The sequence below is a fragment of the Sinohyriopsis cumingii genome, chromosome 5 (genome assembly GCF_028554795.1).
Source record: "Sinohyriopsis cumingii isolate HCF-2022 chromosome 5, ASM2855479v2, whole genome shotgun sequence".
NCBI classification, from domain to species: domain Eukaryota; kingdom Metazoa; phylum Mollusca; class Bivalvia; order Unionida; family Unionidae; genus Sinohyriopsis; species Sinohyriopsis cumingii.
In genome coordinates, this window is record NC_142965.1 from 17,398,705 (window position 1) to 17,460,990 (window position 62,286).

At 37.2% G+C, this 62,286-nt stretch overlaps 1 protein-coding gene across 1 annotated transcript; it reads right to left on the bottom strand.

The window, feature by feature from the left end:
• Positions 1-1,287: 1,287 nt before the first annotated feature.
• On the bottom strand, positions 1,288-34,874 carry LOC149798720 (uncharacterized). The gene is made up of 9 exons (XM_089956973.1): positions 34,762-34,874; positions 28,795-28,869; positions 24,737-24,784; positions 19,903-19,957; positions 18,325-18,414; positions 17,434-17,497; positions 13,663-13,729; positions 4,835-4,949; positions 1,288-1,746 (listed from the first exon to the last, which is right to left on the bottom strand). The coding sequence occupies exons 1-9, from the start codon at positions 34,820-34,822 to the stop codon at positions 1,635-1,637; spliced, it is 687 nt and encodes a 228-aa protein (XP_089813099.1). The 5' UTR covers positions 34,823-34,874; the 3' UTR covers positions 1,288-1,634.
• Between the last annotated feature and the right edge of the window lie 27,412 nt (positions 34,875-62,286).

Sequence of the window (62,286 nt, forward strand, 5' to 3'; positions counted from 1 at the left end):
AATGGGACACAGTAACCTGGTGTGGAATATAACTTTGGGACAGAACAACATGTACATTTATTTTATGATCTTGTTGAATAATACAAACAACATTGGTATTTTGTGTATGGTATTATGTTTGAAAGGTTAACATAGATACAGAGGGCATCTGTGTACAAAAGTTAGTTTTGTTTTTTTCTATACATGGCTTCTATTGATTATATTATTGTGGTGATATATTCAGTTGTCAAAGACAATCATTATCATATAAAACAATATCAATGTTAGAAAAGCAATGGGTCATGTTCATAGACAAAGTTACCACCCAGACTTATCATCAATGGCCATACATGTACAAAACAAACAGACTTAGTTTTACAATGAAAAAGAAACATCAGAAATGCAACTAGAATTCTTATTTAATTTGGTAAATAAATGTTGAAACATTAGTCTTACATGTGTTTTATAATGGCAAACAAGAATATAACGCAACCTGGCTTAGCAATCTAAATGTCAAACTTGCTGGCTTCATTTGATTGTGACAATAGTGGTGTTAGTTTTCTGGACAATATTTGGCAAAATTTGCAATTTTCTTTAGTGTCACTTATTATCTGGAGAGACAAAAATCTAAATATTTTTTAAGCTGGATCAATGACGATAACCTAAACGAGGACAATACTTATACAATATATAATCAATACTCCACACCAAATGTGCTCTTTTGATTCTGGAAATGGTCAATGACCACTAAAGATTCTACAAAGCAACTGTTACACAATACTAATAAAAAATGATGACTATTAGTTTTTAAATAATGCTGTTTACCTTAACATACTACAATCATTATCATCTGAGGAAAGATATTTGTTTCAGAGGAAAACCCATGCAATCCATCATATGGTTTCAAACTTCACTGTTAATCCTAAACACATCAAGATGGCTATGGATAACTCTAACCTGATCAATGACAGTAAGTGAGGAAAAAAATGTCAATGTGTCTAGCTGTATTCACACAAATGAAGAAATGACATTTTTGGTGTAGTGTAACTAGTCATGCTACTGTTAGGGAAAAACTTATGCATGAGAACATGACATGTCAATGGATAAATTAAAGTCTGTAACAACAAAATCCTCATTACTAAAACAATTTATTTGTTTATTCATTGATTTGTTTATTTATTTATCTGATTTAGAATTATCTGGGAAAATGAAAATAAAGATCTCCTGTTTTCTACACTTGGATTTTCAAGGACTGTGTCAATCTCACTGTAGCCATTTTCAGGCAAATTAAAACTTCAAACTACAACATTATTCAAAACAAATTTATTTTTTAACAAACAACTCTGGGAAACAAACAAATTATGACTGCAACCTGGAATTATTGGGACTTTCAAAAATGTACAAATAAATTATAACCTTTCCCATGTAAATCAATTCATTTAAATTCTTTAGTAATATATAACCTTTGTCCTGTGTTCTGAATATGCTTCACTGATAACACCTATGGAAAGTACTATTATGTATTTCAAACTGTTGTAAAATTATATAGTGAAATTTAACTCTTATCTTTGTAGGACCTTACTTCTACCAATATATTTTGAAATACTGTGTTTTCTTTGTGATTCCCATACAGCTGAATGCTTGACTTGTTATGCTTATTCTTGACTTTCTTGCAACTGATTTAGTGTGACTTCTGACTCCTCCATTTCTGCAGTTAATATACGAAGATAGGAATGCAGAGCTTTGTTTTCCTGTTGGAATAGGTAGCTGGAATAAGGAAAAAATATTCAATAATAGTCTATTAAAATTATCAAAATTAGTATATCTTTCTAACCTTTTTCTCACTATTTCTTTTTTTATTAAATCTTAAAGACCTTGATCACACTGAATGCTAGAATGGTACTTATTGAAATACATTGATTTCTCAGCACATTTTGACGAATGTATTCAGCACTTTTTACAAGAGGAAATATTTCAAGCTTCTGAAACAAGCACAAAAATGTTGTAGTCCAAATCCATAATGTCCCCAAAATCAAGAGCACTTGCTACAATGTTTTGTCTGACACAAAAATCTAATCAGGCCATTATAAGTAAATAAAGAGATCACACACTTTTAATTTACAAAGCTAAAAGTTCGGAAATATTTTATGAATGAAAGTTTCCCCCCAGAAAACAAAACTTTAAAAATGGTACCTACAAAAATGATGAAACATAAAAGAACATTTACGTGCAAATAAAAATATAATCAAATAATCATGTTTTATAAAATTACTAGGCAATATAATTTCTCATGATAAGCAACTTTCACATGATTGTGCTAATTCCCATACTATAAAAAGATAATACAAGGCAATGATTGCTCAAGTGGTGTCAAAATCAAAATCAGATAATCAATATTTCAAATGAAATATGCCTAAGGAAATTCATTTGCTAATGTTAAGTGGTTCTTGTGCAATTAAGCTTAAGTGCTTACTGGAATGGATGGACAGGACTAACTATTGATATCACTTCTTAAGTTGTGGAGGAATCACAAATGAAAAAATTATAATTATTATAATAATAATTATTTTTACAAATCCTTGTTGCATGTATATACATTTGCACTGTCATTACTAACTTCAAATTCTTCATTATACCCTCTATAAAAAAATGGATGTCTTTAGCTGAACCAGTTCTTGACAGAAGAATATTGTTCCCATTGTTGTTTTTTTCAATGGAACTGGACAAGATGTAAATCATATAAATAGTATACATTCCTCTTGTTATAAATGATTTTGAAAAGCCAACCAATCAGAATGCTTCCCACTCTTTTGGGAAAGTGTCTCAGTCAAGTTTGTCAGTCCATTCGTTTTTCAAGTCTTCTACTGTATTCATTTTCATGACTAATGAATATTCTAAGTACAAAAACTGTGAAGAAATATAAAAACTGAGAAAAGACTCTCCATGTGCACACTGTGGGGCATACATAGAAAAACACTGCCATTATTCACATCCATAGTGAATATGAATGTAGAAATTAGTTTTCATAAAACTATATACAAGCATCATTATTAAACAGCATTTTCCACTACTGCATGATGATAAAAAGAAATTTCTTTTAAACTTCCTAAACTGTTGAAAGATTAATAAGATATTTCAGGCATAAACTCACACATTACCGATGTCAGACTGATTGTGAATACAACAATAATTAAAAACTGTACACAGTTTTGACTATTTCCTGACTGGAGTTCATCGCAGCCCAAACTACATTTGTTAAACCTGATTCCATTTAATCAATATTCATTTATCTGACATGTTTACATACCCATTCATTTTGCATAGGATACTATCATGCATGCCTCATTTAACATACAATTGCAGCATGTGACTAATAGTGTTAAGAACTGGTTGATGTTTCACAACTGACCTTCAGCAGTATTCAACTAACCAGTAAAAATTAATTTCACTTGACCACGACATTCAGAATGAAATCTACCAGTATGAAAATATAGGAAAGGGAAATGCAAGAACAGAAGTTCCTATAAAACTGATTATGCAGCAACATAATGCAAACTTATTTAATAAACCTCTGAATGCAAATTTCTTCTCTGGTTGCAGAACCAAATTAGTATTAATAAAACCAAAATACTTCCATACTTTATATACAGCTTTATTTTCAGGACAGTCATAGATTTGTTTTGATGTTCACCGTCTGTCATTTTCCAAGCTGATTAAATTCATATCTCTGATCTCCTACATGAAGATCTGACTTTGACCACTTAGAGATCATGTTCTTGTGACCTTTGAATTAGCCAACGGAAATGTAGTTTTCAGAAATTTTAAAGTTAATCACACTGATGCTCTTCAGCCATACTACTCAGTCTCCCAAACATGAAAATATAAGACTTTATCTGACTGACTCATGAAATTAGCAATTATGGTAATAACATAGGTCACCAGAACATGACTCCTGGTCACTGTCATATCTTCATAAAGGATGGTAGAGATCTGATTAGTCACATCCGCATGCTGGCATATTTACATCTAACAGACCCTTTCCCTTGCACTCCCAAACATATATGTGAATGTGTGACTTGGATTCTTAACATCATATGCTTTAACAATTTTTCAGTCATATCGCTATGATGTCTGCAGTGTGGCAGTTTATAGTGATGTCTAGCACTGGGGCATCATGCCACAGACATGTAGCATGATGTTCCACCCAGTCACATTATTCTGACACCAGGTTGACCAGTCCTAACAATAACCTATTAATTTTGAGCACCTAGCAAGGGACCTGTTAGTACCATTTTGACAAATCTTTGGTATGACTTAACCGAGGTTTGAACCTGCAACCTCCCGCATCCTAGGTAGACGCTCTATCCACTAGGCCATTGGAGCAATCACCTAACTATAAACTAAGTGCATCAGAGTATTAATCTATTAATATACCCCACTTCGAATTCACATGCCAAAGTAAATTTTGAAGAGCTCTACATTACTGTATTGATGATTTCAAGAACAGTCTTGTCTCTTTTAATTATAAATTAAAATGGAATTTAATGGTTTGAGGATTCTCCAGTCTTTATCAGAAATCTGATTCCCACTACCAATCACTTAAAATTATGCTGCAAGCAACAAAATTTTTATTAAAATTTATTAACAGGGCACCACTGGTGACTAAATTCAACATCTGTCAAACACAGAGGTCAGGGCTCTCGTGTATTTGAGTGTTTTCATCAAATTTAATGACACAAAGATACCATGATTACAAAGCGAAATCTGCGGTCATTTGGTTGCAAATTTTAATCTTTGCAAGAAAACTCCTTCCAAATATTTTCCAATCTACAGCATGCAATCATCAGCTACTTACCATATCTGCTTGCGGACCTCAAATGGCAGTTCTTCATTCCAGCATTGCTTTCTCTCTTTCATTAAGTCTGCCACTAAACGGCTTAGGTGTTCTATTTCTGCTTCAAAACCCTCATCTGAAGTAATGACAACATCTTTTTAAGTACCATAATCCCTCATTTGAAGTAATGACAACATCTATTTAAATACCATAAACCCTCATCTTAAGTATTGACAATATCTAGCTACATACCATAAACCCTCATCTGAAGTACTGACAATATCTACTTAATACCATAAACCCACATCTGAAGTATTGTCAATATCTAGCTAAATACCATAAACCTTCATCTAAAGTACTCAGACATCTAGTTAACACCATAAACCCTCATCTTAGGTATTGGCAATGTCTAGCTATATACCATAAACCCTCATTTGAAGTAATGACAACATCTATTTAAATATCATAAACCCTCATCTGAAGTATCGACAGTATCTAGCTATATACCATAAACCCTCATCTGAAGTATTGCCATTATCTAGTTAATACCAAAACCCTCATCTGAAGTATTGTCAGTATCTACTTAATACCATAAACCCTCATCTGAAGTATTGTCAATATCTAGTTAATACCAAAACCCTCATCTGAAGTATTGTCAATATCTAGTTAATACCATAAACCCTCATCTTAAGTATTGCCATTATCTAGTTAATACCAAAACCCTCATCTGAAGTATTGTCAATATCTAGTTAATACCATAAACCCTCATCTTAAGTATTGCCATTATCTAGTTAATACCATAAACCCTCATCTTAAGTATTGCCATTATCTAGTTAATACCAAAACCCTCATCTGAAGTATTGTCAATATCTAGTTAATACCATAAACCCTCATCTTAAGTATTGTCAGTATCTACTTAATACCATAAACCCTCATCTGAAGTATTGTCAATATCTAGTTAATCCCAAAACCCTCATCTGAAGTATTGTCAATATCTAGTTAAATACCATAAACCCTCATCTTAAGTACTGACATCTAGTTAACACCATAAACCCTCATTAAAATACTTATATCTAGCTAAATATCATAAACCCCACATCGAAGTACTTACATCTAGCTAAATATCATAAACCATCATTAAAATACTAAAAACATCTAGTTAAATACCATAAATGCACATTAAAATGCGTACATCTTGCTAAATATCATAAATCATCATCTGAAGGTCTTATATATAGTCGAAAAACAAAAACCTTCATTAATGTACTTACATTAAGTCAAATACCATAAACCCTCAATGTACTGACATCTAGTTAAATACTATAAACCTTCAGCTAAAGTATAACAATATCTCACCTTTCAATCTGCAATTACAAAATTTGTGCTTTTTGACATATTACCAAACTTTCAATATAGTCTATCAGTTTAGAATATTTACTTTTCCCCACCACCTTCACACACACCCCCCTCGCCCACCAAACATTGGCCCACAGGTAAAAAACCGAAAACTGTAACTTGTAAGTCTTTCTGCTATAAATGCATAAATTAAGTTTTGTCGAACTTTACTTGTGCTGGTAAAAAAAAACATGCCCCCAACACAGACAAGTTATAAACTTGGAAAAAGAGGGTCAGGTGAGGGTACGTCATCTAAATATGTGTAGATTAGAAGTCTCAAAAATTCCAGACGAATATGTCAGGCTATGTTTTTTTGTGATCATGCTAACAAAACTTTAGCCTAAAAATGTATTTGTCCATGAAGATCAACAGCAGACAAAATTTGGTTGGAAATGTCTGCTCACCTGTTAACATCTATAGTAAAGGTCACACAGGTCATGCATGCATTCAACACCAATTATTTCAGTAATGGATCTCATTTTTTAAGATAGGATTCCATATATCTTTGAATGGCTATTATTCACGTTATTTGGATCCTCATACATCCATATTCCTTTGGAAGGCCATTATTTACATTACTAGAAAAGTACATACGACAAAATCAATGTCAAAATAAGTGGACACTTTTGGATGAGATCAACCAAAAAATGTAATCCAGTACAATCCGGATTGAATGTCATGTCAAAATGAAAGCTACACATGTTGATAAACACACCTGTCCTACCCTATATTGTGCTCTTTGCTTGACCCAGTTTAGTACTTGGAATACTTGTTGTTTGTGATTGCTTGACAACTTCACATTTTGAAAAAATCTGTAAAATTTTTTGTGTGTTACTCCTTGATTTCTCAGCCACCGAGCAAAAGCCCCCAGATTTCTCAACTGTACAATCTTTGCATAGTCAACATTTTGGGTCTCCAGCCACCGTATGGCAATATTAAAAGATTTGGTCTTCTGTGTATTGTTCACATGATTATCTCTCTGAGCTGGTTTTGATAATTACATGCGGCTTCCTGATTTGCTGAGCGTATCTCTCCTGCCAACGAATTTTGTTTAATTCCATGTCAGCAATGGACTCTCCAAAGCCATCCATGGCTTGCCCTAAAATGAGATTCATTATCCATGAAGTTTTGCCATTTTCTTTGCTTGGGCCTTGAGAATTGTTCCAGAGATGGAACACCTTGTTTGAACCATGTGTACACTGCATCATCTAATTTGGTATCTTGTGCAGTCCTTGCATGTTTTCGTTTAATCCCATCATCTGAATCAACATCATGTAAGTAATCCCGAAGTTTCTGCTCATCATTTAGCTAACCTCGAAGTGTCGACTCAACAATTTTTAGTTCAATGCAAACTTTGGCTCTCGTTTCACCATTATGAACCCTATCTATGATGCACAGCTTTTCAGTCACTGAGTATGCCTTTTGCTTGATTCCTTTACTCTCCATAGTTACATTTACAAATGATTAAGACACATTACTGATTGGTAATATATACTTTAATGATGCTAAATACATAAAATGTGAAATCATTTTTGATTGGTCAAATAAAATGAATTTTGATAATGGTAGTGACCACAAGAACTTATGCTCAGATTTGCATGCCTTTGGATTTTTTCATTGTACCTCCTTTGCTTGATTTGATACAGAAAACATATTCAAAGTGATGAAAGAACACAGGTCTCTTTTAATTGATTTTTTAATGTAACAAACACTTCCCCAAGTTGTTAATCAAAACAAAGCCGGCATGTAATTAGGTTCTCACAGAAGTACTCACGGGTTTCGATGTGATGGTCGATAGACTCTTTTAATGTTTTCATAGAACAGAATATATTGCGATTATAATGTTTACAGTGAAACGGAATTAAAGGATTAGATCGTGACTTTCACTCAGCAAGACATTTAATTGGTGTTTATTTCATTCTCTGTTGCCACCTGCTAGCATTTACCAGAAGTTTTCATTGATCGATATTTCACTAGACTGTCTATTTACAGTGTATTGACAACTATTTATCATTAAAAAAACTTAAATAATACATGATATCTTATTTAGAACTTGCAAATTTTACAATATGGATTCTATCTTTAAGGCCATTAATCACCGTTTTTGATGATAAAATGAGTCATGTATCAAGATTTAATTTACCAATTTTTATCATAAATTTTTCATGTTCAGTATATTTTAAAGATATTTAAAATATATTTTCTTTGGAAAAAAAATTGGGAGCCATGCCAGACACAGCGTTATAAGCGGGATCGCAAGTTATCCGGGTACGCGCTATCGAGGGAGTGGTGTACCAGGATGCTATCAAACTTAGTCAAATTCTGTTCAACAGTTTCTGAGAAGTCATTTCATGTTCTGCCTAACTGTTGCCATATCAGTCATATTTGATGGCAAATTGGCATCATATGTATCCATAAACAGGTGCTTTATGTCAAATTTGGTCCAATTATGTTGAAAATTTTTGAGATATCTATCCAATTTTTAGTAATGGCATCCATATTTGCTGGTGAATTGGTATCTTTTGTATAAAACTGATAGCCCTTCATGACAGGATGCTTTCAGGCAAATTTGCTCAAATTTTATTGACCTCACGTGCCTTAAATAAAAACAGTGGCCATATTTAATGGAGGTATAATTTAAAAATTTTTAAAGACCTTCAAAACCAGAATGTTGCCTGCCAAATTCTGATGAAATGCTTATTTTTGCAAAGATGAAAATAGCAATTCTGGCCAGATGTATGATAAATTCTGGATGGTAATAGAAGGCTCACTTGGTCTGACAGTCAAGTCAGCCATTAACTTATCATAAAAAGTACTAAAAATGAAATGAAAATCATCTACACAAGGTATCAAAAGCTACCTACAAAATTTGGTGGTTTATACCTGTCATGTCTAACAAGGTCTGAACCAACAATGTTCAAACAACATTTTACAAATGGAAAGCAGATTATCTTGCAAGTAATGTTTCTTCAAAAATACCTAAAATATCATAATAACTTTAGCAATTACCTTCTGCTACTTCCAGAAATCCTAGTTGAAATTTAAAATAAAAAGGTGTCTTTTCTGTTTTTATACAATACAGATTGCTAAAATATAATCTATGGATAATAAATCTTCTAAGATACTTTACAATTACCTCCCCTTGACACCACAACGTGATTACCCACATGCTGCATATTCTTCGATTTAAGCTTCTACATCAACAAGGAAGTTTTAACTTGTGGGAAGGTGTCAGAGGCTCAATTTCAATATGAAGTAGTCTCACGTATAGAGATAAATAATAACAATAAACTATAACAAATTTTCTTTATGTGTCAAATACATTACCCTGAGTCATATTAACATTAGGTAAATAGATAACTGCAGAATGAAATGAATTAGCATACAACCTCTGCCTTGGCAACTCTCTGGTGGATAATGTGGTACATTCCTAAGTGAAGAATGAAGTCATTCTCCTGACTAAAGGCAGTACAATCAAAGGAAAATTGCAGGCAATATTTTATTAAGTCTTTTATATCCTCTGAAATAACGTCATAGAAATCGATGAACTGGAAGTTCTAATAAAGCCAGCAGTGGAAAAGCCTGCTCTGGCCCTTCATGTCATTTCCACACTGGAAAAAGCAGTGATCATACAAATGCACAAACACCTGGCTAGTTGTTTCCTGAGCGAAAATAGGATTATATGGTCCACCAACCATAAAGCTCATGCTTAAGAGCTGTCAGCGGGCAGAAAACAGCTCACAAATTCAGTGTACAGGCCCATCATAGACATCCCCAGTGAAACTATCAATTTTACTCCCAGTCTGCCTCGTACAAGTACACCAGCAGAGGATCTCTTGAACAAGCAAGATTGTAAGGCCTGAGGGGTCAGATAGTGGCCAAAACATTATTTTGCTGTTCCATAAACCACAAGCTTAGCCGAAGAGTTTCACATCTGCACAATAACTGCTGCAAACAAGTGGAAGAGGCATGATCAGGTCTGGTACAGAACATATGCAGCTGCCTATATTAATTTTTCATTATGGGCCAGTGCTGATGCCTCCTGCACTGGGTGTGATGACCTACTAGCACATCAAATGTGAAAACAAAAATCCAACCTAATTGTGCCAAAGTACACCTGATGTGGTTTTATTAAATTTACATCATGCCAGCATATGTATGGGTGCAATGGCAACCAAACCTGGTAGCTGTGTGGATACAACAACAACCGAATCCAGTAGTATGTGCATCCGATATCCTGCAGCATCTATTAGACAAATACCATGATCCATTTTAAGTGGAATAATCCTGCAAAGTGATTATGGCCCATATGCTGAGGATTGCAGGAAACTCCTCAACCAAGAAGTGGTACTCTGCAGCCTTAAAGCCAACAAGGTGATGGAAGAACTCTGGGCTGTGCAGATTGAGACCAACAGACCTTGGCAACCTCAACTTTGAAGTTGAAGCTAAATCCATGACCATCACAGCCCTTAGCCTCTGGAGATGGGGCAGGCTAATTAAACAAGGAATCATTCCTGTTGATGTCATCACAGCCATCTTCAGCTATCATGGTTGGGGAGGTGTGTGATCAATGTCTTTTCCTTTGCTGGCACAAGCTATCTCTACTCTAAATTTGAACCAAAAAAGGCTAAGGTCAAGCTCACACACCTCAAACATTACAAGGTGATGGAATAACTCCACAATATGCAGGTCGATTACCAATGCAGGCACAATAAGTATCCTGAATATCTCAATGAGCAGATTCACTAAGAAAATGTTTTATGACATCAACGTGCCAATACACAACCACAACCTGGTAGCCTGCAGAAAAACAGATCACAGCCCCAACTCAACAACAAATCCTAGCTCTCTAACTTTTAAAACCCCTCAGCTGATTGGAAAAAATACAAGCTGACATATTATGCCATGGGGTTTATTATTGATGTATTTATAGTATAGAAATATTTCTAATCAGGGCACAGGAAATGCTTGCATTACATAGCTGGATCATTATTGCTAGCTGAAAACAATAAATACATGCATAGTTTGTGGCAATATACTATGGACAGGCAATGTTACCCGAAGGGTTTGACAGTGGCAAAGAAACTGGCTTCTTCTACCAAAATTTAAATTTTTCCACAGGCAATGTGGCATATTTTCTTGCTAACACCATTCAAATGTTTAGACCATGTTTTGCTGTTCCAACCACTAATGAGGATTACTAGGCCAATCTCTTGTTTCTGCCACATGACAAGATTGGTCAACGCAATCACAAGTATGCACTGACTGTGGCATATGTTGCCAGTGCCAGTCACTACAAGGAGACCATGCCTCTGGCCATAGAAGAGTCATCCAAAGTTGCCAACACTTTGGCACATATCTTCAAACTGCTCGGACACCAGCATGCCAAGGAGATGATGCTTGTCATAGCACTGACTGGGTTCAGCAGCTGCCAGCTGGTGTGTCAACCCAAAACAGCAAGGCTACATTCATGAGACCTATTAATGTCATTCATGAAAAAGCAATGTGGTCTATGCATTTGTTACAGCCTAAACTGCAACATCTTGGCTCAGATATCCAGCTACACGTACTTGGAGGACTGGAATGTGGGACATGATATGCCACCAACCCAGTGTGGTCTTTCAAGATGCTTGTCCTGGCTGACAGGTTTGACATCCCAGAATGGCCATATATCTGCCTTGCACAAAAGCTGGGTTTACAAGGAACTACAGATTGTGCCTGAAGGTACCTAAGCCAATGCCCACATGCATCCTAATACTCAGCCAAGAGCTCATGTTGTGAGGTGATAGTGTCGGTACTCTCCTATTGTTTTCCCATCTATTGTGATAAAGTTTTCATCTTATTGATGTGGATTAGCTCCATTTGGTTGTAGTCACTGCAGATGGCATTCATGTAGTGTCAGAGTTTTAGAGGCTCTCTTTGTATAGGCCATACTGTGGCACCTGGGGAAGCCAATGATCCTCCCTTTGCATTGTTCTCTCTTTTCTGCTAACCTTCCAAAACATGTTCTGTGGAATCCAACAAACTTGGTGACTGACTGCTTTGAGCACTCATCCTTATATCTACCAATGTTTTTGTTGGCTTTCCTGTGCAAAAGTTGATCTAGGTAAAATGGCTGGCACTGTAGATGTCAGTGTCTTTGTCCCTGTGATTGTAAGTAGTTCTGATATCAATCTACTTCAATTGGCTGTCAATGTCTGTGTACAACAGGGCTAATTTTCTGCCATGGCAGCCCTTGACCTAGTTGCACCAGAAATTGTACATCAGGAGCTTGCTTCAGTCAAAGACTGCTTGACCTATATAGATTAGGCAGTCAAGTCTGAAGTTGTTTTTTTAGTTGCAAGGTTGCCATCAATGTTTTTCCATGTCAGTTTGATCAGCAATCAGGCAGCAGTTTGTCATCTTCTCCCTCCCTGACCCACTTACAGAGGTTCTTTCTGAAGACAATGTTGTAAATGAGTTAGAAGAAGTCTTTTTCCTACTCCAACAACACCTTGGTAAGAATGTTTCTATTCAGCTGAATGTAGATGCTCCATCCAAACACTTTGTACAGCTTTGGTAGTGAATGACCTATTGATCTTGTTTGCAAATGTTTGGGACAAGTTTCTTGCCAGAAGTAAACATGCCTCCCATTTTATGCATGAATGCATGCTGGTTCTTAGTCAGCCAAGCCTCAAGCACCCAAATGATTCATACTGTAACCTTAACCTTCGAATATTCTAATTAGAACTCAGTAAATTTAGCTCAAAATCAGTTCATTTACGACTCAATTATGTATTTGTTTCTGTCATCAAGTGGTGCAAAAAATTACCATTTTTCCCCCATGAATTTCATCAATAATTGCAAAATTTAAGACCTCTTCCCTCATTCCTACAGAATTTTCCAGATTTCCCTATAGTTTGGAAACACTATGACGAATAAACAAACACTGGTGTCAGAAATGAGGGCCAGAATGAGTAATAAACAAACTTTGGTATCATAACTAGGGGTCAGATTGAGTACCAAAAAAATGTTGATGTCAGAACTGGGGGTCAAATTAAAAATCTGCAGTCTCTTGATGCACAAATCTGGCTAAATGATAACAATGTATAAGCCTGAAAGATCTTCATGCCAGAATGCTCTTTTCCAAGTTTGGCTGAAACTGGTTCTGTGTTTTTCTTAAACAGAAGTTTAAAATAGCAATTGTTAGACATGTGACAGCCAGGTAAATTAAAACTAAAGTCAGCAATTTTTCATAAACTGAATTATGCAAACAATAACTCATAAATTATGCCATATATGAAATACACAATAAATATCTTATTGCAAACCTTAACTGTTTAATTTATTAAGATGAAATGAGGTCTCCTATTTTTTTTAAAACAATTATCAAGCTCAAAGAAAAATTTGAATTTTCTTAGTCATAAAGAAAATGACACTACAGTGTATAATTTCTACCCATCAAATTATGTTACCTTGAGTTTCAATACCATGCTGTCTTTCAACTGTATCCCAAATTTGTCTCTCCAAATTGTGATCTGCCTGTAAATATTAGGAGTATCTATCAAAATGTATACAGTATTTTCACATATTAAAATAAAAAGTAATTATTAAATACAAATTTCTCATCTAAAACATAAACATTATGGAGAAAAATTGCCACCTCCATCTGGAAAAAAAGGAGTGAATTTTCTAAGCTGGATTTAACAAAGACATTAAATTAGAACCTAAAATTATCATGCATAATTTTAGTGCATTTGGATGATTTTCTGGGCATGGTTTTGAAAAATCAGCATGAACCCTGCCTTTATGAGTTCTAAAATTAACACCATAATACGGCATGAATTTCAATCAACCACATATTATGACTTAAGACATAAATTTAACTCATGAAAATCAATTTAAAAATTATTTATTTTCCGACACCTAAACACAGTCACTATCATGTTGTTCAGCAAAAGATGTGAAGTTCACTGATAGCCAGATGCATTATAAACAACACAATAGACCAGCAGCTTATTGCACAGCCTCACACTAAGCATTGATGTTATTGTGCCCATCATGAGTCAAAATGGCCTATATTTACAATGCCAATGTTTGGGGTGTCTACAAGGATTTCCAGTTGCAGACTAAGTCTGCATATCAAGGCATACAAAAATTAACACAGATGCAAAAAGGCATGGGGGCAGCAGTTTTTATTCTTTGAATTTGCTACAAATAGCACAGAGTCCATGTGGAATACAGAGTATTTATACAACCCCTTTCATTAACAAATTGTTGAAGTTGACCGAGAGCATCCACACCAGATGTATACCTAAAGCCGGGTGAGATACCAACAGTGAGAGGATGACCCAAAATTAACGGCACAGAAACCTATCAAGCACAAGAAGTTGACATCAACTGATGTTTGTCTTTTTAACCAAAACCAGTTTTACCTCGTACCTGAGCTCAATGGAAGATCACATGCTCCAAGGTCAGGAAAATGCATCAAAAACATCAGTGAATACAAAGTACAGCAAAGTGAAAACAGCCCTGGCAACAGGTGTGTTAAATATGTACTTGTTCATAATCATGGATGCACAATTCAACATACACAATGGCCAATTTGTACTGGTCATCTACAATCTATTATTACAAGCATGAGCCACACTGCATCCACTGTCAGTCACCATGGTTGTAACAGGAGTATATTTGCCTGCAAACTTCTCAAATCAGAAGTTAAGGACATCATCTGCCGAATGATTCTTCTAAACAAGGCATATGAGAGGACATGGGCATTCAGGAGAAAAGGAGTATTCTGGGTTAGCTCCAGAGAATATGACTTAATGATCTACTCCACACACTTGCCGAAAAATTCAAAGAAACCTCAATGCTAAATCACATTTCTTTCTTTCTGTGTCCACGATAAGGAAAAAGCCTTCACTGAGCTCACCTTTATCAGCCACCACTTGACATCAATTATAAGGGTCATAATGCATACAAATATATGCTACAGTCGATGATTTCCACCAGCAGACTTTGTGGGTGGCACTATTTTCTGTAAAGACATAGATTCATTTATGGACACACTAGATAAAACAACCTTAGTACCTTGTCCATTACATCCAAGCAGTCAGTAACAGTCTTCTTTACCACTTTTTATCTAGGACTTTAGGGTGTTGTCAAAGAGCTTTAAACTTTCATGCATGCAACCATCACTCCACTTTTCTGGAGAGTCTCTCTTTTGATCCATGACAAAAGCTTCAACTCTTTATGGTTGTAGGCATTCACTGTATTGTCTGTTAGCATGAAACTAAAATACTCGTCACACTTGCAGTCTGTTTTGTACGCCACGTGCATTTTGCTGGGTTTATTTTCTTGCTTATTATCACTGTCTTGAGCTATAGTTAGTAATCTGCTTCAGCAGTGTGTGATGATGTTCTTGTAGCTGCCATATCAGTAGGTCATCTGTCAAGGTTAGATACATAAGAATCATGACTAATAAGTGCAGGTATGTGGAACAAGTTGCTAAGTTCCTGGGTTGCTTTGTCCACACTGTGTGTTGTCCACACTATTTTATTAGCATACCACAATATGGGGGAAATCAGTAAATACATATCTGAATTCTTGAATGTTTCTGTTGCTAGTGGAATCTTATCAATATACAGTGCAACCCCGCTACAACATGCCCTGCAATAATGCGAATTTGGATATAACATGATTGTGGTGTGGCTCCAGTAATTTCAATTATTCATTCGCACATGAAAAAATATATTTTTTCAAAGTACATGAAATAGTGTATAAAAAAATGTATTATCATTTTGGGGAAGAGATCTTGTATGAATTCGAATATAATATGATCATGACGTGGTTCCTGAAATTTTAAATACATGTACATGTATGTTTCTCGTACCTGGAACATTTTTTTATATTAAAAGTACGAGAAATAGTGTGTAAAATGTTCATTATCATTTGGGGGAAGAGTTCGTGTATGAATTTGAATACAATATGATCGTGGCGTCGCTTCTGAAATTTAACAATTTCACCAGGTTCCGGAAGTGTTATGCCAAAATAAACATTATTGGAAATGTTACTTATTACTGATCCATGAGTAAAGCCAGTAAGTCGTCTTTGTGATTTTCTTCAATTAATTCTGTATACAATCGTTGCTCAAACAATAGCCGACATGTGTTTCTTCTTTAACTGCATACAAAAACCAAGCATCAGACAATGCGGTGGTTGATAAAAGATTCTCACAATTTAACATCAAAAAACGAAAGCTGCCAACATGTTTGCTGGCAGTGTTATTAGATTCAATCAGTTGACCAGTAAATAATATCCACTTTATTAGCTGGAAATTGAAAGGGTATGAAATTGTACATGCGTTCAGCTTAAAAATCTTTATCAAAGTATTTTTCATGTTTCTTTCAATATTCACAAAATCTTAAGTAAAAGTTATATGCAAGCTGAAAGCATGTGCTGTTTGTTAATTATTCTTGCTGTAGTCATTCAAACAAATAGGAGTACAAGTGTTAATTATTGGGAATCCACAATGGATAAAGGTACACAGAAACGCATATGAGAAAATTTTGGCATTATGAAATTTGTACAGACACCATTCATAGACCCTGAAACGTAATGAACCGTACATGTGTTTTGTCTTTCTTAACCTAATTTTGCTGTTAATTTTTCTCACTGAATTGAGACACATAATGATCTGTGACAAAATTACTGAATAGTTTAAATATCATCATTACCACACAGAACACAATGTCTGGATTCACAAAATCAACATCAAGTAACACGGTACAGGCAGAACACTCCCTTTTCATCATCTTCGGAGGTGTACTTTACAATACAAATGTAAGACACAATTTGTAACATCAAACAGCCTTACCAAACATAAACCACTGACAAAGATCATGGCTTTTCACTGTCACTTTAAAGGTAAGATTACTTATGGCACACACATCTCTAAAATAATATTTATCCACTGCCCGTTTCCCTTTTTGTTTGCTAGGCCTGAGCAGGGACTTGGTGAACCCATAGCACATGCCAAGTTTTTTATGTGCCAAGAAAAACATGCAAGAATGAGTGACCAAAACATGATGAGCCTATGCCTACCTTCCAAAAAAAGTACTAGTGGTCTTGGGATAACACACAAGTACAAACATGGCAAGATGATTCAGTTACATCGTTACACACAATATAAATGTGAAATGTTACAGATTATTATACAATAACATCTATCTAAATAAATCCCTTACGAAATATTTCTTGGCCTGTCTTAACTGATCAGTAATGGCTGAGAGCTCCTCTTCAAACTTTGAACTGTAAACAAAATATGATCCAAAATAAATTTGTATTGAGTACAAAATGATGAGATATGGGAAATAATTATTGATGTGTCTCTACAAGAGAAAGGAATATGAAATTAGTTAACTGTAAATAATCTTTGAAATAGCTAGTAATAACTATTCCTCAAGTCTGGGTATTAGCAATGATTTAGTTAATTCTATGATTGGTGGACTTGATAAATAACTAAAAGTAAAACTTTTATATTGCAAAAACACTAATGGTACTTTACCCGTGCATAACTTACACACCCTTGCATACTTTTTCCCATAAGTGATTGTCACCTAAGGCATTTGATTATGCTGACAAGCACAATTTAACTAACTAAAAGAACTTTTTTATGAACAGCAACAGAATCCAGCAAATAAATTGTTCTGGTATAATTAAATGCAAAAGACATCATCTTTAAAATTCTGCATATTTGGCAACTTTTCAAATTAACCTTCCAATGTTGCAGTGTCTGAAATATGACTTCGATTTTTGAGTGGGATATTAAGAAAAACTTGAACTGTCAGAATTGTTATAGGACAATAGTTTTTTTTCTTCAAAAGATGCTCAACATGTTATAAAAAGACAACTACCACACTTCTTTTAGGCTAATTTCAGAGACCTTTCAAAAGAGCAAGTTAGCTGCAAATGCATGACAAACATTATAATTAATTTTATTTATCTCTCACTAGCAAATGTTTTTATGGTTATTAGTCTCATTCATGGCCAGCTTCAGACAAGCAACAAGTTCAACTCTGTCTCTGTCTCTGTCTCTCTCTCTCTCTCTCTCTCACATGGTGCAGAATTGGACCTACACTTCCTCTGCTTGCTTTTGTTTCTCTGCTTCTATTTTGTTGTTCAAGTCCTTCAGTGATTTTCTTTTGCTCTGGTTAGCTTCATCCAGACTGAAATATCAATACCAATATAAAACAATTAACAAAGAAAAGGAATATTTCAAACAAAGAGGCCCATGATGGCCCGATATTGCTCACCTAACTTATATCAGATTCTACTTGATCTGGGATCAGTCAAAAATAATTTGCAATGCCGATATCAGCCTAGCACAGATACAACTCCAATATCTCTTGGATGTCATAATTAAAACAGCTGTATAATTTTGTTTCATGCACACTGAAATATTACCCTGGTTAATAAAGTCCTGTTTAATTTACATCCATTGTTTATCTGAAACCTTTTGAAATGTCTGAAAAATGACTGAAACTTAAGTAAAATACTATATAATGGTAAAAACTTTGGTGAAGTCTCAAAATCTCTTTACCAGAATCACATGTTAAAGCCATGTGAGCACTTCTCCCTGTTCAGCTCTCACTTCTCCCTGTTCTGTCCAAAAGGAGAAGTTACTTCTCACTAAAATTCAAGTCTACCTTGACCCCTGGTTATTATAGTAACAACAAGTTCTCAATTCAAAGATCCCAAACATTATGCTTCAATTTATACATAGTGCTTACTGCTTTCAATATAAGTATGGTGTATGGGCATATATGAGGATAAATATTAATAATTTACCATCTTCCAACATCTTGATTTCAATTTCAACATTTCATAAGTGCTATCAATTTCTCAGATGATAGGCCCCCTGGGTAATGGGCTATCAGACTTTCTGAGCACTGAAAGTAATTCAAATGGCTAATATTCTAGCTTTTCACCTATTAGTGTACAATATTAACCAATGGGATGGGGATGCTGTCAGGGTTTCAGTGAAATAAAATTATTTTCATGAGAACTTTCGTTTTCATGAAAAAATTTTATAGTCTTTCAGCCAAGTATTAGTTTTGTTGGGGCCAGTATTCCATGATTTATCATGCAATATTCCAAGGTTTTCCATGCTAGAATTGTCCAGGGTTTGCCATGTTTTTTTAGGTATTTTTTTCCATGGTTTTCAGCCTACCCTGGACAGAGTCTGGAATATTAGTCCAAATACTCCAGCATTTTTCATGTTAGAATTGTCCAGCGTTTTCCATCCTAGAATTGTTCAGCATTTTCCATGTCCTTTTTTTCTGATGCTTTTCCAGCCTACCCTGGAATAAGCCTGGAATATTAGTCCAAATAATCCAGCATTTTCCATGCTAGAGTTTTCCATGCTTTTTCATGGAATACGTTGGAAAATCTACAGCCGGGGACTTATGCAGATTCTATCTCGTGAGTAGCCACCATAGATAAACAAATTTGTTTATGCTTAGGTAGTGAAATTGCTATTGTCAAATACTGACTCTGAATATGTCTAATGACTGAATAATGCTATGTTGTGTATGTGGAGAAAGAGAGCACAAAATACTTGTGTGCCTTTCGTGTTTATTTTCTTAGAAAACCATGTAAGCCATGTATTAAGCATTCTTTATCATAAATTTGTATGTTATTTTGTACAAATATACCTGTCTGCTTGACTCTGTGTTTCTTCAACTTTGTGCTGAGCCACTTTCATTGTTTCTGTGAAAATAACAAGAAAAATAAAATAAAAACAAATCATGGGCAAGGTATCAAATGGCAATTTTCCAAAATAGGTTACAAACCCTTATAATGGAACTCTCTTTATACCAGAATCCCATAAGATTAAAAATTTTGGGGGTCCTAAATTTTTCTTCATAAATATCATTTTTGAACCCATGGAAAAGCTAAAATACCCTCTACTCTGAAAATGTAACAGATTTCAAATTTACACTGTATAAAAAACCCACCATAAAACCAAAACTATCTACAAATTTGGAAATGTATTTTAAATTAGCTGCTAAATTCCTGACATGATGGATCAGATTATTTACAAAAAGCAAATACTGTACCAGGCTTAATTATCAGTGAGAAAAATTCCCATTAGGCAAGGGGTTTAAACAATACCGGACATGTATACCAATGCAAATTAAGTCTGACAATAAGTTAAGCCAGTCTCTGCACAACAAAAAGAAGCCAGCTTTTAACATAACTTATTATCAACTAAACATCTGTAGACAAGTCCTTTAAGATGATGTTTGTCTGTTTATTATTTAATTTTATGTTATTTATTTGTAAAAATGATCCATGTTTTATGTTTGTTGCTTTAAATGTCCAGGTTTTATTAACAATGTGTTAGATTCTGTGCTCCAGTTAATGTGATCCAGTTAATTAATTTTCAAGTGAGAAAGTTCATTACATTCAAGCATTTATGTAGCTATGTCTGTCATTCCTCCTCACTGGCACGGTAAAATGTCAGAACAAACAGCTAGGTATCATAGAATTTTACTATCTGCACTTGATAAAATTAGTCTGACCAAAGAGTAGCAAACTGTGCCAAAACCTATGCTGAAAAAACTTGGCATAGGACCATTATGAAATATACAGTATTTAATTATTATAAATTATCATAAATAATTCTAATGGATTTATAATAAAGTATGATAAAAGAATCTAATTCCTCAAATGTTTCTTTAGTCAAGAACTGTATTTTAATATGGAACAAATGTATTTACTAATGTTACAGAATGTGGTCTTCAAAAGGAACATACGTTGTTCAGCCAATTTTTCACCAAATGTTTAAAAAAAAAGAACAGCTCCCTTAAAATGTACACTCCTACACACACACATACAGACATTCTCTGATAATTATATTCTCTCTCACATTACATTTTAAAGACATATTTATTTATATCTGTGAAACCTTCAGTAAATCAAAAATATCTCAAAACAGAAAATTAAATTTGTTCCCATATATATATTAAATCAGAGGTCAGGAAATTATATGGTTCTTGCAGAATATTATTTCCAAAATTTTTGCATGATGATAATATCTTTGTGAAATCAATATAAAACCATTCAAACGGGAAGATGACAACTTGTGACTAATTATTACATTTACCTGAAAATGTATCATTTTCAGTTATTGCTGACTCTTCAGTGTTTATAGTACCAGCCCTGAGACAATGCTTAATTTACAGTGGGGTGTTTTTTACAAGACCAATAGTTAAGTTTTCACACCCCTTTGTCTTGTGTCTTGTGACCACCGAGTGTTTACACAGTTGGGAAAACATAATGACCAAACAAGCTTAGTTGTATCTATTGATTATTCAACAAAATGTAAACTAGATCTAGTCACCTCTGAATTAAACTTCATCAGCAACATCTTTATTAACTAACAAGGAAACAATCAGTACAGAAGACTTAGTGACCTTAAAAGTTTACTTTGTTTGGATATTTACTTTGCAGTTTTGTGGATAACAAATTCAAAACAAGTTACGTAATGATACTGAAGAATCTATATGACCAATGTCTTGTCATTTATCACTGCTGAATTTTGGTACTTGTTAATGGTATAAAATGCGGTAAACAGACAGAAAGTCACTGGACACAAAGTCACAAAACACATGGGACAGAAAGTCACAATTTTAATTATCACAGGATTGGTGGGCATGCAGCACAAAAAGTCACAGGATGCAAAGTCACACCTTGAATTCTTTTAAAGTGATTATTTTTTATGTATTAAAATTACATGTTTTTTAATTTAAAAAATCTATTAAATCATTATATTTTATTATATCTAATTATTACTATTAATGACACATTGAATTGATGGCTTTACAAGAAAAGGGTAATTGACTAATTGAAACTGAAGTCCTAAGTGCAAATGGCAAAACAAACATATAACAATGAGATCATTGAGGTTGATTTAAGGATTACTATTAAACAGGAAAAGGTAGCTTTGATAAGCATATACAGAAAAAAAATTGTCTTCAATCTCTAATTACTTTTTTAAACAAGTATTTTAACAAAAGGAAACCTTCGTATGCTAAATGGCTTTATTTTCCATGACTTCAAAGACAGGCCTAGTTCTACTACAGATGAGATTACAGAATTACTGAACTGATCATGTGTCAGGCAGAAAGACCCTTCCAGAGTCAGTACTATGTATACTCTTACTTTGTTACAAACTGCTATAAAATATCATGAAAAAATTAAAAAAATCATAAAGATTAAGGCTTATGCTTTCTTTATTATGTTAATATCTCAATGAAGGTGCAGTTAATTAAATTGTGTCATTCATATAAAAACCTGCAGCATTACAAAATTCAAAGTGTGACTTTATGTCCTGTGACTTTTTTCCTACACAACAGTGAAAATTCAAATTGTGACATTTTGTCCTGTAACTGTCTGTCCCACAGCCTTTTAAACAAGCATTCATTAATTTACATTGATGCAAGATTCAAACAAAGAAAGCTTGTTCCAGAACCCAATTCAGTTTAACAACCAGTCATGTTAAGCTGATGAACCCAATGTTTAAACAGTTGCCTACCTGAAAAAGATGGACGTTGCGACAGGCATTAAGTCACCTCTGCTGATATGTCATACAACGCGACAAGCACTTTAAGGGAGAACAATTAAATAAACATTGTATACTGTGCAGAGTATATTTTCAAATGCATGACTTTAATCTAATTTGTGGGAGTTCACGTGCATTACTGCTCTTGAAGTGTGAATTTATACAACTTTTGTGTGAATGCACAATCATGCACCCTGCCAGCATCTCTGTCATCAATGATGCCAACATCACAGTAACATCATAATACAAAGTCAACCTAATTTCTTGCTAAAATAAAATGCCATAGACAACTCATAAGTTGTTTCTTTTGCCTTATCTATGGGTTGTTCTTCAACATTTGCAGTTACATAGTTGAAAATAAACTTGTAAAGTTCTAACAAAATAAACACATTTCTGTTTTTCTTTCTCCTTCTTTTCCGTAAATTTTTTTGGGTCTTGATCTGGATGCAGCATTCCAGGACTGTGCAAATGATGCGTGCCAATTGTTTTAATTAATACAAGCGAATGATATATAGCTGTAACCAGTAACTATCATGTGTTATCATTAAAATAAGATTTAAAATTACTACTACGAGGAATTAACATGTGCTAACATATTGATGAGTTTGGTTCCAGCTGTTTATGAATGAAATTCAAGCACTGAAACTTAAGTTTCTTAGTATCTGCTTAAAATGAACCAAATTATGTTCTGACCTTATGACAAAAACAAATCCAGCTAAAAAATGGATTACATTTACATGTATATTTACATTTAGAACACATTTCACTGATTTTAAAAAAAACCACAAATATGTCAATGTACAATCTTAGATTTTGAAAAATGAAGACATTACAGTCTAGTAAAATAAACTATCTAAATGGGATGAAAAAACATTGAAAATCCATGGTTGTCCCAGGCTAACTAATTTTATCATGTATATATAAATAGCAAAAAAAATACCTGTAACTCACCATCAGTCCTTGTAACAGAAAGTGTCAGACACTTGTTGACACTTTTTTAATCTGTTTGAGAACACCAAGAAAAAAACAAAATCAAATATATCCAATTTTGGTGTGGTTTTGTTGTTGATAAATCACCCTCCCCCAAACCTTGATCAGTTGATGGATAACCAGGCTTAGTGTATTGTTGTATGTAAACTTTCCTAAAGCTGCCTACCTGAGACCAGAAACTTATCTATATTTTATGTTTATTTGAATTTAATTTCCTTTTACAGTTCATATTATGGCTACCCTAATTATTCCTATGTGTAAAATTTCATGTAAATGAAAACTTTCAATGTGGGAATTTTGTTTAGTCATTACTCTACAAGCCAGTATCTAATACAACAACAGTTGTGATTAGTTTGATTATGTATACTTGCTTTATTCCTTGAGCTACAGTTAACCAGCAAAAACCACTGTTATATGCTCTGCAGTGAGTGCCCTTCTCTTCCACTTACAAAATGGGAAAGCACATTGCTATGTCACTGATATTTAGTGCATCATATAAAAGTCACAAATGAAATATACCGCTATCATGTGTTGGTGTATTGACAAAAGAAGGCTATTTGCTAGTCTTATTTTTTTAAGGATTCACTCCAGAAGGCTAAGAACATGAGAAACTGACACATGTGAAATAGTGAGGTTTCTTACCAACATAAATTACCCAACGCTCTACAGCGGAGTCATATGGAGATAATTTGATCAACCTAATATTGGCACCCAGAGGGACAATTTAATGATCAAATGTTTGTTGTCGGAAAGAAGCAAAAATTCCATTTAAAATTTTAACATAATAACTTTTTGATAATATTTTTGTCATTGCCTAACCAGGATTTCACATTGGGAAAAATTGTTTCCCCATAATAATATTTGCTTGTCCTGCTCTCCCTGACAATAGATTTTTCCACCCATATCTATTGTCTGTGTAATGTTCATTTTACCCAGCATTTTGCAGTGGACGTCCTTCACTTGCATCAACTTTGCATTCACTGTGAAGAAAAGAAAAAAGTGAAAATATGCTGTTTATAAATCAATATATGGTTTAAATTTGAGGAAATGTTCCACCATAGACCTACATTGGGACAGGTGCTATACCTGTGATATCATGCTAGAATCAATGCTAACAGAAAACTGCAGGTATATAAACACTTAACTGATTAAAGCCCAACGTAGCTGTACTGGACAGAACCTCGTAATTACTTTCCACCCAAGGCCTGTTATACAATTAACAGCATTTGCTGCTCCTCTTATGAACAGATTTGCAACTCTACTGACAAACTGTATTCAGTCATTATGGATCAACCATGTAATTTTCTGGAATTTTATTTAAAACCCAAAAAAAATTTAAAGTTTTTTTAAATAAAAATAAAAAATAATATCATAGATACAAATATATACCTTCTTCTACAAATCTGAGCAAGTTTATTTTGTCAAGTTTTTTGATGGCTAGAAATTTGTCTCACAAAAATACCATCCTCCAAGTAGACAATTAAATGGTTGGTCCCTTTCATACTATATGTAAATGTTTTGCTGTGTTCTTAATATTGCTCTAATCCTTCATTCCTTCTATATTAAAATTAAAAAGCTTTTTCGCACATCATCTCATCTGCAAACAGGAAATATATAAATCTATACTAACCAAAATCAGACAAATAGTGCCATCCACTTGTGTAATTATCATTGTACTAATCTTTCTTCTTTCCATGCTATTACAACATGTACTTGCTAAACTTTCTGCATTATTTTCAGTTGTCCCTGCATTAAAAAATTATTTTTTGCGAATGATCCACGAAGGATATACTTTCTGAATGAGGCGCACAGTGCCCCTACAAATGATATTCATGGTCAGTAACGTTTAACATAATACTTGTGACAGGAAATAATTGCCAGTTAACTATAATATACATGTGCATGTTTTTAGTGCCTGAAATCATGTCGAGAACAAACTGCTTGTACCTAGTCCAATTTCTTGTTATTCCAGTGTACATTTTAAAGTCACTGATGTCCCGGGTGAGAGTGCATCCTTACTTTAATGCCATACTTGGATGGTTTGTCTCGCATATATTGCAGAAATCCAAGTCATCCCATAGATTTCATCATCACATCATAAATGCCAACATTCTGCTGTGCATTTTACAGGGTCATGCATCTGTCTTTTGCTGTGTCTAAAATATATCATGTACTGCATGAAGTTTATTTTTTATTGTTCCCTGGGTGACACTATGTACACTACAGGTGACAATTTCTTAAAAGTGCAAATGTGCAATTTTATTTAAAGTATTTCTGCTTCATCACATCATTGACACATCTGATACCATATTTACTACATGTATTGGAATGGTGGAAAATTGGCATTATTTTTCTTATTCCCAGCCACACTGTTAAGATTTCAAGTCTGTTTGGAGTCTTGCCCCTACTCCCCAACATCATTATTGACATTCATCATGTAGAATTGTCTGTTTTCAGTAATAATCGATTCCAGCAAACTATGTGGCCAAAAACATTGCGACCCCATTTTCGCATGCTCCATTATAACACAAATTTGGATGTAACACGGCTGTGGTGTGGCTTCCAAAATTTCATATACATGTATTTTTCTCGTACACAAAAAAAATCTTTCCTGAAAGTACAAAAAAACGTAAAAAGTTTGTTATCATTTTGGGGAAGAGATCACGTATGAATAATACAAGATGATCCTGAAATTTTAAATGTATTTTTCACATGCACAAAAAAGTAGTTTTTTCTTCTTAAAAGTATGAAAAATAAACGTAAAAAGTTTATTCTGGGATCGCATAGGGCTTTGCCAATGTCACAAACTTGGATTTATTTTTCCTTATTGGCAGCAATTTTTTTATTGCCGACATTGTTGGCTGTTTAAACTTGTATGTACAACCATGTATGAAAACTACCAACAGCGGTTTAAAACGCAAACTAACTTTTACCGACTTGGGATGTACTGAAAAGTAAATGTGCTTCATCTTTCGTTACGTGATTGTGCTGTGTTTTTCCACTGAATTGACACCCAATATGACCTGTGACAAAATTACTGAATATTTTAAATCTGTGTCTGTGTGTGTGTGTGTGTATATTTTTGATAGAATCACTTGTACTGTGGATTCAATGTATATGATGAGATTTGCAGGTGAGTACATGGTGCTGATACTCTATTCATGATATACATTAGACATGTAAATATAAACAGTATTCACGTATATGTACCAATTCGGGTTCTCTAAATAAAGTAAACTATCATATATGCCTTCTCTGTTTTCACTGCAAGTATATTTCTCATTTAATATGCATCAAGTTAAGACGGTAAATATGCCGATCAAACACGTATTTTTACAGCCCGCATTTATTGTCACATCATGTTATATATACTGTATATATTGTACATAACAGATAGAAGGCCTCAAGGTAGATTAGTTCTGTAACTAATTTAGTTACCTTCTCTAAATAAAGTCTTTATTATTATTATTATTACCTAACCCCACCCCCCCCTTGCGCAAATCTTTTGGGGTACATGCATCATTTTCTTTAACTAACTGACCTGGTTGCGTCAAACACGCTTTGATCTATAACATGACTGGATTCCATGGCTCCCAACTATAGTGTTATAGCAGGGTCACACTGTAATTGACAAAAGCCTTCTCCTCTTCTATTTGCATGTTGTCCTTAGCTGTTGCACCTTACATGGACCATTAAATGCATGTTGTGGGTGGTCCACAGAGTCTCAGTCAACAGCAACAATTTCTTTACAGACTTGACTTTCCTTTCAAATCGCTTCTTCTGATCCCTCAGAAAAATGGTTGCTAAGAATAATTTCACTAACATACCTTCCAATTATGCAATTTCATAATTAAATGTTAATATGTAATTATTCCAGTCCAACAAAAATCTTTTTTGTCACTGACTGAACTTGCCTCCAACTGAATACATAATGGTTAATACATGAAGTTAACTTTATAGTCCCTCAAAGGGACTGGCGCTATACTGACCGAAACAAATTTCCAGGAGTTCAAGATACAGGGTTCTCTGGGGCACCAAAATATGCATCAATGAAGTATACTTTTCATTCTTTGACAGACAAAAATTGACATCAGCTGAATCCTTGATACACAAGTCTGTTTTATTTTCTTAACAAAATTCTCTTTTATCTGTTTCAACAAAACAAATTTCAATCATGTAGTGCGAGAGCTATTAAAGTTTAAATAATTTTAATGGGATTTAATAAAAGCTGTGTATGTTAGATCTTAGACAAGGAGATTCAGAAACATGTTAATCAACTGTCTGTACCATTTAATCAAAAGACTAATTAAATGACTCACTTGTTGAATTAAATTCTGCTGGCAACTATATATACAGCGTGCGTAAATAACAACCACCAACATCCTAACAATACCAGTTTGGAATCCATATTTTGTAAGACAGCTCATAAAAATATTGATTAAAATTACAAACAATGTTTACCACTGTAGTAACAACTTTACTATCCTCAAAAGTACAGACTTTTTATATGGATGGTTTGAACTTGGGGTGGTCTTGTAGAACCAACAAAGCTTAAAACTACCACTGCCTAACAGTGGTCAAGGGGAGGAATTAGGCAAAGTTTAGACAGAAAAAAACAAAATTAAACACCAAGAAGTGACAAAAAAATCTATTTGAATAAACTAAAATTATCATTATATGTTTTGACTGGCATTATGTCCCCCCCCCACCAACACAAACATACACAGAGGCATATAATATTCTATCAAATTCTCCCTATACCATGGTTCAGTACATGACAGAATCAGCATTTATGGAACCCTGGACCCCAGGCATTGCAACTGGGAAGAGCTATAAATATCCTATATGACAAATCATCAATCAATGAAAATTTTCCATGTGAATACAGAATTCTCACAAAACAGAAATCAAGCAAAAATAAAAACACAGAATAAGATCAAAATAATAGAAATCAAATTTTAAGATGCTGGATTAAAAGCAGTTTTAGTACCTCCTTGTGCTGAACTCTCCAGCTCCTGTCTTTTCAACCTTTTCTCATTTAACTTGTGTTCTAAACATGTTTTCTCTGCAAAGAAATATATAAAAAAATTTAATGGGTCAAGAAAATTCACTTAATAAAATAAAAACTTTACTGTGAACTCTGATGCTAATGTCTTTATACATGCCTCAATTACATAGTCAACACCATCAAGGTCAAAACTGACACAAACCTCAATGAATTTTTTATTAGTAATTTTGACTTCATAGTGTTTCTCCTGTAATGAATTGCTTGTAAAATCTGGACAGCACTCAAAATGTGATGTAACCAATGACATGGAATTATATGTGTACTTAATGTTTATGCATTACACCTGAACTAAAACGTGCTTGGATTTTGTTTCGCATATAGTGAGTTTGCTTCACCCAATACCACACCAGCAAAGTGCTTGCAGTGAGAAAACCGATTACACTCTGTAGCTGTGGATTGTGCCATAACTATGGTACTTATAGAATAAAGTTGAACAGTAATATCACAACACAATAAGTTTATCAGGAAGCCATCCACTTTATGGGAGCAATCTTCAGCTGTTGAGATATATGAGGCATAAAAATGCATTCTTTATCGCCATCCATATTATGATTGAATAGTTTGATATATTAGATGTTCCAGTATTTATTCTAAATTTTACAGATAGTGTTACGACTCTAAGATCATAAAGTCAGTAACAGAAAGATGCAAAACCAACAAGTTTTGTAAAAATTAAGAAATCATTATGAAAGTTATGAAATGAAAATTTAACAGCAACTTACAGTATTATGAACAAAATCCAAAATAAATCCAAAAGTTCTATCACAACTCCTAAAGAATCAATTGGTTCAAATGAATTAAAGATCTTCAAATGTAGTTGTCCGCCAACAGTCCTGATGTATAAAAATGGCATCGTCCACAACACGATTGAATAAATTCACATTGGTCCAAAACTAATATTTAGTCTGATGAGCAAAGTGTAACAAATTAATAATCCAAATAAATGTCTCCTCTCAAAAAATATCTAAATACAACATTCAACACATGTACATACTATATTAACACAAGAACACATGAAACAAAATCCAAAATAGGAATGAAATAATTGCTCAGTTCTCTCTTCATATACAACTCCAAAAGTCTATTACAACTATATGTTGCAATATACCCCACATTAGACCTTACTACTCCATCTAATATTTCACAATACCTACTCACATGACCTATGTTGTAACATAACCCACCTGACCAAACCATCCAATGGGAGATAATCCAATTCTTCTAAGAACCTACTCTAAACTTGTCAACAGGTAGGTTCAATACATAGGTTGAATTTAACTGTAAACACATATTTATAGCTCAATATCTTTAAAATAGAATCTACACCCCAGGACAAAAGAATAAGCTATATAAATACATGTATTGTTGATAGAAGATCACTACAATTAATAGTCATGAATAAAAGTTACACACAATGATAGTCATGTACCAAAGGTCACACAGAAAATTTAGATATACATAACAATAGACAGACCTATGAAAATAAATGCCAGGCTATTAGATAGTCTATGGTCTGTTTTTGCATTAGACTTTTTATAAATGAACAGACAAATTGAATTCATTTTGTATTTGATGTACTAAAGGATGAGAAATGTGCAAGTTCTAATAAGTCTCAGAATAATTTTATCAGATACAGATTCAAACCTGGTTATTATAATAATAATCTTCTACAGTAGTTTTGATGAAATGATTTACTATGTAACAAGTAGTGAAGGAAATCTTGTCAGAATTTCATAATTGATAATCGGTTCCACTTAACTGATAATCGATTATAATTGGTTACTAAGAGCAAATTTTAATTTTTGTTTATTATACAGTTATACCTTAGCTCAAGAGTTCAAAATATTAATAAATGTACAGGAGTAATCACTTTTAAAGACATGTTTACTTTAACCTGATAAAAATATTACATTTTTTTTCTATTGTGTTGTGCTATTTTTATTTTGCAACTTTGTTACATGAAAGCAACTCAAGTCTAAGTAAATGAAATACTGTTGCAATCCCCCAAATTCTTTCATTCATATGTGATGTGTCTATGATTTAAAATATAGGAGGACAAGGTTTTCTTGTTTGTAATTATTTACAAATACTGCAAACCATTTTACATTTAAACTGAAAAAAAATTATCAAAATAAGTTTAAATTTATTAATTCAACACTTTAACAGCTTAATCATGTAATCATGACTACATGTTCCTAATTATGAAAGTGTGCACCAACGGAAAATATTATGATTTTTATATATGTAAGTTTTAAAGGGAATAGATAATTCAGTTCAACTTTAGTGGATTGGAAGCCTCGTTTAGCTTACCATTTACATAAGAGTTGTACCAACATCTGTCTTGCATTCAACTAAAAAGAGTTTCAAAATCAATAATCTTATTGGTTTGCTCAACCAACTGATGATCGATTATAATCAATAATCAAAACAACACTACACAGATACAACTTCACCTGTGTGCATGTGTAATGCTATCATTGCATTTGTATGTGACCGAGTATCATGTACTGCATGTACATGCTCTAGTCATTATATTTTCAGCTGTGTGATTTTGGGTGTGATATTGGGTGTGATTTTGAACACAGAGCTGATGTCTTGCATGCAGAGTTGTAGGACCCAGTGGGGTTCTGTATAACCTGTGTGCTGCAATTGGTGGTGACATTAGCTAGGAGGAAGATGTTTATCTTGTGTTGAGAGGCCAAAACTTTGAGACCAACTGGTCAGCAACAAACAAGGGTGCTCTTGGACCCTTCAAGAGAATGGGAGGGGCTGGCCATGCATGATGGCTTCATGACCATCAGACAAGAGAGGTGGGACCAAAGATACTTTGTTGCTGTCAACTGGACGCCTAAAGTTATATGTTCCATGTTTAAATTATTCAGTATTCCTATCTGAGTGAAAATCAAATGAATGCATTCAGTATCAATATATGAGTGAAAATCAAACATATATTTATATATTGTTCTTGTGGTAAATTCATAATTTTTTACAAATTCCATATGTTGATCACCTTGGTGATAAAATCATACCTCATATTGTTCAAAATCCATACTTGGTGCTAGTTGTAACAATATTCATTTTAGTTGTTGTTGTTGTTGTAGGGTTTAACGCCATTTTTCAGCACACGATAGGCTATACATGGAGGTCAGTATTAATGGTGGAGGAAGAACCTGGGAAAACCCCAGAAAGAACCACCGACTCGAGAAGCTATTGGCAAGCTTTCTCACATACCCACATTGGCTGAATCTGAGACTCAAACCCATGCAGACAGGTGAGATGGCAGTGATCCGTAATGGAAAGCACTTTAGACCACTCAGGGCCCCATATTCATTTTTGTGTTTAATGTGTAAACATTGGTCACATATGATGAATGAACGATATATCATTCATATTTGTTTACAAGTTCCATGCATTGCTTCTTGCTGATTACTTTTTTAAGTTACATGTTCTGATTAGTTCAAGTTAGGAATAATATCTTTTCCTTAAGTCAGTTGTTTGACTCCATGCACACCTATTGTTAAATCCACTGTTGGATTTTATACACAAGTATGATGTCAGATTAATTCATTTTTCAATCATTCTCATAAATAAACGTCTCATTAACAAAATTGCTTTCAGTATCTTTGCAAAAATCTAATTCCTACCTGGATCATCCTGTTACAACTACAGCTATTTTATTTATTTCCCTTAACATTATCAAATTCTAAAAGAGTTGAGAAAGAGAGTATTAGCACGATCAGTATCCTCTGTCAAATTCTTAATGACTATTATGCCTATATGGAAAAAGTGAAAAGCATCAAGCTTTGTAAAAAAATTTAAAAGAACTTATTTCCCTAGATTACAAAATTAAATTCAAAATAATCCTAGAATTCCTAATAATCAAAGTTCTAGAAGGATCCAAATGTTTACATGAAAAATCTTAGTTATAATTAGAAAGTCTATCATTAAAATTATAACATAATATGGTAAATGTAATGTTGTCAACTCATGCCAAGATACTATTCATTAAAAGTTATTCATGAGCTTGTGACATGTTTTATCAATCCCTAAATGACCAGCCAAAGGAGTTTCATGGGCTATACTAATAATTTCCTGTCTTTGGAACTTCACTCTGACAGTTCACTAACCACTCATCTCCAGCATGTAGCTCAGATGGTCTCCGTTTTCTCATAAGAGTCCCATTTTTAACAAAATAATAAACAGCTATTTCTGTAGCATCCATTTCTCTAATAGCCCCCTGAAACAAACCAAAGATCTCAGGATCTTTTTCCTGTTTGACAACATGTGATTATCATTTGTCATCCTGATTAGAATAAAAAGAGAATGAGTAGTTATAACAGGATCACTCTGATCAATACCTTTTGATTGATCCAAATGCACAAAAGTAACTTCACCAAAATCCTGATCAATGCATGTGTCAGCCAAAGAAATAATTTCCTGATCAACACCATTCTCAAACATCCATAGCTCTAGCAAATTCACAGCTGTGTATTCTCATTTTCAATAAGATCAACTTTCTGATCCAATCATGGCTTGTCAATTACAAATGAATTAACTACAACATTATCTCCAGCTAGTTCATTCGCTACTAATAAATGAATAGGTAAAGATGATACTGTTCCAACTGTCACAGAACCTGAGACCAAGTCAGATGACAAATTTATACAATATAGAGGAACATTAACAAAGCCACTCTCTACTCTCTGAATAAGAATGCTCTTGTTAGAAGACATCTCAGAAAAAGGTAAAGAACCCGTGTACCTTACAATTTTAATGGGGATAGGACTGGTTGAATCACTAATGAGTGATATAGAACCTCTGGACATGAATGGTTCATAATTCTCCATAACAAAAATCAGACTGGGGTTTGTTTGACCCAACAAATGTATTGTTCTGAATACATGACATTGACCATGACCTCTTAGAATAAGAGAATTTGTCATGATTATGTTGCTTACTTTTCAATTTGTAGCAATCAAGGCTTAGGCAGCATAAATTTAAGTTCATCTCAACACATGATGTAACAAAAAAATAACTTGAAGAGTCAGAATCCCTGAAGAGCTTATTTGTTGTAAAATATAGTTTAACATTGTATAAGTGCCCTTTCAGAAGATACTAAAACCTACAATGTGAAATCCATTTTTCTATTTAACAGACAGGCAAAGTTCATGTACTTTGTGCCATATCATGTGCCTTTCCCAGTAAATTGTATTCCTGACCTTCACAAACACTCTCTCCAAGAATAATCTGTAATAACATAGATCTGATTAATAGACGAAATCTTAACATAGAACTCGTGAATGGGCCAGATCTTGCCTATTTGCTCAAGGCTGGTCTGCAATCAGTATTCATCGAACATTAATATAAATCATTATACACTCCACATTCTTCTTCCACCATTCAATACACTACCCTGATCCTGACTTTACCACTTCCGCTGCAATTTAAATTCAGGCTGTGACTTTATAACTCTTTTCGCCCAACAACTATTTTCTTTAAATAAATATTTTTAAAATGTAGTTTCCCTATTCTCTAACTACACTAAAATCAAGAAATTATTAAGGGAATTTTGAGCATCAGGCAGATAATGTCACACATACACAAGCTGTCATTTTCGCGAACAGACCGCTCCATACTGCACATTGTCTTCTTAAGAGTGATCACATATAAATGTTAATCCAAGAAACATATGTGTGTTAACTTTCTCTGCAATGTGAGCTTTGCTAACCAAACAATTGTGGACTGCGCCACATTCAGCGACCCTTCAAAACTCGTGAATGAAATCTTTGTTACTTGGCCAAAGGGCTGTATTAAAATGGAAGTGGCATGCACTACAAGTGAGAGTTTTGTACATCATCTCGCATTTTCAGAAACTATAATATTACTTACCATGTTGTACTTCTTTCAAACTGTGAAGGAGGCACTCTAACCTAACACTGCTACCACTCATAGCCAGCTAGTGAAGTTTGCAAGTGACAACAAAGTTACAGACGAAATTTCGCGCTAGCTAGAGTACCTAGGGTAAGTAACTCTTCCTTGTAATAGCTGATTCGGACATAGATCCCGTCCGGAAAACTTCCTTTAATCATTGTAAAACCGTAAAGGGGTGGGCTTCAGGGTATTGTGTGCCAGTTCACGTAAAAAGATGCTAGCTGCAATCATTTTATTGACCTTAACTTGTCATATCCCTTTGACCAATCAGGTTAGCTTGAGCTAGAAATCAAAACGGGTTATTCACTATATTTATAGGTACCTTTTTTTAGATGCTTAAGCTGGGGGTTTTTTCCAGTTAAAGGAAAAACAATAACAACTTCCCCATTGATCAATTTGAACATTTTTAATGTATTTAGTTGATTTAATTGTTACTCATGTATAAACATTAGTTTTGTTTTGTTTTTTGTTGGGTGTTTTATTGTTTGTTGTTTGGTTTTTGGGGGAGGGGTGTTTTGCTTAGGTATTTAAATTCTGCTGTTGTTGTTGTTGTTGTTTTGTTTTTGTTTGTTTTTGTTCTTTTGGGGATATTTATATCGGGAGGGTTGGGGGTGTTTGTTTGGTTTTTCGGGGGGGGGGGTGACATTTAGTAACATTTTACCTAACGGCTCCTGGGTGAACATTTTCATATTTTTTCTTTGCACAGTTTTATAATACATGGATTACAGACAGTTTAATACTTTTGTTTTCTGTTTTCTGTATTTCTTATTACTCAGGATTGATGCTGAAGAGAGGGGTTGGGGGCGTAATATGCACATTTTCTGATTTAACTGCTAAATTTGACGTAAATACAGTCACTTCAAATTTCTAATTTGATAGTTTGGTGAACAATTTTATGTAGTCAGCCAGATGGAAAAAATAAACATATTTCAACCATAGTTTCAACCTTTTATTATCATTAAAAAAATCTATGTCAATTATTTGCTAAGTGCAAGAATGAAAGCACGAAAATGTCTAGATTATTTTCTTCTTACAGTTGATAATACTTTCAATATCCATGTTCATATTTTGCATGTATTCTTTATGACAAATGTATTTTGATATATTATAATTATTACTGAAATTTCTTTGTATTCCATAATGTAAATGTGTGTGTGTGTGTGTGTGTGTGTGTGTGTGTGTGTGTGTGTGTATATATATATATATATATATATATATATATATATAAATTCAAGTCGTTGGAGACTATGAAGTTATATTTTAATTCATTTAATTCAATTGTTTAGTACTATAGTAAAAGTAAATTTATACTTCCTCACAAGAGTATCATTCATGGCAAGGCCGATCTAAGGTGAAATTAAAAAGAAATAAGCAGGTTAAAAATGGCACGCGAATTTGAATGTGGGTTACGTAAACAAGCGTATAATTCGTAGTAAAATTACCCCGTAGAAAGCTAGCGCACACGTCCTAGCGTTTTATTGGTTCAGTGAGATTTGACGGTCAAAAGAGGATTGCTATTGTTTACGACTGTCTGAGTTATGTTGAAATAATAAGATTTAATTATTCGAAAACTTTTATTGAACCAGGCTTGTTTGTTTGAAACGCAAAAGGATACTATATAATGATGATATTAGCACAATATTTTTTCTATCAGTTACATACAGCGTCAAGAACAGTCAGAGAGGAATTTGTGATTTACGTGCTGTTAGATATCGCAGAACAGATAAACTTTTATTTAAACAGTCATTACTTTGAGGGTTGAGTGGTTGTATTCAAGGACTTGAATACATAACTAATTTCATCGGATTATGTGAAATTTTTCAAGGTCTTCAGTGATATTTTTCGTTCACGAGATTACACTGAAGTAATAACATTTGGATTAATAATTCAGTTGAATTCATTTTATCAAGGAAACACGTCAACATTATAGAAGCTTCGTACAGAATGCTGTATAGCAGTTTCCGGATTAGAGAAACTGATAGTACATTATTATGATTATTAGGATTACATTCTAGGAATTCATTTACTAAAAGTCATTTTTAGTTCTTTCACTTTGTTTGATTTCATATTTTTTTAAATAAATTTATATTTTGGAAACTTTAATGCTTGTTGGCTTTACCTTGTCCTTTATTTTAAGTTTAAGCCCCCTAGACGTAACTATACATATGCATACAGATTCAGGCCAACTAAGTCAGTTACTTTTATTGGGACTATGTTGATTATGCTGAAAAATGCAATCTCTGACAGCTATGTCTACAGGAATTTAAAAAACTATTCATTTGCCAATGAGGAATTAAAAAACATGTACACATGCAAATGCCGATGAGAAATTAAAAATCATGTACACATTCATATGCCAATGAGGAATTAAAAAACATGTACCCATTCATATGCCAATGAGGAATTCAAAAACCATTCATAAGCCAATGAGAAATTAAAAATCATGTACACATTCATATGCCAATGAGGAATTAAAAATCATTTACACATTCATATGCCAATGAGGAATAAAAAATCATGTACATATTCATATTCCAGTGAAGAATTAAAAATCATGTACCCATTCATGTGCCAATGAGGAATTAAAAATCATGTACATATTCATATGCCAATGAGGAATTAAAAATCATGTACACATTCATATGCCAATGATGAGTTAAAAAAATCATGTACATATTCATATGCCAGTGAAAAATTAAAAATCATGTACTCATTCATGTGCCAATGAGGAATTAAAAATCATGTACCCATTCATATGCCAATGAGGAATTAAAAATCATGTACACATTCCAATACAAATCACGCTGCTAGTGTTACTTTAGGTAATGGGAACGAACTTTACAATAACAAAATAAATAAGTTGAGTCCATTGTAAATGTAAATAGGAAAAATAGTAATCTTAAACAAATCAAATGCACGACTTTAGCTTAAAATTATATCAATAACTTAGGTACTATCATAGAACAATAACAATCTATCAAATAATGTGAAAGATAATACTTTATATAACCTTGCGATTATTTTATCAACGATGAAATAAAAAACGTTACAATCCTATTGATATTGAAAGGAAAATGAATAACAAACTTGGTTTTCTATAATGTGTTATGTTTTTAACAATTCCATCCGTACCAGTATAAGGTATTAACAATTCCATCCATGCTAGTATAAGGTATTAACAATTCCATCCATACCAGTATAAGGTATTAACAATTCCATCCATACTAGTATAAGGTACTAACAATTCCATTCATACCATGATAAGGTATTAGCAATTCCATCCATACTAGTATAAGGTATTAACAGTTCCATTCATACCATGATAAGGTATTAGCAATTCCATCCATACTAGTATAAGGTATTAACATTTCCATCCATACTAGTATAAGGTATTAACAATTCCATCCATACCAGTATAAGGTATTAACAATTCCATCCATACTAGTATAAGGTATTAACAATTCCATTCATACCATGATAAGGTATTAGCAATTCCATCCATACTAGTATAAGGTATTAACATTTCCATCCATACTAGTATAAGGTATTAACAATTCCATCCATACCAGTATAAGGTATTAACAATTCCATCCATACTAGTATAATGTATTAACAATTCCATTCAAACCATGATAAGGTATTAACAATTCCATCCATACTAGTATAAGGTATTAACAATTCCATCCATACTAGTATAAGGTATTAACAATTCCATCCATACTAGTATAAGGTATTAACAATTCCATCCATACCAGTATAAGGTATTAACAATTCCATCCATACTAGTATAAGGTATTAACAATTCCATCCATACCAGTATAAGGTATTAACAATTCCATCCATACTAGTATAAGGTATTAACAATTCCATTCATACCATGATAAGGTATTAACAATTCCATCCATACTAGTATAAGGTATTAACAATTCCATTCATACCATGATAAAGTATTAGCAATTCCATCCATACTAGTATAAGGTATTAACATTTCCATCCATACTAGCATAAGGTATTAACATTTCCATCCATGCTAGTATAAGGTATCAGCAATTCCATCCATATTAGTATAAGGTAAGTAGTAAATGGGGTCACCCTAGCGACAATGGGAATTAGCATTACAGAGACCCCTGGGTCACTCTAGCGACAATGGAAATTTAACATGGAGAAAAATCGTGGGTCACTCTGGCGACAAGGGAAATTTAACATAGAGAAAAATCGTGGGTCACTCTGGCGACAAGGGGAATTGAACATGGAGAAAAATCGTGGGTCACTCTAGGGACAAGGGGAATTGAACATGGGGAATAGAGTCTGGGTCTGTCTAGGGACAAGGGGAATTGAATATGGGATTTTTTTATTTTTTAATTTTTTTAAATTTAAATTTAAATTTAAATTTACAAAAAGGGGTAGGCAATGGAAAGGCTATCTCTTTTCGAGAAATATGGCTGGCCCTGAAAAGGGCCTTTGGGTTTTCTTCTTCTTCTGCTTCTAATTTCTTCTTTTTCTCCACCAAGTTCTTATTTTATCTCCAACACTCTTTCTCTTCTTCTCTTTCTTTTTCTCCTGCTCTTCTTTCTTCTTCTTCTCTTTCTCCTCTTCTTTCTTCCTCTTCTCATTTTCTTCTTCTTTTTCAATCTTTTCGTTCCATTTGCTTATTCTTATTCTTTCCTCTTCATCCTCCTTCTCCTCCTTTATCTCTTTCATGACACCACTAATCTTGTCCTTTACCTTTTTTAAGTTATTAATTTCCATCTTTACACGATGGGGACTATAGGAATAATGGTCTTCAACCAGTCTTATTAACATCTGCTCCATCATTCCTAAGTTGTCTAAAACGTCTTGTAATGTTTGTATTTTGTCCATTTGGTTAGAAGCCATCTTCTTTTTTTATTCTTTGCAGAATGGTTTGAACGACGAATACTGTGGGTTCTTATACTTAAAGCGCGTACGTGAAGGAAAACATCCCCCTAAAACGTAAAATTGATCTTACCTAGATCATGACCGAACAACGCGCGAACGTGAAGGAAAACATCCCCCTACTTTTTTCATTTCATATAACAAAACCCAAACTATACTTTCTCATTTCATATAATAAAAACCCAAACTATACTCTCCACATACGCTAAGAAACAATAAACAAAATCCATAATCTACTATCCACACAATCTTACGTGAGCGCTTACAAAACCCAAACTATACTCTTCACATACGCTAAGAACAATAAACAAATCCATAATCTACTATTCACACAATCGTACGTGAGCGGGTACAAACACAAACACACAAACACAAACACACAAACACATACGCTAAGAAACAATAAACAAATCCATAATCTACTATCCACACAATCGTACGTGAGCGGGTACAAACACAAACACACAAACACAAACACACAAACACAAACACACAAACACATACGCTAAGAAACAATAAACAAATCCATAATCTACTATCCACACAATCGTACGTGAGCGGGTACAAACACAAACACACAAACACAAACACACAAACACATACCCTCACACTATCTTAAAAAAGAGTTAGTGTTTATATTCACACTACTCTACCTACACATTGGCAAATTGATGGTTATTTCTTTTCTAGAGTATTGGGTAGCCCTGAAAAGGGCTGTTTTTTTGGAACTTCATGGACACCTGGTTAATGGTGGCACCTTCCAGGCCTGGCGCCACATACACATCTTATCCCCCAGTTACTTTTTACTTTTTTGGGGGAGAGAGCAGAGGCAGGATATGTCGCTTCAGAATCCCAATTTTCGCTCTCTGGGATTCTGAAATTTATTCTTCTTCTCTTCTTTTCCTTCTCCTCCTCCTCTTCTTTGTTTCTTCTCTCCTCCTCTTTGTATCTTCTTTCCTCTTCTTCTTTATATCTTCTCTCCTCCTCTTCTTTTTTTCTTCTTTCCTCCTCCTCTCTTATCCTTCCCTCCTCCACAAAGGCTTCCGCGGCCAGTTCATTCAACAGGCGCCTGGCATATTCCAGATGCACATGAAGTTCCAACAGTTTAGACAGTCTCGTGTTCATTTTTGGTGTTGATCAATCAACAAGGGTAGCTAGACTGCCCAGCGAGTTTCAATTTATAGTGAAAGCGCGGACGTGAAGGAAAACATCCCCCTAAAAAAACATAAAATTGATGTTACCTACATCATGACCAAAAACAACAACGCGCGGACCTAAAAGAAACACTCACTCACTTTTTTATGCTACCCATCACTATTTTAAAATTTTTTATAAATCACTTCATTAGACTATCCACATACGCAAAGCAATCCAATCTAACTCCAAATATACACCTCAAACACCAAAAAAAACATGATTTTAATCTACTATCCATACCAACTTACTTAACCACTTACAAACACAAACACACAAACACATACACTCTCACTATCAATAAAGAGTTAGTGTTTATTTTCACACTACTCTACCTACACACATTGGCAAATCGATTGTTATTTCTTTTCTACAGTATTGGGTAGCCCTGAAAAGGGCTGTTTTTTTTTGTTTGCTATGGCATTTTTTTTAGTTTCTAAGAATGCGATGTCCTCTGAGGATAGACTTTCTGGCGATAGGTCTGCTTCTTCGGAAAGAGAAGAAGAACTCTTTGGTGTCGATACGACAATCGACAAAGCCTCTGTCAGCTTCAGGTTGCTGCTGCTGCTCTTGTTGTTGTTGTTGCTGCTGTCTCTGAAGTCTGTACTTCTCTGTCCATTCTTCTTTTTCCCTGTTCATTTCTTCTCTGAAGAGCTCTTCTATCAGGTCTTCAGTGATTTTTAACATTCTCACATTCTCTATTTCTTCTGGCTTCGGTATCAGACTGTGTCTGACCCTATGCAAATTCACGTAGGCTTCGTTGAGTTTAGCTAGTTTGGAGCACATCTTCTTAGGAGGATGAGTCGACAATGGATGGTTAGACTGGAAACAACCCGGTTCTTAAAGTCAAAGCGCGGACGTGAAGGAAAACATCCCCCACACGGTTTTTGAGTCGCAACGTTTAGTGAGTGTCATGAGAGGATAGTAAGAAATGAAAGAGCATCAATCCAACATTCTTATAGCTAAACAAAAGACAAGGCATTTTTTTCAAAACACAACATTTTTTATTCAAAAATCACTTAACACTAAACAACAACTCTAACATTTTTAACAATAATCCAACAATATAACATCAAACAATTTTTTTCAAAACACAACATTTTTTATTCAAAAATCACTTAACACTAAACAACAACAACTCTAACATTTTTAACAATAATCCAACACTAAAAGTTTCTCCACTAGGTAAAGAGGGATAACAGTCTTCCATGGTTTCTAGTAATCTAGGATGACTTCTCTCAAACTGTTGATTTCTATGGTATTATCGAATTCTGCATACAGGATGACGTTCACCGTTTCATCAGGGTCTCGGTCTTTAAACTGAATTTCCACACGAATCTGGCCGGATTTTGTAGGGTGGAAATGTCCCTCGTCGCTGCCTTGGTCTGGAGTGAAATCGAAAGCCCACAAAGCGTAGCCTCCTGCATAATCCTCGTACGTAATACCGTGACTGGTATTGGTTCCTAACTGTCCGGTGGCTTCGTACAGGGACAAGTACGATCTCAAGTAATTCTTCTTGGTAAAGTCAGGTTCGAAAGGTCGGGTACACAAGGTCTTGCCATCGCGACTGACTTCGATTTTGGACACGCCAAAGTGTTGAAAGTAGAAAGGATTTTTTTCGGCAGCTCCGTTGAAGGCTGTATTCTCGACGATACCAACGATCAAACGTTTGGGTAACTGTCCTTGGAACAGATGATCTTCGATCATGGATCGCTGTCCCTTGGGAATGGTGAAGGTTTTCACTTCCACGCGTCGTATGGGATACTTGGCAGTCGTTCTGCTCAACGTCTGACTGATGTCGTTTCCCACTTTAGGTAACACTTCCACACGGCGTACGTAGAGTCTGGCTTCTAGGATTTTGGTTTTGTAACCGTCACTATCAGCCATCAAATGGAAAGCGGCACTGCTACGATTCAGTCTCAGGCGGACATCCACCCCGTTCAGCAAATACTTTTCTTGCAACCACATGTCCAAATGCAAACGATCCATCAGTTCTAAACTTGTGTCGGCTCCCGTGATTCTCTTTCTTCGTTCTACAAATCCATCATTGTTGTCTTTCTTTTCATCAGTTTCCAATATTTCAAACTTGGTAGGTTCGTCAGCTTCCCATACCACACAGGCATTGAGATGAGTGTTCTTGGCATCTATTCCGTACGTCAAGAGATTTTCCAGGTAGGCACGATAAGGGTAAGTATCCATGCTGCTACTGACTAGTTTGTTATTCAAGTACAAGTCCACTCCACTGAACAAGGAATGCATGAAATTGTTGACGGGAGCTACTGCTTCATCGTCTATAGCACCTCCAGTCTTATCTAGAATTTTGACTTTCAGGTACAAGTAACTGCTATTCAGATCGATGTAATCTTCGGGCTGTCCTTTGATTTCAAACTCGATGGGAGCGGAATCGGTCAGTGAGGAGACGGGGTGAAATTCCACCCACTGGGATTCTTGCATCGTCATCATGGTGGGGGGCATGGCAAACAGATCCAGTTCCGTCTTGGAACAAGCGCAAGATTCTCGGTGCATCATTTTTTTGTCTCTTTTCTCAATAATCGAAAACGTCTAAGTCTCGAACGGTTCTTCTTTTCTTGGCCTTTCTCGCTTGAAGTCTGGTAAAAGGGTGTTTTCTTCGTCGTCTCTTTCTGCCTTGTCCTTGCTGAATGCCTGACTCGGTAGCGTGCAGGGCATTTATAGGTGTTTCTCGTTGGCCTAAAATGTCTTTGCCCGTTTGCAGCAAGACATTTTTGCCTGCCCTCATGAAGGCTTCTTTAGGGTTTTGTTTGTCGATGATGACATTTTGGAGAAATTCTTTGCCTTGCGTCAGTGCCGCATCTTTCAAGGCGTGCAATCCGCGTGTCACCATCGGTTTCAACACCGGGGCCACCGAACGAAAGGCCGATTTTAACATATCTCCTAAACCGTGTCCTCGCTGTCGAGCAACCCCTCGGTACACTGGATACATGACTTAAGAGTCGTGAGAGAACCGTTTTCGAAAATGGAGTTTCACCGTGACTTTTCCTTTGGTGAATGGAATATTTTGTCCCAGATCTCCTTTTATAGCAATGTTGACCGTGTCCAAATACGACTTACTGACAGGCAAATAGTGAGGATGGACAAATTCGCGGTGGACGTGGTAAGTGTTTCCACCTTCCTCGTCAGCGTTCGTGGCAGAATCCACTTTGAAAGGAATGACACGCAGTAACGGTACGGAGGTGTGTCCCACCACGTTGTACTCCACCACATCGGAATACACGAACATCAAATTCAGTCCTTGGTTCAGTTCTACCGGGGCACGAAATAACTTGCTAAAAGACTCGTTGTCGTAAACGATGGGTAATTCGTTTTTCTTGAGCATGGCCTTTCTCATGTCCATGTCTCCGCCCAACATGTCAAACAATTCAGGACAAAATAAAATGGACATGGTTTTACTTCGTTCAAATTTCATCAAGAAGCGACGAGCTGCTTTGTGGTACTCCATGGTGACACTTTTGTTGACATGCTCCAAAGCTTTCAGAAACACGACATTAAACCTGGAGGCTATGGTGCTGACCAAATGTTGACCACTAAAATAATAGCCTGGGGGAATGAACAAGTGATAGGTGGTGTACTTTTGTGTACGGGTTTTCTTGTCATATTTGACATTGCTATCCATCCACTGTTGCATTTGCTCGTCATGAACTTCCACATCAAAAAAATTTTGATTGGGAAGGACATTGAGGACTTGGGTCGGGTGAATCATTTCTACTAAAGCCACTTCCCAATGGGCTTCGTGATCTAAGGGGATGGCCTGAGGTAATTTGGCCGTGTAACAGCACAACGTGTTCTTGGGAAACACCTCCATGGAACTGTCACTGGGTAAAGTTAAGTAAAATTGGTTTTGGTGACTCATAATTCCAGAGTTCTGTGGCTGTCCGAGGGGTTAGTGGACGTCAGAGGCGTGTCTCCGTCTAAAATGGGGTTCTGGTTGTGGTTGAAGTGGTGACTGGTACTGGCACTGGACACAAGGTTCCCGGGGTTCCCGTTCGAGGTGAATTTCAGGGAGGGATTAGGAAGCAGGTAACCGATGCAACTGCTCAATAAAATGGTCCACAATTGTTTGTCTCCTTGTTGCAAACTCAAATTGGCAATGGCTGCCCCGATGACACAATACACCACGAAGATTTGGCAGAAAAAGACGATTTGCGTTTTAGGCACACGTTCTCCACACCACACCCACAAGGGTTGTTTTTGTAAATCTTGCACAGAAGAACTGGGTGAAGGAGGAGTGGTCGACGTAGCTGCGTCTGTGTGAAAAGGCATGATGGTCACTTCTTTTTATAGTCGATGACTTGCGAAGCGTCGATCCAAGAACTGGGCGGATATCCTTTCCAACGTACTTTGACTTCTTTGACACGTCCTTTGCCCACTTTACGGGTTCTGCGTTCGAGAATGCTTTCGATGTCGTACACGTCGTCTTCTTTTTTGGTCACACGTTGTAACTCGGGCAAATAAAACGTTCCTTTGAGCACTTCTCCGTTCATGTCTTCCAATTTATAGACGGCAGGATGACGGCCATGCACTCGTCCAGTGACGCGAAACAGTTCGGTCGTCCAGTTAGGTAAGTAACCTTTGTCAAAAGTGCGTTTGGTTTTGCCAATGCGCACCCAATCTCCTACGGCCAACTCTCCACTTTTCTTGGGGACAGCCCTCGTCGGGGACGTACCAAACAGACGCTCAAACACCAGCACTTCGTTGTCGGGAGTCACGTCTTGCGGGGCACGTCCGATGCTTCGATGGTAAGATTGGTTGTACGCTTGCACCAGGTGCGGTAAGATGTCGATGTACTTCAGAGTGTGGTGATGCGTAAAATATTTCCACATGCGTTCTTTCAAAGTGCGTTGAAAACGTTCCACGATGCTGGCTTTGGTTTCGGGATTCTCGGTGGTAAAAAAATGAATGTCACGTTTCTTTAATTCTTTTTGGAAAGCTTGGTTCAGAAATTCGGTGCCTTTGTCCGTTTGCCATCGAAGAGGGTGACGACCGCTTTGTTTCAACACCCGTTGCAGGGCTCGCACTAACTCGCTGCTCGATTTGGAAGTCAAGGGCACGACCCAGGCAAATTTGGAAAAGACGTCGATGACACAAAGCAAATATTTGTAGCCACGATTGTAGCTGGCCAAATGAGAGACATCGGCTAAATCGGCTTGCCATTGATGATCGATGCCTTCCACTCGGGTGCGACTTCTGGCAAACTTGCGTCGAATGGGTTTGTGTAAAGTGTAGGTAGCTTGTTCTTGTAACCATCGTTGCACTTGAGGTAAACGGAGACTTTTCAGTCGCGTTTTGGCAGCACGATACAATTTTTGAACTCCTGCATAACCTGCAGGATGGGAGGGATCGTAGTAAATGCTGGCTAAGACTTTTTCCATTTTTTTTGTGTTGGTTGGTGTGTTATTAAGACACCCACTCTTGGAGGATGCTACTCTTTTTCTCTTGGGGTATTTTCTTGGATTGCAATGCTTTGCGTGTGCGGCCAGCAATAGGTGTCGAAGAGGAGAAGGATGTCTGAGCGGGGGATATCGGTTCTTGTTTCACTTCTGTCTTCACTTCTGTCTTCACTTTCTTTTTCTCTTGTGAGGAAGAAGGGGTGGCCATCATCTTTTTAATCCATCCAATTCTGGAGGTAGGTGGTGTTGTTAACTTGCGTACTTTTTCTGGTGGAGTTTGAAACCCTTCCTCTTCTTCTCCTTTCTCTGTCTTGGTCACGGGTACTGGTGGTACTGGTACTGGTACTGGTGCTGGACGTTTCATCAAGGTCTTAAAATCTTTCAGAGTGGGTAGAGCTGTTTCGTCTAAAGCTTTCTGGTGAAAGAGTTGCAGTCGTTGCAAGAGCTGACCGTACTTTTGCGATTTTTCTGTTTCGGACAAATCTTGGCGATCCATCAAGGACTGCAATTCGTGTTGTAACTGGGACATCTCGCTCAAATGGGGATTGGGAGGTAAATGCGGGGTGTGTTGTTCTTGCCACCGATGGTATTCCATCCATCGTTTGTAAGGCACTAAAGCTAGTTTTCGTCCTTCCATGGGGTTGTCAGAGGTCGATTCTGAGATCTTGGAACTTCCGAGGCCTTTTTATCTTGCTCCCATCAGTCCTCCCAACATGGTTCCCAAGACTCCTTTCAGTATGGGGCCTAACAAGAGAGGTAAAATACCTCCACGTTGCACTAACATCTTCTTTTTTTGACGAATGGGAATTTTCTTTTGAACCATTTGGCGAAGAACGTGACGATGTTTGCCTAAGCATTGTTTCTGGTGTTTGGACAAAGGGATCGTGCCTTTCAAAACGTTCAAACAACATTCGCACACGGTATCGATGACCTCTTTGGAGGCTGTTTTAATGAGTTTTTTTCGTAGGGGTGGAGAAGCTTTGGACAGGACAGATAACATGTCCCCATGTTTGGCTAAACGTGGTGGCAGTCCTTTCCTTTTCTTTCCTTGGGGTTTTCTGGAGGGTGACATCTTTGAGTCTTCAGGAGCACCAAAAAACACTGATACCCGACTTGGTCACAGGCCTTTTTTATACTGGAACGCGTCGCCACTGATTGTCTTTACGTCGTATTAGTTTGAGGACAGGCATGACACGTCGTGCAGGGGTACGTAACGGACTAAATCGAGCCAGTTCTTGCTTGGACAAATCCAGTAAACTTTGTAACATGCCCGATCTTTCTTGAACTTTGATTTTGGGAGAAGGTACTTTGTGAGCAGCAGCCACTGCCACTAAATTGGAAGGTCCTGCCACTGGGGAAGTTCTTTTGGGGGTCATCAACGGAGAAGTTCTTGGTGTGATCAACGTCTCCAAGTACTCTTCAGTTCTGGGTGTCATTAACGGAGAAGTGGACAAACGTGAAGCTGCCGGAGACGCAGTCACCGCCGTGGCAGGTCGTGGTTTGCGAGTGTAAGGTTGCGTCCTGGCCGAAGTGCCTCTCTTGCGACTAGTTTTCTGTGGACTTTTCTTTTTCTGGGGGCTTCTTTTCTTTTTCCGGGGTGGTGGTGGTGTCTGGTCAGAGGAGGGTCCTGCCACTGGAGAAGTTCTCCTTGGGGACCTGGTCTTTTTCTTCTTGGGGCTTCGTTGGACTTTTGTCTTGGGTATAACTTTGGGGGCATTAGGATCCCATCTTAAGAGTGACCGAATGATGACCCCTCCTAGAGTACCGCTCCCTCCAGGTTTCAAAATGATTTGTTTTTTGGTTTGAGTGTCGATGCGGGGATCGGCCAGTTGGACCAAAGCGACTTTGTTTCGATCGAAAAAGCGTTTGGTTTGATGAGGAATCTGAATGATTCCTTGGAGTAATTGACGTGCCGTCACCGTGAACCATCGTAAGACTTCTTTGAGACTAGCTTCTAAGACACGAGCTCGTGTTTGTGGATCTTTTTCTCGACTGATGCCATACAAGGCACGAATCAATTTGACGGGAAGATGCGACTGAAGGGACGTCATGTTCGCACTGAGAGTGAGACAGACGAAAAAGGGTCTGAGGTTTTTATAGATTTTTTATGGGGAGTGAAATGAAGTCGAGGACGGAGACGTGTACAGGACAGGCCCTCCGTCTTGGCACCAGTGGTGAAACAAGTGGGTACGAAATCGCAAATCCTCGGGAGTCGTAGGTTTCAAATCGACGAGTAAATAGGCGTGTGGCGTTTGAGTGGCATCGTCGTACGCCTGAGTCAGCCAAGGCGTTCCTAACTGTTTGGCTAAGACTTGCACTTGCGATTTATCTCGAGGGCTTTTAAACAAGACCACGTAATGCGCATTGAGACTGATGGTGCGATGGGCTTTACTTTGTTGAAACAAATTTTGGGTGATGTAAACGGCACTGGCATTACGGTGATGCCCTTTGCGCGTGAACCACAGTTTAATTTCTTCTTCGTCTTCTCCTAACATGTCGTCGAAAATGACCAAATGGGTTAGACGGGAGTCAGAGACGATGCCGTCGTCTTCTTTAGGAATGCCTTCCACAAACACGATGGAATCGCCTTGACTTTCTCGCAAGAGGCTGTACGCCGATTGCCACTCTTTGTAACACCACACGATTCGTTGAGGGGGTCGATCGATCAAATGATGTTTATGTTCGATCAAACGTTTGACGAATTCGGTTTTGCCTGAACCGCTAGGTCCAGCAATGAGCATGTTAAAGGGATGGCGAAGATACAAAGCCTCCCAACTGGCACGATCTAAGTGTTCGTCGATGACTTTGACAGTAGAGGAAGAGGGAGCAGAGACAGCAGAGGTAGCCATGGTGTGAGAAATGTCACTTGTGACACGAAAAACAAACAAGACAAGAGTTTATATACTTTTTCAGAACACGTTTATTGAATGTTTCAAACATGAATACGAAAGACAAAAATACATAAAAGCCAAAGGCTTAAGTACTAGAATAAAAGGCACATGATAACCGTGAACGTGGAATAAACACAAGTGTCTGTACAACATGTTTTGGGTAAAGTTATAACCAGTTCTATAGTAGGGGTAAGGTCACACAAGTGTCCTCCCGAAAGGGTCTTTCAGGCCTGTCCACGACAGTCCTGTCCTGGGTGACGGGTTCTTCTGGCACCGTCACTAACACAGGTTGAAAAGTAACTTTTTTCCTTGAATAACTCTCGTGCATACTGGGTCGCCTCTTGTGTCCAAGCCTCAAAACCCTGGTCTCGGTGATGTCCAACATTTGACTCCTAACCAATCTGGTTTCTTCTTCGTCAACGACATGGTAAGTTACTTCAATGAACAATGAACTATCGATCTTGCCTAGGGTTCCTTTTTATATACAGACCAATACCGACGTGACCGTACGGTAAGGTGAAGTGATTGGGAAGTCGCACTCGCTTCTGGTATACAATTTGATAGACTTTTTCCAAGGGTCGACTGACGATGTGGTGAGTGGGTAAACGTACAATCTTGTTCGGTTGATAGGTGGTCACTTTAAAGTTTCCATCCTCTCCCGATTGCAAGGCTTCTTTCAATACCCCAAAGTTGACCACTCGACTGGTACGATGATTCAGAGTCAGTCCTTTCACTTTGCACGTCGTGTGCACTTCTCCTTGTTTGTCCCGGTATTCGTAGCCGTAATTTTTGGGACCACCACTGACGAAACTTAGAATCTTGTCGTCGGGATGCTCGTCTGTCCAGGCTCCTAAACGGTCTCCTTCGATGTCAGGGTGCTGTTGAATCGGGTGATGGATGTAAATGCAACTGTCCGTGTCAAAGTACAGGACGCGTTCTTCTAACAGTTCTAAAGCTTCGTACAATTTTAAGCGAGCATGAGCTGTCACGTAAGCCGCAATGATGACATTTCCAAAAGGGTCGTCTTGTACAAAGTTCAGATCTTCTTCGTAATTGACCAAGATCAAATCCTCTCGAACGACGTCCACGTGTTTCATGTATTTGGTTTTGTCGTGAATCATCTGGAAGTAGCGGGAAGGTTCTGTCAAATATTCCGTCTTGGGTAAACACGGTCGTTGTGCCATTTTACCCCACAAGCAATTTAACATCACTTTGGCAAACGATCGCCTGCCTTCGTTTTTTTCGATGTGGTCTAAAGAGATGCCTTCTTGTGCGTAGTATTTCTCTTTGAATTGTATTTGGTCTTCGGGAGTGTGACACCAGGAAGGATAGCCGCTGGCTTCTTGTTTCAGTTTCAAAAAGGCATCCACGTAGTCGGCGAAAATGCCTTTCTGAGTAGGGTCACCCTTGTGGTACTGTTGTGTCTTGGGAAAGTGGCAAATTTCGTACACTTCTAACAGTTGGTATCCCATGTCCAGAGCTTTGAACAATTCTACGCTGACCCAGGTTCCCGTCAAGGCACGTTCTTCCTGGCTGTGATGGCAAGGTTGGTCCTGGTTGCACGTTTCGGCACAAGTACGGCACAAGGGAAACATCAGTTTGCCTTGACAATGGTGAGGTAAGACGGGATGGTATAGGTTCGTGGGAGGCAAAACTTTACACTTGATCAAGCCTTCGTATTGTCGAATGTTTTTCAGGTCGATGTGTTCCGTGAACAATTGCGGGTGCCCTACAGGAAAGCGACAATATTTGCACACGTAGGGATACAGCGAACACACGTCCAAGTATTTGATTTCTTCTCCTTTCTCTTCGTCGGCTTGGTACAGCAAACAGGTGGCATTGGTCCTTCCTCCGTACAAACTATCCCTCGGGTTCAGCGGGTCCATGAACTGGTAACTTTCCACGAGGCGTTTAAACTCGGGATCGGTTTTCAAACGGTGATCGTACTCGTGTTCCCACATTTCCACCACTTGGTATCCTTGCTGTTCTAACTTTAGGCGTCGCTGACAAGTGTCCTGGTACAAGTCTTCCATGGTACGTTGCAAAAACTGATTTTTAGTGTCACGGTCAGGGTAACAGACGGGACATCCGTGAAATAAGCAACCGTTAAACTCGTACACGATCTTGGGGTTTTCTAAGTCCCAGCCATCTACCGAATACGTTCCGATGGTCTTTTCGCCTCCTCCGTTGCGGGCATGCTGAATCCATTTGTCTTCCTTGTCGCACAAGTAATGTAACCAACGTAGGGCTTTGGCCGAGTATTGACGCTTGACATAGTGGGTCGTTTGAGGACTGATGACAGCCACGGTCTTTTCAGGCATGAATCGTTGGCGGTACACTAAGGAACACGCTTTGGCAATGGTGCAAGCTTCTTTCAAAGGATCGACCCCTCCGTGTTCCATGAACAGTTCTCGAAATTTTCCACAGCAACGTCGTAAAATGTCCACGTCGGAACGACAATACTTTAACATTTCTTCCTGAAAGTCGAAGGGGTCAGAGGCATGAGCCTGGTACCAAGCGTAGAAAGCTTCTCGTTGTTCGGTACGCATGTTGTCGGGGTCGTAATAGTGAGCCTCAGGTAAATGGGGTAGAACGGCATGTTGATTGGCTTCCGTATTGAAAAAGTGTGGAAAGTACCCTTTAGCCATTTCTGTCATTCCAAACGTTTTAGGCATTCGACTCAAAGGCATGGCCAAGTAACTCATCGAATCTTTAAACTGTACTTGTCCCACTTGCATGAAAATGATTTTGGCTCCGTTCAATGTGACTTTAGGACGTTCGGTGCCTTGTTCCGTATAGTATCTGAGAAGAAACTGTCCATCGTATCCGGAGAAATTGTGAGCCATCACCGTGGCATGACGATGACAATCTCCGTAACGTTCGATGTCCTCTTGGCTCCACGTCTTGTCGATGGGGTCTAAGACCCATTGTGCAAAATCGGCTAACGTGTTTGGTCCCCGAAAGATTTTTTCACGTCCTCCAGGAATCTTGCTGCAGTGAGGGCAATGACTGAAGATAGGTTCTTGAATGCACTTCTCGCACGCTCGATGAGCCACGCAGAAATTAGGAATGTGAATGCCAGTCTCTTGCATGCATTCGAAATCGAAAAAGATGAAATTGCCTTTCTTCTTGTGACCGTCCTCTTTCTCTGGTGGGGGTTGGTATTTTTGCACGTAGCATTCGTGTTCCAAGTCCACGATGTGGTGACAAATGTGACATTTTTTCTTTCCTCGACATACGTGTGCCTTGGTACTATTGGTACGTATGCCTTGTCCACAGGTAGGGCACATTCTCAGCAGTTGACAAGCACATTTCTTCTGTGAACCTTGTGTTTTCAAATGTTGTTGGTAACAGGTAGGACTGACAAACGTGCGCAGACAAGTTGAACAAGGCACTGGTTCTTCGCTCAGACAGGGTGGAGAGGCTAAACATCCTGGGCATTTCCATCCACAATGTTTGTGTTGCTCTCGATTGTTATAACCATAGTCACATTTCTCACAATAATAAACATATCCCAGGAATCCGGTGATACTGGTAATGGTATCGAAATGTTCATCGTGATGATAGACATGAATGTATTTTCCGTCCTTAAAATCTTGGCCTCGAAACAACAGAGACCCACGCATTTCTTGAGGGTGCACTTTCAAGGTGTAGCGTGGAGCTAGGGCATCTTGCAATTTTTGCATCTCAGGAATGCCACAGGGTGTGTCTTTGGACAGTCCGGCTTGTTGTAACAGGAGTTCTGCTTCGTTTCGTTGTTTGGCTCGGTCCGATCGTTGAATAGTTTTCCAGGTTCTTTTCCATTCTACCGTGTCGTTCTTGTTGGCATAGGTTCGTCCCACCACGATGGCACGGGCTAAACACATCTGGTCTTGAGGGTTGTGAATTCGGACGAGACTTGTTTTGGTGTTGCGAAGGTCGTCCACCAATAACATCTTTTTGCGTCCTGTCCCTTGAGGAAGAGAGACGTGGGCCATTTTCAGTGTGGCTTTACCATCGGTGATGTCAAACTGGTCATTAGATTGTTGTACGTGTTGAATCTTGTCCATGATTTTGGAAGGGGTTAGTTCTGCGGGTCTGCTAAACTCGATCCAAACAGGGGATTTCAAACCGTCGTGATCTATGGATAGTGTCAAGCGATCGTCTTCTTTGGGATGACATTGTCGCTTGAGTGCGGTGAGCAAAGAATCCCACATCTCGGTGATAAACCCTTCTGCTTTCTCCAAGGGTACGTCGGCCTTGAAATCTTTAAACTTCACCGTGTAGGTGTAAGCCGTGGTTCTAAATTTTCTAGAGGAGCGCTTTTCCGTCTCTCGAATGGAATAGTACTTTTCAGGGTTGACTAAGGGTGGTGAACTTGGTTTAGAGGGTTCGGATTCTGGTTCACTCATGTCCTCTTCAAAATCACTGGCATGAATTTGTGCCAAGATTTCAGCCCTGGTACGAGGCGATAGATCACGTTTCTGCCTCTTACTTTCTTCTTCTTCTTTCTTCTCGAATGAATAGGATCGTTTCATCTTGAGTGCAAAACGTCAAATGACTCAAGTTCAAACACCATAGACTAATTTATAGTCATGGCAAACCAGCGTATATAAAAAGGGTGTGTCTTGTCCTTTCACTATTCATTTCACTCTCAAACCGAGGAGAACGATGGAAGAGACTACCCAGATGGAACGTTTCGTCAGAGCTTTGCGAGGGGTCATTAGAAAATTCTCTTCAGACCAGCCGACGGACTATTCTCCTTCCTTTCGAGATAAAAGTCAAGATACTTGCTATATCTGTCAGAAGAAAGGGCATTGGTCTTCAGAGTGTCCAGACCGTCAAAAAAGAAAAAAAACGGGCTAAAAAAGACAAAAGTCAAGATACCTGTTATTATTGTAAAGAAAAAGGACATTGGTCTCCAGATTGCCCAAAAAAGAAACAAGAGGAGTCAGAAGAAAAGAAGGATTCTTCAGAAGAAGAGAGGGATTCTTCGAAAGAAGAGAGGGATTCTTCAAAGGAAGAAGAGGAAGAAAGAAGACAATTCTATTTACAAGAGGCAAAGAAACAGGAGAAGAAAAGAAGAAGGGAAGAAAATGAGGAGAAAGAAGAGGAAAAGACGGTGAAGAAATTCAAAAAACAGAGAGACTAAATAAGGAGAAAGAAGAAGTCAATGAACTTTTTATTAAAGTGTTGTGTTGTGAATTGTGGATTGGATTGTAAAAAATGGAGAGAAGAATACATGAATGATATAAGGTAAGTGCCTTTGAGTTTTGATTTTAAAATAAGAAGCTACACTCACGCACTCATACACAGACACGTACTATAAGGGTAAAATGGGTGGGGTTTATTTTTGAGTTATTGGCAAATTGAAATTGTATTTCTTTTCGAGAAATGTGGGTGGCCCTGAAAAGGGCCTTTTTTGGTGTAGGGGTGAGTTTAACCAATCAACTTTAACTGCCTTAAGCCTTTGCCACGGCCAAGGCCTACTTCTGATGATTGGGTTGAAATCACTAAGGGTGGTACGATAGGCTTAGTCACAGGGTTGGCGTGTTTAGCTCGGGAAGGTCGTATTCTCTTCGGTCGTGATAAAGAAGTCTGATACATTTGTTTCAGACTCCTTAACTCCGCTAAAATGTCCAACAGTACCGTAGTCGTTTGATTTTCACCCTCTTGTTTCTTTGCTGCTACTTCTTCTTGCTGTTGTTGCTGTTGTTTTTTTCTTACCTCTTCTTGTTGCTGTTGCTGTTGCTGTAGGAGAAAAGCTTGTTCCGCTTCCTTTTGTCGTTGCATAAATTTCTCCAATTCTTCTTTCTGTCTCTGTCTAAAATTCTCCACTTGCGGTAATGAAGAAGGTAACGAAGGTTCCGGAACAAATTCTTGCGAGGTAAGAAAATCCACAAAATCCCAATGTACCTCTTCTGAAAGTAAGTCCGGGTTCCCTTGGGCAGTCTCCCCTGCTGGTGCACCCCAATGGATCGTTTTCTGAGTTTCCGTCATGTTGAATCACTGTCGCATAGATTGACTGCACACAAGCGCTAACGAATCTATATAGACCACGTGACGTCACAGACTGCTCTCTTCGGATTGGATGCGAGCTGACTGAATTTTGTAACGCGTGTTCGGATTGGTGAATGAATTCAATCCGTTTCAATCCTTCCTGTACCTATAAATAAGCGCAGTTCACTGCATTGATTCACCTATTCTCGTCGCTTCAAGATGTGGACCACAGTTGAGTCATCCACCCTTGTGTCTTCCATGATGTTTAGGACGGACATGCTCATGTATGTCAGGTCCAAGTGGACTGTTGTTGATAGGACAGATACTAGTCAATGGATGAGGAGAGTTTACATAGAAAGACAAGGATGTCTCAAGAGGGTACTTGTGTATGGACCGGCAGTTAGAAGGAGTTTAAGAAGAAGAAGAAGAAGATGTGACAGATGCCATCTATGTTAATATTAACATAAACCCAAAGGCCCTTTTCAGGGCCAGCCATATTTCTCGAAAAGAGATAGCCTTTCCATTGCCTACCCCTTTTTGTAAATTTAAATTTAAATTTAAATTTAAAAAAATTAAAAAATAAAAAAATCCCATATTCAATTCCCCTTGTCCCTAGACAGACCCAGACTCTATTCCCCATGTTCAATTCCCCTTGTCCCTAGAGTGACCCACGATTTTTCTCTATGTTAAATTTCCCTTGTCGCCAGAGTGACCCACGATTTTTCTCCATGTTAAATTTCCATTGTCGCTAGAGTGACCCAGGGGTCTCTGTAATGCTAATTCCCATTGTCGCTAGGGTGACCCCATTTACTACTAAGGTATTAACAGTTCCATTCATACCATGATAAGGTATTAGCAATTCCATCCATACTAGTATAAGCTATTAACATTTCCATCCATACTAGCATAAGGTATTAACATTTCCATCCATACTAGTATAAGGTATTAACAATTCCATCCATACCAGGATAAGATATTAGCAATTCCACCAATACTAATAGAAGGCATTAAAAATTCTATCCATACTAATATAAGGTATCAACAATTACATTCATATCAGGATAACGTACTAACATTTCAACCCATACTAATACATTGCATTAAAAATTCCATCCATACCAGTAATGAGGTATTAACAATTCACAATAAAATAAATATCATGAAGTGCCAGCATGTAATGTGCATAATTGCCAAGGCGCGTGTACAAACCTTGGGAGACGGTACCAAGTGATGAGACATTGGAATCAATCCAAACAACCATCTAACTTTCAAAAAAAGACATGCAAACCTAGTGAACAGAGATAACCGGATAGTGGTTTTAATTTTTAAGCATATCTCAACACCGAAAAGTTCAGTCTCTTGTACAAAAGCTATTGTATGACCGAACGTGGAATGCGCACATGGTGTCCATTCTGTAAAAAGACATAGATTGTGTGGATAATATAAGGAGCGTGTGTGTGTGATTTGGATTTTTAACGTAGCTTTAACAATTTTTCAGCCATATCGCTACGATGTCTGCAGTGTGACAGTTTATAGTGATGTCTAGCACTGGGGCATCATACCGCAGACATGTAACATGATGCCACACCCAGTCCCATTATCCTGACACCAGGCCGACCAGACCTAACACCAACCTCTTAACGCTGAGCACCAAGCGAGGCAGCTGTTAGCAACGTTCCCTCTAAGCTGCGCGCGCGCGCGGCTGCGCAGAAACTTAGACATCCCCGCGCAGCTGAAATGTTCTCCGCTCAAGTCACCGTAAACCGTAATGCTTGCACAATGCAGGTGAATTGTTCTCCGCTTAAGTCACCGTAATGCATGCACAATGCAGCGCGCATAGCGCGCACATCTACAATTCGCTTAGAGGGAAACGTTGGCTGTTAGTACCATTTTTGTAAGTATTTGGTATGGCTTGTCCGGGGATCGAACCCACGACCTCCCGCATCCTATGCGGACGCTCTAACCACTAGGCCACCGGGGCGGTCGGATAATATAAGGAGTGAATCAAACTAATTTTAGGCTTAGGTTATCTGCATTGTCAGTATGTTGCAAAGTAAACTTAATACAAATGTATTTTGATATGGGGGGGGGGGGAGTGGCCGAGCGGTCTAAAGCGTTCACCGTTATGGAACACTGCCATCTCACCTCTGTCTGCGTCGGTTCGAGTCTCGGATTCGGCTAATGTGGTTATGTGAGAAAGCTTGCCAGTAGCTTCTCGTGGGTCGGTGGTTCTTTCCCGGGTTTTTCCGGGTTCTTCCTCCACCATTAATACTGGCCACCATGTATAACCTATCTTGTGCTGAAAAATGGCGTTAAACCCTACAACAACAACATTTTGATATATGGTAATTAATTTTTCAATTTCTTTACATTCTCAGAAGTGAGTTTCGTGATTTTGTAAATGTCATAACAGTGTGCTACTTCAGATATTACTTTTATCCTTCATGACAAGGTACATAAATTCCTATGGCATATTTTACAAATTGTATCGTACGTCATCAGGTACATACATTTTTATGGCATATTTTACGAATTGTATCCTACATCATTAGGTACATATCATTCTATGGCATATTTTACGAATTGTGTCCTACATAATTAGGTACATATATTTCTATGGCATGTTTTACGAATTGTATCCTATATGATAATGTGCATATATTTATATGATATGTTTAACGAATTGTATCTTACATGATAAGGTATATATACATATTTCCTTGACACGTTTTACGACTTTATCATATATGATATAGTGCAAATATTTATGACATGTTTTACGAATTGTATCCTACATGATAAGGTACACACACACACACACACACACACACACACACACACACACACACACATATATATATATATATATATATATATATATATATATATATATATATATATATATATATATATATATATTTCCATGACACGTTTTACGACTTTTATCCTATATGATAAGATATATATACTTCTATGGCGTTTTAGGACTTTTACTTATATAATAAGGAGCATATATTTCTATAACATGTTTATGTCAACATGTTTCATGTATATTTTAATGCCGTTTGTATGCCTATTTACAAATATATATGATAAATGATGGTGTATATTCCAATGAAGTAAGTGTATGTTCTTCAGCTTAGTGTAACTTAAAAGTTTTCAATTTATCTGGGCCAACTTTTCTGTCCGTGTGCTTGTCCGTCTTTGTATTAGATATATACAGTAATATAAATAAATGGGCTTCCAATTATCTACTCGTATGTTAAATACTATGTCCCGCTGATTGTTCCTACATCTGTAATTTGCATGCTTCCCTTTTTTATTCTGTCTGTCGTTTTATGTCCAGTTTGTTGATTAGCTTTATCTGTCCAGTTCATTCAGTCTGAATAATTAAATAATATGTTGTTGTTTGACGATACTTAACGGAAGGATGCCTCGTACGCTGAAAACGCACAACACGTGCTCAAACAAATTAGCGGAAATCAATCGAGTGCGTGACTTGTGTAAGTCCTCGATCGAAGATACTTACGAAAACTGAAGCACGATGAGGCAAATCAGTCTCGCCTTTCCGTGGGTCACATGAAACAGCAGCTGCGAAACGTCATGGAATAGTATTTTGCCGTGTTAAATTTTGTGACGATAGGTAATCGACGACGTTAGCTAACACCATCGAGAGCCTCGTTCACACAATCGTTTCAGAGCTGTATTCGAGTCTCGTTGACGACATCGTGAAAACAGGCTTATTCATTCGTCGTATGTTTGCGCGTAAGGAATAGACGACGAATACAAAAAGACCACGACTGCATGGACAAAATAGGTGCACGAAAACGATGTCGAGAAAACAAAATTGCCGTGGACAAAGGAAAGTTATTTCAATCATGTCAGATTAGAATACGAGGACTTGAATACTGTCATGGAGATGATGGTGCTGGACGACCGAACTGATAATGCTCCAGACAAGGAACCGTCATTTTCTCGTGCCGGCTGAGTCTAAGATGAGGCCAGTGATCGATTTTAATCAGAACGACGAACACGCCTCGGAGGAAGACCACCGCGAGTTACCATCGTATTACCGCTATTACCACCGCAAAGCCTACGTTTACAAAACGCGTGTATCGGTCTTGCAGACGTATTGCTGAGGGTGGAATCAGCTGCAACCATCGCAGTCACCGCAGCCGAGATCGTGCTAGTGTTACAAACGACGGTCAAGCGAATAGATCCCTAATTGGAAGCCAAAACAAATAGTACCGAACAGGCTTTTATAGACTATCAGAAAGTGCTCAGTAAAATGAGATCGTATCTGTGTTGTGGTATAATTCTACATTCCGGTGCTGTTCACGAGCTTCGAACGCCGATGTATTTAAGCCGATTCGAAAAGGCGTATGATAAAATAAAATTAGATGATGTCAGAAGAATAAGAAGAACGACGCACATTTAAAACCATCAAACGTGCTTTGACGTGTAAAGTAAAAAGGCACTTTCAGGTTAAGACCCAGCGAAAAGAAAAACGTACGTTAAGTTACTTGGAGAAAAAAAAGCCGATCGCGTGACACATTCGGCCAAAATTTGTATTGCTCTTCAATGAATTCCTAATGATGCAGTTGCCTGGCATAAAGATCTATATTCGGTATGTTCTCCCATATCAAGATGAGTCACGATCACTACACGAGCAGGGCCAAAAGTAAGTCCACGTCAATCGACCGCGATGGCAGTTTTCACGGTGCGTTACAATCTCCGAATTGTCAGGGCGGTTATCGAGTTTATTACGGTTGAGGTGATCTACCATGCAGACTACGGGAATAAGGCCACGGCGAGCCTCATACACAAAGTGATGACGGTACATCCGTGCACTGATACCTCCTCTAGCCACACCAATGTTAGAGTAACCCATGGTGTCAATGGTTAATGCTAGTAAACTTCTTGTACACACGTGACGGACCTCTCCTTGCTCGTTAGCTTCGTAAATGGTGTAACTCCAGGTGTATTCCCCAGCTAGCAACTATGCTGTGGTCAACGAAGTTGACTGCATCAATGGTTATACTGTTATAGTCTGTCTAATTGAGCGTAGCTCTTCGTGAACCCCAGACACGGCTTGGTCGATCAAGCGACGATAACTTTCCTGGCGAGGCACGTAATGTTTCTGCAGCGCCATCAGCTTAAACGGTATGTACGCCACGATATTTTAGTGTGAAAAAACCTTCCGTTTCCAAACCCTGCTGTGGCAGATTCCAAACAATGTTTCGTCAGTAGTTCCGTAATCGATACGATCATTGTTTTCCCCATAAAACAGAAGCCCAACAATGACCACGGAGGGTCTTTCTAACGACCCAAATCACGGTGATGAAATTTTTTTTTTATCGTAACGCGGAGTACAATCCAGATGGTGGTGAGCGCTTTTGAGAAACGCCGCATCGCTCAGTAAACCTTGGGAAGCCAGCAGAGATTCCTCTAAACCCGATAACACCTGTGGGTAATAATACTCGGACAGAGTTCCCACGTGTTCCGTAAACTGACACTTAAACTAGAGCAGCAACATTTTATCGTCCGTCACAATGCACCAGTCAGGAGAATAACGACACCCAGGAATCACGTTGTCGATGCAAATGTCATTACCCACAATTTTACCTCCCAGCAGCTATTCTGCATACTGACGCAGCGCAAGTTCAAACAGAGGTCCCCACAAGCACGGCAGCGTCGTCGAAAAGGTTTTACCACCTGGAGAAGATCTTTTTGACACGATTAAATCCACATCGCCAAAAGGACAACAACCCATCACCGTAGCAAATTCGGATCCGCCTAGGGTCGCTCACATCAAATTAAACCATTTCGTCGACTTTTGCCTTATGCCGTATCGTTCAGTAAGTTCATCGAGCTGCTGATGAAAATCTAATATGCTTATTGTAGTCGGGTTCTCTAAATCAGTCATCACAACGACTTTTTAATGATGTTCCTTTGCTATAAAACATATCCAACGACGAGAACGTCATCACAAACTTCATTTTGCAAGAACCAGACATGCTGAACGAGGCCACAGCTACGGTTATCAGAAATAACGTGCCTGTCATTTTAGAACTCACCGTGACGAGGGCCGTGAGCACAACAAAAAGGCAAATTTTACTCACGTGAAATCAGATATGTGAACTGTCGGAAAACGACCTCATCAAAGTCACCTGACATGCAGACCTCATCCGAAAATACTCTGAAATGCATGGAAACGGAATACCTTAAATGGCTCTTAAAATTATCTCAATCATGAAAGTAAAGAAATGTACATGCGGGCAGGGACGACACTAGGTACCTCACCTATGTCACCATCGAGAATCGCAAGGATCTCAAAGAAGCCATCGTCGGCTCGTATCTTCTCAACATTGATATTACTGTACCACTGATGCTCACAAAAGTAGTTGGGATAGGAACATACCTTGTTTTACTCACGGATCGGCAACAAAAAGACGTGCGATAATGACACGATCAACATCATCTACGATAAAAACATGGACGTGCATATCCAGAAAATAAACCTCATCAAACTCATACATGTCTCATCGTTTTAACTACCTAAGGTAGAAAACGTTTTTTTTTATTTTTAACCCAGCGACAGTAGTCGCCAGTGAGCACCTAGAGACTTTGTCGCCTCTGTGCTCGGAACCACCGTTAATAGTCATCATAGGAGGCACACTTGTGTTCGTATCTACATTTACCAGAGACAGGGACCGTTTTTCTTAAATTAGAATGAACCTATTTTTACAGAATTGGTTCGGGGACCCGAGTGGCCGAGTGGTAAAAAGTGCTCACCGTTATGGATCACTGTCGTCTCATCTTTGTCTGCGTGTTTTCGAGTCATGGTTTTAGCCATTATGGGTATTTGAGAAAGCTTGCCAGTAGCTTCTCGTGGGTCGGTGGTTCTTTCCGAGATTTTCCCTGTGGTTCTTCGTCCACCATTTATACTGCCGCCATGTATAGGTTATCTTGTGCTGAGAAATGGCGTTAAACCCAAGAACAATAACAACAATGGGTTCGGAACCGTCTCTATTAATACTATTTACGAATGCCTGTTACGAATTTGTTTTTTTTTAAAA

Coding starts and splice junctions, on each gene's coding strand:
- LOC149798720 (XM_089956973.1), bottom strand. CDS start 34,822: ATGAGTGGTAGCAGTGTTAGGTTAGAGTGCCTCCTTCACAGTTTGAAA. Junction 17,498..18,324: donor CAAAAGCAAGCAGAGGAAGT/GTAGGTCCAATT, acceptor TTTTGTTTACAG/TTCAAAGTTTGAAGAGGAGC. Junction 1,747..4,834: donor GAGGTCCGCAAGCAGATATG/GTAAGTAGCTGA, acceptor TCCTTATTCCAG/CTACCTATTCCAACAGGAAA.